This window comes from Paralichthys olivaceus, chromosome 3, assembly GCF_024713975.1.
Source record: "Paralichthys olivaceus isolate ysfri-2021 chromosome 3, ASM2471397v2, whole genome shotgun sequence".
Lineage (NCBI taxonomy): Eukaryota > Metazoa > Chordata > Actinopteri > Pleuronectiformes > Paralichthyidae > Paralichthys > Paralichthys olivaceus.
Window position 1 is genome coordinate 28492928 of NC_091095.1, and position 72089 is coordinate 28565016.

Genomic DNA, 72089 nt, shown 5'->3' on the forward strand with positions numbered 1-72089 from the left:
CTCCTTGATTCTACTGGAGCCAGCCTCCTTCTCTGCCTGCTCACGGCTGAGCTCGTGCTTCAGAGCGTTGATTTCTGACTGCCAGTCAGGCTCGTTCTGGAGAACCTTTGTCCCCATAGCTTTGAGCTTGGTTGTGAGCTCATTGATTTCCTCTTCCAGTGCCATTTTCTCATGCACTGTCCTGTCGATCACCTGTTCCCTCTGTTTAATGGAGTACTCCAGCTCATTGACGTGGTTGCACCTTTGCTTTAGGTCACGTCTGATCTTGTGGATCTCTGCCTGCTGGCTTTGACAACGAGTACTCAAGGACCTGTAGTCCTTCTCTTGGAGCCTCAACTCTTTCTTGGCATCCTTAAGGTCGAGCTGTAGTTCTTCCTTGAGTTTTTCATAATCTGCATTCTGCATGCTCTCCTTTTCCTTTTTCCATGAAGCTTCTTTGCAGGACATGGCGATCTTCAGACTGGCATTTTCATGAGCCAGATGCATATTCTTAGAATCCAAATTCTGCTTTTCCTCAAGGAGGTCCTCAAACAATTTCTCGTGGTCTGGCACCTGAAAGACACAAACAAACATATAACTGTTAAAAACACAGTCCCACACTCACTGTGAATTAAATGTTGATGAACCAGACCAACAAATCATTGATTTAACCACCAGTACATTTAAATACAGTTTCTTCAATTCTGTTAAATACAGTCTCTACATACTATGGATGTCACGATATGAAATTTTGGCGCAGAGCCAGAGGAAATATCACGGTTTCACGATTTACACGATTATTGATTAAATGAAAAACAAACAATATATAGCTAATGATATAACTAATTAACTACAATATTTGTTATTATTATCAACAATTACGTTTACGTTTAATTACGTGACTTGCGAGAGATTTCACCACGCAGTGCACACACAAATTTAAAAAAATCACTAGTATGCTACTGCTAGCATTCTAGCATTAGCACCAATGTGGTGGGTTCATTTAAAGTCCATCCCCTCACAGAAAAAATATTTTTGAGTTTGAGAGAAACATTGGAAAAATAAAATAAAATCGTCGATGTGTCCTGCTTAGAAACCTTACCCTTCCTGACTTGTTCTTTGGCATGTTGGCTAAATATAGGGGTATTATATATGTGTACTGAAGTATATACTGTCTTCTGACGGTCTCATGTATCGAAGATTTGTGGATCTGTGGTCTAGTTTTGGAGCTGTTGTGCTCATAAGGTCTCCTCCATAACTCTTATAGGCACTGAACCTGGTATTGATGGCTTTAAAGTAAAGATAAATTACATTAAACAATCAAAGTCAAATATGACATCATAGAAACTGTCACATTTGACATCATAGAAACTGTCACATTTGACATCATAGACAGTCACATTTTACATCATAGACAGTCACATTTTACATCATAGACACTGTCACATGTGACATCACAGAAGCTGTCACATGGGACATCACAGACACTGTCACATGGGACATCACAGACACTGTCAGTTAAATGTGATATTAAACAAACAGTTTTCCATGATATGAGCCCTACAATCATTTCTTTTTAGATGTGAATCTAAAATGTGAAGAATGAAAGTCTGAAAATACATCTTGTTTTTTAAAATCAGAAGTGACCACATTAGTAGGAGCGAGGGGTGGAGCCTGACTGAGAGCTCGAGGACACTGCATGCCCTCCTCGACCTGCACCCATTGGACATTACTAGCTTTCAATCACATACTATACACATCATATATTTAACTCTATATGGAACCATGACTTACAAAATGAACACCAGGGTGTATTGAGGAAGAAACAAGAGATGATTGATTACATTTCAAATGTCTTTATTTTTTTAAGAATGGTTTCTCTCTTGTGACAAATGTACTTATTGTAAGTTGCTTTGGACAAAAGCATCTGCTAAATGCCCTAAATGTCAATATTTTCTTCTTTTCCTTTGCCGCTTCTCCTCCTTCTCTCTGTCTAGTTTGTCTCTCTGCTCCTGCTTCTTCTTGTCTTGCAGCTCATTCTTTTGCCTCTTCTCTGCCTCTTTCTTTGCTTTCTTTTGCTCCTTTTGAATCCTTGCCTTGTCCTTATCAGTCATCAAGGCCAGTTCCTGAAAAGACAGAGACGACAAGTGTTTAGATATTTTCTCTTTCAAAAGTCTGAATAAGAAACAAACTTAAAGTGCAACAAGTTCTTATTCAGATCAAACAGAGCTGATGTGACTTACCTGAAGCTTGATCTGTTTCAGAATGAGCAGCTTTATGTCTGCCTCATGCTTGGCCGCCCACATCTGCTCAGTATTGCTGACCAGTTTCTCCAGCTCCTTGATTTTTGTGAAGCCAGCCTCCTTCTCAGCCTGCTCACTACTGACATGGTCCTCCAGAGTGTTAACTTTCGTCTCCCACTCAGTCTTGTTCTGGAGGATCCTTGCCTCCATGGCTTGCTGCATGGAGATGAGCCTCTGGTTGCTGGCTTCCAGTGCCATATTCTGACTGGTGAGACTGTTGATCACCTGATCCGCATAGACAATTCTGGCCTCATATTTGGTCACCCACTTCTCTTCTGTGTCCTTGAGCTGTCTCTCCAGCTCCTTGATTCGATTGGAGCCAGCCTCCTTCTCCACCCGCTCACTACTGAGATGGTCCTCCAGAGTGTTAACTTTAGTCTCCCACTCAGTCTTGTTCTGGAGGATCCTTGCCTCCATGGCTTGCTGCATGGACAGGAGTTTCTTGTTGCTGGCTTCCAGTGCCTTATTTTGACTGGTGAGACTGTTGATCAGCTGATCCGTTTGGACAATTCTGGCCTCATGTTTGGTCACCCACTTCTCTTCTGTGACCTTGAGCTGTCTCTCCAGCTCCTTGATTCTACTGGAGCCAGCCTCCTTCTCTGCCTGCTCACGGCTGAGCTCGTGCTTCAGAGCGTTGATTTCTGACTGCCAGTCAGGCTCGTTCTGGAGAACTTTTGTCCCCATAGCTTTGAGCTTGGTTGTGAGCTCATTGATTTCCTCTTCCAGTGCCATTTTCTCATGCACTGTCCTGTCGATCACCTGTTCCCTCTGTTTAATGGAGTACTCCAGCTCATTGACGTGGTTGCACCTTTGCTTTAGGTCACGTCTGATCTTGTGGATCTCTGCCTGCTGGCTTTGACAACGAGTACTCAAGGACCTGTAGTCCTTCTCTTGGAGCCTCAACTCTTTCTTGGCATCCTTAAGGTCGAGCTGTAGTTCTTCCTTGAGTTTTTCATAATCTGCATTCTGCATGCTCTCCTTTTCCTTTTTCCATGAAGCTTCTTTGCAGGACATGGCGATCTTCAGACTGGCATTTTCATGAGCCAGATGCATATTCTTAGAATCCAAATTCTGCTTTTCCTCAAGGGGGTCCTCAAACAATTTCTCGTGGTCTGGCACCTGAAAGACACAAACAAACATATAACTGTTAAAAACACAGTCCCACACTCACTGTGAATTAAATGTTGATGAACCAGACCAACAAATCATTGATTTAACCACCAGTACATTTAAATACAGTTTCTTCAATTCTGTTAAATACAGTCTCTACATACTATGGATGTCACGATATGAAATTTTGGCGCAGAGCCAGAGGAAATATCACGGTTTCACGATTTACAGGATTATTGATTAAATGAAAAACAAACAATATATAGCTAATGATATAACTAATTAACTACAATATTTGTTATTATTATCAACAATTACATTTACGTTTAATTACGTGACTTGCGAGAGATTTCACCACGCAGTGCACACACAAATTAAAAAAAATCACTAGTATGCTACTGCTAGCATTCTAGCATTAGCACCAATGTGGTGGGTTCATTTAAAGTCCATCCCCTCACAGAAAAAATATTTTTGAGTTTGAGAGAAACATTGGAAAAATAAACTAAAATCGTCGATGTGTCCTGCTTAGAAACCTTACCCTTCCTGACTTGTTCTTTGGCATGTTGGCTAAATATAGGGGTATTATATATGTGTACTGAAGTATATACTGTCTTCTGACGGTCTCATGTATCGAAGATTTGTGGATCTGTGGTCTAGTTTTGGAGCTGTTGTGCTCATAAGGTCTCCTCCATAACTCTTATAGGCACTGAACCTGGTATTGATGGCTTTAAAGTAAAGATAAATTACATTAAACAATCAAAGTCAAATATGACATCATAGAAACTGTCACATTTGACATCATAGAAACTGTCACATTTGACATCATAGACAGTCACATTTTACATCATAGACAGTCACATTTTACATCATAGACACTGTCACATGTGACATCACAGAAGCTGTCACATGGGACATCACAGACACTGTCACATGGGACATCACAGACACTGTCAGTTAAATGTGATATTAAACAAACAGTTTTCCATGATATGAGCCCTACAATCATTTCTTTTTAGATGTGAATCTAAAATGTGAAGAATGAAAGTCTGAAAATACATCTTGTTTTTTAAAATCAGAAGTGACCACATTAGTAGGAGCGAGGGGTGGAGCCTGACTGAGAGCTCGAGGACACTGCATGCCCTCCTCGACCTGCACCCATTGGACATTACTAGCTTTCAATCACATACTATACACATCATATATTTAACTCTATATGGAACCATGACTTACAAAATGAACACCAGGGTGTATTGAGGAAGAAACAAGAGATGATTGATTACATTTCAAATGTCTTTATTTTTTTAAGAATGGTTTCTCTCTTGTGACAAATGTACTTATTGTAAGTTGCTTTGGACAAAAGCATCTGCTAAATGCCCTAAATGTCAATATTTTCTTCTTTTCCTTTGCCGCTTCTCCTCCTTCTCTCTGTCTAGTTTGTCTCTCTGCTCCTGCTTCTTCTTGTCTTGCAGCTCATTCTTTTGCCTCTTCTCTGCCTCTTTCTTTGCTTTCTTTTGCTCCTTTTGAATCCTTGCCTTGTCCTTATCAGTCATCAAGGCCAGTTCCTGAAAAGACAGAGACGACAAGTGTTTGGATATTTTCTCTTTCAAAAGTCTGAATAAGAAACAAACTTAAAGTGCAACAAGTTCTTATTCAGATCAAACAGAGCTGATGTGACTTACCTGAAGCTTGATCTGTTTCAGAATGAGCAGCTTTATGTCTGCCTCATGCTTGGCCGCCCACATCTGCTCAGTATTGCTGACCAGTTTCTCCAGCTCCTTGATTTTTGTGAAGCCAGCCTCCTTCTCAGCCTGCTCACTACTGACATGGTCCTCCAGAGTGTTAACTTTAGTCTCCCACTCAGTCTTGTTCTGGAGGATCCTTGCCTCCATGGCTTGCTGCATGGACAGGAGTTTCTTGTTGCTGGCTTCCAGTGCCTTATTTTGACTGGTGAGACTGTTGATCAGCTGATCCGTTTGGACAATTCTGGCCTCATGTTTGGTCACCCACTTCTCTTCTGTGACCTTGAGCTGTCTCTCCAGCTCCTTGATTCTACTGGAGCCAGCCTCCTTCTCTGCCTGCTCACGGCTGAGCTCGTGCTTCAGAGCGTTGCCAGTCAGGCTCGTTCTGGAGAACTTTTGTCCCCATAGCTTTGAGCTTGGTTGTGAGCTCATTGATTTCCTCTTCCAGTGCCATTTTCTCATGCACTGTCCTGTCGATCACCTGTTCCCTCTGTTTAATGGAGTACTCCAGCTCATTGACGTGGTTGCACCTTTGCTTTAGGTCACGTCTGATCTTGTGGATCTCTGCCTGCTGGCTTTGACAACGAGTACTCAAGGACCTGTAGTCCTTCTCTTGGAGCCTCAACTCTTTCTTGGCATCCTTAAGGTCGAGCTGTAGTTCTTCCTTGAGTTTTTCATAATCTGCATTCTGCATGCTCTCCTTTTCCTTTTTCCATGAAGCTTCTTTGCAGGACATGGCGATCTTCAGACTGGCATTTTCATGAGCCAGATGCATATTCTTAGAATCCAAATTCTGCTTTTCCTCAAGGAGGTCCTCAAACAATTTCTCGTGGTCTGGCACCTGAAAGACACAAACAAACATATAACTGTTAAAAACACAGTCCCACACTCACTGTGAATTAAATGTTGATGAACCAGACCAACAAATCATTGATTTAACCACCAGTACATTTAAATACAGTTTCTTCAATTCTGTTAAATACAGTCTCTACATACTATGGATGTCACGATATGAAATTTTGGCGCAGAGCCAGAGGAAATATCACGGTTTCACGATTTACAGGATTATTGATTAAATGAAAAACAAACAATATATAGCTAATGATATAACTAATTAACTACAATATTTGTTATTATTATCAACAATTACATTTACGTTTAATTACGTGACTTGCGAGAGATTTCACCACGCAGTGCACACACAAATTAAAAAAAATCACTAGTATGCTACTGCTAGCATTCTAGCATTAGCACCAATGTGATGGGTTCATTTAAAGTCCATCCCCTCACAGAAAAAATATTTTTGAGTTTGAGAGAAACATTGGAAAAATAAAATAAAATCGTCGATGTGTCCTGCTTAGAAACCTTACCCTTCCTGACTTGTTCTTTGGCATGTTGGCTAAATATAGGGGTATTATATATGTGTACTGAAGTATATACTGTCTTCTGACGGTCTCATGTATCGAAGATTTGTGGATCTGTGGTCTAGTTTTGGAGCTGTTGTGCTCATAAGGTCTCCTCCATAACTCTTATAGGCACTGAACCTGGTATTGATGGCTTTAAAGTAAAGATAAATTACATTAAACAATCAAAGTCAAATATGACATCATAGAAACTGTCACATGGGACATCACAGACACTGTCAGTAAAATGTGATATTAAACAAACAGTTTTCCATGATATGAGCCCTACAATCATTTCTTTTTAGATGTGAATCTAAAATGTGAAGAATGAAAGTCTGAAAATACATCTTGTTTTTTAAAATCAGAAGTGACCACATTAGTAGGAGCGAGGGGTGGAGCCTGACTGAGAGCTCGAGGACACTGCATGCCCTCCTCGACCTGCACCCATTGGACATTACTAGCTTTCAATCACATACTATACACATCATATATTTAACTCTATATGGAACCATGACTTACAAAATGAACACCAGGGTGTATTGAGGAAGAAACAAGAGATGATTGATTACATTTCAAATGTCTTTATTTTTTTAAGAATGGTTTCTCTCTTGTGACAAATGTACTTATTGTAAGTTGCTTTGGACAAAAGCATCTGCTAAATGCCCTAAATGTCAATATTTTCTTCTTTTCCTTTGCCGCTTCTCCTCCTTCTCTCTGTCTAGTTTGTCTCTCTGCTCCTGCTTCTTCTTGTCTTGCAGCTCCTTCTTTTGCCTCTTCTCTGCCTCTTTCTTTGCTTTCTTTTGCTCCTTTTGAATCCTTGCCTTGTCCTTATCAGTCATCAAGGCCAGTTCCTGAAAAGACAGAGACGACAAGTGTTTAGATATTTTCTCTTTCAAAAGTCTGAATAAGAAACAAACTTAAAGTGCAACAAGTTCTTATTCAGATCAAACAGAGCTGATGTGACTTACCTGAAGCTTGATCTGTTTCAGAATGAGCAGCTTTATGTCTGCCTCATGCTTGGCCGCCCACATCTGCTCAGTATTGCTGACCAGTTTCTCCAGCTCCTTGATTTTTGTGAAGCCAGCCTCCTTCTCAGCCTGCTCACTACTGACATGGTCCTCCAGAGTGTTAACTTTCGTCTCCCACTCAGTCTTGTTCTGGAGGATCCTTGCCTCCATGGCTTGCTGCATGGAGATGAGCCTCTGGTTGCTGGCTTCCAGTGCCATATTCTGACTGGTGAGACTGTTGATCACCTGATCCGTATAGACAATTCTGGCCTCATGTTTGGTCACCCACTTCTCTTCTGTGTCCTTGAGCTGTCTCTCCAGCTCCTTGATTCGATTGGAGCCAGCCTCCTTCTCCACCCGCTCACTACTGAGATGGTCCTCCAGAGTGTTAACTTTAGTCTCCCACTCAGTCTTGTTCTGGAGGATCCTTGCCTCCATGGCTTGCTGCATGGACAGGAGTTTCTTGTTGCTGGCTTCCAGTGCCTTATTTTGACTGGTGAGACTGTTGATCAGCTGATCCGTTTGGACAATTCTGGCCTCATGTTTGGTCACCCACTTCTCTTCTGTGACCTTGAGCTGTCTCTCCAGCTCCTTGATTCTACTGGAGCCAGCCTCCTTCTCTGCCTGCTCACGGCTGAGCTCGTGCTTCAGAGCGTTGATTTCTGACTGCCAGTCAGGCTCGTTCTGGAGAACTTTTGTCCCCATAGCTTTGAGCTTGGTTGTGAGCTCATTGATTTCCTCTTCCAGTGCCATTTTCTCATGCACTGTCCTGTCGATCACCTGTTCCCTCTGTTTAATGGAGTACTCCAGCTCATTGACGTGGTTGCACCTTTGCTTTAGGTCACGTCTGATCTTGTGGATCTCTGCCTGCTGGCTTTGACAACGAGTACTCAAGGACCTGTAGTCCTTCTCTTGGAGCCTCAACTCTTTCTTGGCATCCTTAAGGTCGAGCTGTAGTTCTTCCTTGAGTTTTTCATAATCTGCATTCTGCATGCTCTCCTTTTCCTTTTTCCATGAAGCTTCTTTGCAGGACATGGCGATCTTCAGACTGGCATTTTCATGAGCCAGATGCATATTCTTAGAATCCAAATTCTGCTTTTCCTCAAGGAGGTCCTCAAACAATTTCTCGTGGTCTGGCACCTGAAAGACACAAACAAACATATAACTGTTAAAAACACAGTCCCACACTCACTGTGAATTAAATGTTAATGAACCAGACCAACAAATCATTGATTTAACCACCAGTACATTTAAATACAGTTTCTTCAATTCTGTTAAATACAGTCTCTACATACTATGGATGTCACGATATGAAATTTTGGCGCAGAGCCAGAGGAAATATCACGGTTTCACGATTTACACGATTATTGATTAAATGAAAAACAAACAATATATAGCTAATGATATAACTAATTAACTACAATATTTGTTATTATTATCAACAATTACGTTTACGTTTAATTACGTGACTTGCGAGAGATTTCACCACGCAGTGCACACACAAATTTAAAAAAATCACTAGTATGCTACTGCTAGCATTCTAGCATTAGCACCAATGTGATGGGTTCATTTAAAGTCCATCCCCTCACAGAAAAAATATTTTTGAGTTTGAGAGAAACATTGGAAAAATAAAATAAAATCGTCGATGTGTCCTGCTTAGAAACCTTACCCTTCCTGACTTGTTCTTTGGCATGTTGGCTAAATATAGGGGTATTATATATGTGTACTGAAGTATATACTGTCTTCTGACGGTCTCATGTATCGAAGATTTGTGGATCTGTGGTCTAGTTTTGGAGCTGTTGTGCTCATAAGGTCTCCTCCATAACTCTTATAGGCACTGAACCTGGTATTGATGGCTTTAAAGTAAAGATAAATTACATTAAACAATCAAAGTCAAATATGACATCATAGAAACTGTCACATTTGACATCATAGACACTGTCACATTTGACATCATAGACAGTCACATTTGACATCATAGACAGTCACATTTTACATCATAGACACTGTCACATGTGACATCACAGAAGCTGTCACATGGGACATCACAGACACTGTCAGTAAAATGTGATATTAAACAAACAGTTTTCCATGATATGAGCCCTACAATCATTTCTTTTTAGATGTGAATCTAAAATGTGAAGAATGAAAGTCTGAAAATACATCTTGTTTTTTAAAATCAGAAGTGACCACATTAGTAGGAGCGAGGGGTGGAGCCTGACTGAGAGCTCGAGGACACTGCATGCCCTCCTCGACCTGCACCCATTGGACATTACTAGCTTTCAATCACATACTATACACATCATATATTTAACTCTATATGGAACCATGACTTACAAAATGAACACCAGGGTGTATTGAGGAAGAAACAAGAGATGATTGATTACATTTCAAATGTCTTTATTTTTTTAAGAATGGTTTCTCTCTTGTGACAAATGTACTTATTGTAAGTTGCTTTGGACAAAAGCATCTGCTAAATGCCCTAAATGTCAATATTTTCTTCTTTTCCTTTGCCGCTTCTCCTCCTTCTCTCTGTCTAGTTTGTCTCTCTGCTCCTGCTTCTTCTTGTCTTGCAGCTCCTTCTTTTGCCTCTTCTCTGCCTCTTTCTTTGCTTTCTTTTGCTCCTTTTGAATCCTTGCCTTGTCCTTATCAGTCATCAAGGCCAGTTCCTGAAAAGACAGAGACGACAAGTGTTTAGATATTTTCTCTTTCAAAAGTCTGAATAAGAAACAAACTTAAAGTGCAACAAGTTCTTATTCAGATCAAACAGAGCTGATGTGACTTACCTGAAGCTTGATCTGTTTCAGAATGAGCAGCTTTATGTCTGCCTCATGCTTGGCCGCCCACATCTGCTCAGTATTGCTGACCAGTTTCTCCAGCTCCTTGATTTTTGTGAAGCCAGCCTCCTTCTCAGCCTGCTCACTACTGACATGGTCCTCCAGAGTGTTAACTTTCGTCTCCCACTCAGTCTTGTTCTGGAGGATCCTTGCCTCCATGGCTTGCTGCATGGAGATGAGCCTCTGGTTGCTGGCTTCCAGTGCCATATTCTGACTGGTGAGACTGTTGATCACCTGATCCGTATAGACAATTCTGGCCTCATGTTTGGTCACCCACTTCTCTTCTGTGTCCTTGAGCTGTCTCTCCAGCTCCTTGATTCGATTGGAGCCAGCCTCCTTCTCCACCCGCTCACTACTGAGATGGTCCTCCAGAGTGTTAACTTTAGTCTCCCACTCAGTCTTGTTCTGGAGGATCCTTGCCTCCATGGCTTGCTGCATGGACAGGAGTTTCTTGTTGCTGGCTTCCAGTGCCTTATTTTGACTGGTGAGACTGTTGATCACCTGATCCGTTTGGACAATTCTGGCCTCATGTTTGGTCACCCACTTCTCTTCTGTGTCCTTGAGCTGTCTCTCCAGCTCCTTGATTCGATTGGAGCCAGCCTCCTTCTCCACCCGCTCACTACTGAGATGGTCCTCCAGAGTGTTAACTTTAGTCTCCCACTCAGTCTTGTTCTGGAGGATCCTTGCCTCCATGGCTTGCTGCATGGACAGGAGTTTCTTGTTGCTGGCTTCCAGTGCCTTATTTTGACTGGTGAGACTGTTGATCACCTGATCCGTTTGGACAATTCTGGCCTCATGTTTGGTCACCCACTTCTCTTCTGTGACCTTGAGCTGTCTCTCCAGCTCCTTGATTCTACTGGAGCCAGCCTCCTTCTCTGCCTGCTCACGGCTGAGCTCGTGCTTCAGAGCGTTGATTTCTGACTGCCAGTCAGGCTCGTTCTGGAGAACTTTTGTCCCCATAGCTTTGAGCTTGGTTGTGAGCTCATTGATTTCCTCTTCCAGTGCCATTTTCTCATGCACTGTCCTGTCGATCACCTGTTCCCTCTGTTTAATGGAGTACTCCAGCTCATTGACGTGGTTGCACCTTTGCTTTAGGTCACGTCTGATCTTGTGGATCTCTGCCTGCTGGCTTTGACAACGAGTACTCAAGGACCTGTAGTCCTTCTCTTGGAGCCTCAACTCTTTCTTGGCATCCTTAAGGTCGAGCTGTAGTTCTTCCTTGAGTTTTTCATAATCTGCATTCTGCATGCTCTCCTTTTCCTTTTTCCATGAAGCTTCTTTGCAGGACATGGCGATCTTCAGACTGGCATTTTCATGAGCCAGATGCATATTCTTAGAATCCAAATTCTGCTTTTCCTCAAGGAGGTCCTCAAACAATTTCTCGTGGTCTGGCACCTGAAAGACACAAACAAACATATAACTGTTAAAAACACAGTCCCACACTCACTGTGAATTAAATGTTGATGAACCAGACCAACAAATCATTGATTTAACCACCAGTACATTTAAATACAGTTTCTTCAATTCTGTTAAATACAGTCTCTACATACTATGGATGTCACGATATGAAATTTTGGCGCAGAGCCAGAGGAAATATCACGGTTTCACGATTTACAGGATTATTGATTAAATGAAAAACAAACAATATATAGCTAATGATATAACTAATTAACTACAATATTTGTTATTATTATCAACAATTACGTTTACGTTTAATTACGTGACTTGCGAGAGATTTCACCACGCAGTGCACACACAAATTTAAAAAAATCACTAGTATGCTACTGCTAGCATTCTAGCATTAGCACCAATGTGGTGGGTTCATTTAAAGTCCATCCCCTCACAGAAAAAATATTTTTGAGTTTGAGAGAAACATTGGAAAAATAAAATAAAATCGTCGATGTGTCCTGCTTAGAAACCTTACCCTTCCTGACTTGTTCTTTGGCATGTTGGCTAAATATAGGGGTATTATATATGTGTACTGAAGTATATACTGTCTTCTGACGGTCTCATGTATCGAAGATTTGTGTATCTGTGGTCTAGTTTTGGAGCTGTTGTGCTCATAAGGTCTCCTCCATAACTCTTATAGGCACTGAACCTGGTATTGATGGCTTTAAAGTAAAGATAAATTACATTAAACAATCAAAGTCAAATATGACATCATAGAAACTGTCACATTTTACATCATAGACAGTCACATTTTACATCATAGACACTGTCACATGTGACATCACAGAAGCTGTCACATGGGACATCACAGACACTGTCAGTAAAATGTGATATTAAACAAACAGTTTTCCATGATATGAGCCCTACAATCATTTCTTTTTAGATGTGAATCTAAAATGTGAAGAATGAAAGTCTGAAAATACATCTTGTTTTTTAAAATCAGAAGTGACCACATTAGTAGGAGCGAGGGGTGGAGCCTGACTGAGAGCTCGAGGACACTGCATGCCCTCCTCGACCTGCACCCATTGGACATTACTAGCTTTCAATCACATACTATACACATCATATATTTAACTCTATATGGAACCATGACTTACAAAATGAACACCAGGGTGTATTGAGGAAGAAACAAGAGATGATTGATTACATTTCAAATGTCTTTATTTTTTTAAGAATGGTTTCTCTCTTGTGACAAATGTACTTATTGTAAGTTGCTTTGGACAAAAGCATCTGCTAAATGCCCTAAATGTCAATATTTTCTTCATTTCCTTTGCCGCTTCTCCTCCTTCTCTCTGTCTAGTTTGTCTCTCTGCTCCTGCTTCTTCTTGTCTTGCAGCTCCTTCTTTTGCCTCTTCTCTGCCTCTTTCTTTGCTTTCTTTTGCTCCTTTTGAATCCTTGCCTTGTCCTTATCAGTCATCAAGGCCAGTTCCTGAAAAGACAGAGACGACAAGTGTTTAGATATTTTCTCTTTCAAAAGTCTGAATAAGAAACAAACTTAAAGTGCAACAAGTTCTTATTCAGATCAAACAGAGCTGATGTGACTTACCTGAAGCTTGATCTGTTTCAGAATGAGCAGCTTTATGTCTGCCTCATGCTTGGCCGCCCACATCTGCTCAGTATTGCTGACCAGTTTCTCCAGCTCCTTGATTTTTGTGAAGCCAGCCTCCTTCTCAGCCTGCTCACTACTGACATGGTCCTCCAGAGTGTTAACTTTAGTCTCCCACTCAGTCTTGTTCTGGAGGATCCTTGCCTCCATGGCTTGCTGCATGGACAGGAGTTTCTTGTTGCTGGCTTCCAGTGCCTTATTTTGACTGGTGAGACTGTTGATCACCTGATCCGTTTGGACAATTCTGGCCTCATGTTTGGTCACCCACTTCTCTTCTGTGACCTTGAGCTGTCTCTCCAGCTCCTTGATTCTACTGGAGCCAGCCTCCTTCTCTGCCTGCTCACGGCTGAGCTCGTGCTTCAGAGCGTTGCCAGTCAGGCTCGTTCTGGAGAACTTTTGTCCCCATAGCTTTGAGCTTGGTTGTGAGCTCATTGATTTCCTCTTCCAGTGCCATTTTCTCATGCACTGTCCTGTCGATCACCTGTTCCCTCTGTTTAATGGAGTACTCCAGCTCATTGACGTGGTTGCACCTTTGCTTTAGGTCACGTCTGATCTTGTGGATCTCTGCCTGCTGGCTTTGACAACGAGTACTCAAGGACCTGTAGTCCTTCTCTTGGAGCCTCAACTCTTTCTTGGCATCCTTAAGGTCGAGCTGTAGTTCTTCCTTGAGTTTTTCATAATCTGCATTCTGCATGCTCTCCTTTTCCTTTTTCCATGAAGCTTCTTTGCAGGACATGGCGATCTTCAGACTGGCATTTTCATGAGCCAGATGCATATTCTTAGAATCCAAATTCTGCTTTTCCTCAAGGAGGTCCTCAAACAATTTCTCGTGGTCTGGCACCTGAAAGACACAAACAAACATATAACTGTTAAAAACACAGTCCCACACTCACTGTGAATTAAATGTTGATGAACCAGACCAACAAATCATTGATTTAACCACCAGTACATTTAAATACAGTTTCTTCAATTCTGTTAAATACAGTCTCTACATACTATGGATGTCACGATATGAAATTTTGGCGCAGAGCCAGAGGAAATATCACGGTTTCACGATTTACAGGATTATTGATTAAATGAAAAACAAACAATATATAGCTAATGATATAACTAATTAACTACAATATTTGTTATTATTATCAACAATTACGTTTACGTTTAATTACGTGACTTGCGAGAGATTTCACCACGCAGTGCACACACAAATTAAAAAAAATCACTAGTATGCTACTGCTAGCATTCTAGCATTAGCACCAATGTGGTGGGTTCATTTAATGTCCATCCCCTCACAGAAAAAATATTTTTGAGTTTGAGAGAAACATTGGAAAAATAAAATAAAATCGTCGATGTGTCCTGCTTAGAAACCTTACCCTTCCTGACTTGTTCTTTGGCATGTTGGCTAAATATAGGAGTATTATATATGTGTACTGAAGTATATACTGTCTTCTGACGGTCTCATGTATCGAAGATTTGTGGATCTGTGGTCTAGTTTTGGAGCTGTTGTGCTCATAAGGTCTCCTCCATAACTCTTATAGGCACTGAACCTGGTATTGATGGCTTTAAAGTAAAGATAAATTACATTAAACAATCAAAGTCAAATATGACATCATAGAAACTGTCACATTTGACATCATAGAAACTGTCACATTTGACATCATAGACAGTCACATTTTACATCATAGACAGTCACATTTTACATCATAGACACTGTCACATGTGACATCACAGAAGCTGTCACATGGGACATCACAGACACTGTCACATGGGACATCACAGACACTGTCAGTTAAATGTGATATTAAACAAACAGTTTTCCATGATATGAGCCCTACAATCATTTCTTTTTAGATGTGAATCTAAAATGTGAAGAATGAAAGTCTGAAAATACATCTTGTTTTTTAAAATCAGAAGTGACCACATTAGTAGGAGCGAGGGGTGGAGCCTGACTGAGAGCTCGAGGACACTGCATGCCCTCCTCGACCTGCACCCATTGGACATTACTAGCTTTCAATCACATACTATACACATCATATATTTAACTCTATATGGAACCATGACTTACAAAATGAACACCAGGGTGTATTGAGGAAGAAACAAGAGATGATTGATTACATTTCAAATGTCTTTATTTTTTTAAGAATGGTTTCTCTCTTGTGACAAATGTACTTATTGTAAGTTGCTTTGGACAAAAGCATCTGCTAAATGCCCTAAATGTCAATATTTTCTTCTTTTCCTTTGCCGCTTCTCCTCCTTCTCTCTGTCTAGTTTGTCTCTCTGCTCCTGCTTCTTCTTGTCTTGCAGCTCATTCTTTTGCCTCTTCTCTGCCTCTTTCTTTGCTTTCTTTTGCTCCTTTTGAATCCTTGCCTTGTCCTTATCAGTCATCAAGGCCAGTTCCTGAAAAGACAGAGACGACAAGTGTTTAGATATTTTCTCTTTCAAAAGTCTGAATAAGAAACAAACTTAAAGTGCAACAAGTTCTTATTCAGATCAAACAGAGCTGATGTGACTTACCTGAAGCTTGATCTGTTTCAGAATGAGCAGCTTTATGTCTGCCTCATGCTTGGCCGCCCACATCTGCTCAGTATTGCTGACCAGTTTCTCCAGCTCCTTGATTTTTGTGAAGCCAGCCTCCTTCTCAGCCTGCTCACTACTGACATGGTCCTCCAGAGTGTTAACTTTCGTCTCCCACTCAGTCTTGTTCTGGAGGATCCTTGCCTCCATGGCTTGCTGCATGGAGATGAGCCTCTGGTTGCTGGCTTCCAGTGCCATATTCTGACTGGTGAGACTGTTGATCACCTGATCCGTATAGACAATTCTGGCCTCATGTTTGGTCACCCACTTCTCTTCTGTGTCCTTGAGCTGTCTCTCCAGCTCCTTGATTCGATTGGAGCCAGCCTCCTTCTCCACCCGCTCACTACTGAGATGGTCCTCCAGAGTGTTAACTTTAGTCTCCCACTCAGTCTTGTTCTGGAGGATCCTTGCCTCCATGGCTTGCTGCATGGACAGGAGTTTCTTGTTGCTGGCTTCCAGTGCCTTATTTTGACTGGTGAGACTGTTGATCACCTGATCCGTTTGGACAATTCTGGCCTCATGTTTGGTCACCCACTTCTCTTCTGTGACCTTGAGCTGTCTCTCCAGCTCCTTGATTCTACTGGAGCCAGCCTCCTTCTCTGCCTGCTCACGGCTGAGCTCGTGCTTCAGAGCGTTGATTTCTGACTGCCAGTCAGGCTCGTTCTGGAGAACTTTTGTCCCCATAGCTTTGAGCTTGGTTGTGAGCTCATTGATTTCCTCTTCCAGTGCCATTTTCTCATGCACTGTCCTGTCGATCACCTGTTCCCTCTGTTTAATGGAGTACTCCAGCTCATTGACGTGGTTGCACCTTTGCTTTAGGTCACGTCTGATCTTGTGGATCTCTGCCTGCTGGCTTTGACAACGAGTACTCAAGGACCTGTAGTCCTTCTCTTGGAGCCTCAACTCTTTCTTGGCATCCTTAAGGTCGAGCTGTAGTTCTTCCTTGAGTTTTTCATAATCTGCATTCTGCATGCTCTCCTTTTCCTTTTTCCATGAAGCTTCTTTGCAGGACATGGCGATCTTCAGACTGGCATTTTCATGAGCCAGATGCATATTCTTAGAATCCAAATTCTGCTTTTCCTCAAGGAGGTCCTCAAACAATTTCTCGTGGTCTGGCACCTGAAAGACACAAACAAACATATAACTGTTAAAAACACAGTCCCACACTCACTGTGAATTAAATGTTAATGAACCAGACCAACAAATCATTGATTTAACCACCAGTACATTTAAATACAGTTTCTTCAATTCTGTTAAATACAGTCTCTACATACTATGGATGTCACGATATGAAATTTTGGCGCAGAGCCAGAGGAAATATCACGGTTTCACGATTTACACGATTATTGATTAAATGAAAAACAAACAATATATAGCTAATGATATAACTAATTAACTACAATATTTGTTATTATTATCAACAATTACGTTTACGTTTAATTACGTGACTTGCGAGAGATTTCACCACGCAGTGCACACACAAATTTAAAAAAATCACTAGTATGCTACTGCTAGCATTCTAGCATTAGCACCAATGTGATGGGTTCATTTAAAGTCCATCCCCTCACAGAAAAAATATTTTTGAGTTTGAGAGAAACATTGGAAAAATAAAATAAAATCGTCGATGTGTCCTGCTTAGAAACCTTACCCTTCCTGACTTGTTCTTTGGCATGTTGGCTAAATATAGGGGTATTATATATGTGTACTGAAGTATATACTGTCTTCTGACGGTCTCATGTATCGAAGATTTGTGGATCTGTGGTCTAGTTTTGGAGCTGTTGTGCTCATAAGGTCTCCTCCATAACTCTTATAGGCACTGAACCTGGTATTGATGGCTTTAAAGTAAAGATAAATTACATTAAACAATCAAAGTCAAATATGACATCATAGAAACTGTCACATTTGACATCATAGACACTGTCACATTTGACATCATAGACAGTCACATTTGACATCATAGACAGTCACATTTTACATCATAGACACTGTCACATGTGACATCACAGAAGCTGTCACATGGGACATCACAGACACTGTCAGTAAAATGTGATATTAAACAAACAGTTTTCCATGATATGAGCCCTACAATCATTTCTTTTTAGATGTGAATCTAAAATGTGAAGAATGAAAGTCTGAAAATACATCTTGTTTTTTAAAATCAGAAGTGACCACATTAGTAGGAGCGAGGGGTGGAGCCTGACTGAGAGCTCGAGGACACTGCATGCCCTCCTCGACCTGCACCCATTGGACATTACTAGCTTTCAATCACATACTATACACATCATATATTTAACTCTATATGGAACCATGACTTACAAAATGAACACCAGGGTGTATTGAGGAAGAAACAAGAGATGATTGATTACATTTCAAATGTCTTTATTTTTTTAAGAATGGTTTCTCTCTTGTGACAAATGTACTTATTGTAAGTTGCTTTGGACAAAAGCATCTGCTAAATGCCCTAAATGTCAATATTTTCTTCTTTTCCTTTGCCGCTTCTCCTCCTTCTCTCTGTCTAGTTTGTCTCTCTGCTCCTGCTTCTTCTTGTCTTGCAGCTCCTTCTTTTGCCTCTTCTCTGCCTCTTTCTTTGCTTTCTTTTGCTCCTTTTGAATCCTTGCCTTGTCCTTATCAGTCATCAAGGCCAGTTCCTGAAAAGACAGAGACGACAAGTGTTTAGATATTTTCTCTTTCAAAAGTCTGAATAAGAAACAAACTTAAAGTGCAACAAGTTCTTATTCAGATCAAACAGAGCTGATGTGACTTACCTGAAGCTTGATCTGTTTCAGAATGAGCAGCTTTATGTCTGCCTCATGCTTGGCCGCCCACATCTGCTCAGTATTGCTGACCAGTTTCTCCAGCTCCTTGATTTTTGTGAAGCCAGCCTCCTTCTCAGCCTGCTCACTACTGACATGGTCCTCCAGAGTGTTAACTTTCGTCTCCCACTCAGTCTTGTTCTGGAGGATCCTTGCCTCCATGGCTTGCTGCATGGAGATGAGCCTCTGGTTGCTGGCTTCCAGTGCCATATTCTGACTGGTGAGACTGTTGATCACCTGATCCGTATAGACAATTCTGGCCTCATGTTTGGTCACCCACTTCTCTTCTGTGTCCTTGAGCTGTCTCTCCAGCTCCTTGATTCGATTGGAGCCAGCCTCCTTCTCCACCCGCTCACTACTGAGATGGTCCTCCAGAGTGTTAACTTTAGTCTCCCACTCAGTCTTGTTCTGGAGGATCCTTGCCTCCATGGCTTGCTGCATGGACAGGAGTTTCTTGTTGCTGGCTTCCAGTGCCTTATTTTGACTGGTGAGACTGTTGATCACCTGATCCGTTTGGACAATTCTGGCCTCATGTTTGGTCACCCACTTCTCTTCTGTGTCCTTGAGCTGTCTCTCCAGCTCCTTGATTCGATTGGAGCCAGCCTCCTTCTCCACCCGCTCACTACTGAGATGGTCCTCCAGAGTGTTAACTTTAGTCTCCCACTCAGTCTTGTTCTGGAGGATCCTTGCCTCCATGGCTTGCTGCATGGACAGGAGTTTCTTGTTGCTGGCTTCCAGTGCCTTATTTTGACTGGTGAGACTGTTGATCACCTGATCCGTTTGGACAATTCTGGCCTCATGTTTGGTCACCCACTTCTCTTCTGTGACCTTGAGCTGTCTCTCCAGCTCCTTGATTCTACTGGAGCCAGCCTCCTTCTCTGCCTGCTCACGGCTGAGCTCGTGCTTCAGAGCGTTGATTTCTGACTGCCAGTCAGGCTCGTTCTGGAGAACTTTTGTCCCCATAGCTTTGAGCTTGGTTGTGAGCTCATTGATTTCCTCTTCCAGTGCCATTTTCTCATGCACTGTCCTGTCGATCACCTGTTCCCTCTGTTTAATGGAGTACTCCAGCTCATTGACGTGGTTGCACCTTTGCTTTAGGTCACGTCTGATCTTGTGGATCTCTGCCTGCTGGCTTTGACAACGAGTACTCAAGGACCTGTAGTCCTTCTCTTGGAGCCTCAACTCTTTCTTGGCATCCTTAAGGTCGAGCTGTAGTTCTTCCTTGAGTTTTTCATAATCTGCATTCTGCATGCTCTCCTTTTCCTTTTTCCATGAAGCTTCTTTGCAGGACATGGCGATCTTCAGACTGGCATTTTCATGAGCCAGATGCATATTCTTAGAATCCAAATTCTGCTTTTCCTCAAGGAGGTCCTCAAACAATTTCTCGTGGTCTGGCACCTGAAAGACACAAACAAACATATAACTGTTAAAAACACAGTCCCACACTCACTGTGAATTAAATGTTGATGAACCAGACCAACAAATCATTGATTTAACCACCAGTACATTTAAATACAGTTTCTTCAATTCTGTTAAATACAGTCTCTACATACTATGGATGTCACGATATGAAATTTTGGCGCAGAGCCAGAGGAAATATCACGGTTTCACGATTTACAGGATTATTGATTAAATGAAAAACAAACAATATATAGCTAATGATATAACTAATTAACTACAATATTTGTTATTATTATCAACAATTACGTTTACGTTTAATTACGTGACTTGCGAGAGATTTCACCACGCAGTGCACACACAAATTTAAAAAAATCACTAGTATGCTACTGCTAGCATTCTAGCATTAGCACCAATGTGGTGGGTTCATTTAAAGTCCATCCCCTCACAGAAAAAATATTTTTGAGTTTGAGAGAAACATTGGAAAAATAAAATAAAATCGTCGATGTGTCCTGCTTAGAAACCTTACCCTTCCTGACTTGTTCTTTGGCATGTTGGCTAAATATAGGGGTATTATATATGTGTACTGAAGTATATACTGTCTTCTGACGGTCTCATGTATCGAAGATTTGTGTATCTGTGGTCTAGTTTTGGAGCTGTTGTGCTCATAAGGTCTCCTCCATAACTCTTATAGGCACTGAACCTGGTATTGATGGCTTTAAAGTAAAGATAAATTACATTAAACAATCAAAGTCAAATATGACATCATAGAAACTGTCACATTTTACATCATAGACAGTCACATTTTACATCATAGACACTGTCACATGTGACATCACAGAAGCTGTCACATGGGACATCACAGACACTGTCAGTAAAATGTGATATTAAACAAACAGTTTTCCATGATATGAGCCCTACAATCATTTCTTTTTAGATGTGAATCTAAAATGTGAAGAATGAAAGTCTGAAAATACATCTTGTTTTTTAAAATCAGAAGTGACCACATTAGTAGGAGCGAGGGGTGGAGCCTGACTGAGAGCTCGAGGACACTGCATGCCCTCCTCGACCTGCACCCATTGGACATTACTAGCTTTCAATCACATACTATACACATCATATATTTAACTCTATATGGAACCATGACTTACAAAATGAACACCAGGGTGTATTGAGGAAGAAACAAGAGATGATTGATTACATTTCAAATGTCTTTATTTTTTTAAGAATGGTTTCTCTCTTGTGACAAATGTACTTATTGTAAGTTGCTTTGGACAAAAGCATCTGCTAAATGCCCTAAATGTCAATATTTTCTTCATTTCCTTTGCCGCTTCTCCTCCTTCTCTCTGTCTAGTTTGTCTCTCTGCTCCTGCTTCTTCTTGTCTTGCAGCTCCTTCTTTTGCCTCTTCTCTGCCTCTTTCTTTGCTTTCTTTTGCTCCTTTTGAATCCTTGCCTTGTCCTTATCAGTCATCAAGGCCAGTTCCTGAAAAGACAGAGACGACAAGTGTTTAGATATTTTCTCTTTCAAAAGTCTGAATAAGAAACAAACTTAAAGTGCAACAAGTTCTTATTCAGATCAAACAGAGCTGATGTGACTTACCTGAAGCTTGATCTGTTTCAGAATGAGCAGCTTTATGTCTGCCTCATGCTTGGCCGCCCACATCTGCTCAGTATTGCTGACCAGTTTCTCCAGCTCCTTGATTTTTGTGAAGCCAGCCTCCTTCTCAGCCTGCTCACTACTGACATGGTCCTCCAGAGTGTTAACTTTAGTCTCCCACTCAGTCTTGTTCTGGAGGATCCTTGCCTCCATGGCTTGCTGCATGGACAGGAGTTTCTTGTTGCTGGCTTCCAGTGCCTTATTTTGACTGGTGAGACTGTTGATCACCTGATCCGTTTGGACAATTCTGGCCTCATGTTTGGTCACCCACTTCTCTTCTGTGACCTTGAGCTGTCTCTCCAGCTCCTTGATTCTACTGGAGCCAGCCTCCTTCTCTGCCTGCTCACGGCTGAGCTCGTGCTTCAGAGCGTTGCCAGTCAGGCTCGTTCTGGAGAACTTTTGTCCCCATAGCTTTGAGCTTGGTTGTGAGCTCATTGATTTCCTCTTCCAGTGCCATTTTCTCATGCACTGTCCTGTCGATCACCTGTTCCCTCTGTTTAATGGAGTACTCCAGCTCATTGACGTGGTTGCACCTTTGCTTTAGGTCACGTCTGATCTTGTGGATCTCTGCCTGCTGGCTTTGACAACGAGTACTCAAGGACCTGTAGTCCTTCTCTTGGAGCCTCAACTCTTTCTTGGCATCCTTAAGGTCGAGCTGTAGTTCTTCCTTGAGTTTTTCATAATCTGCATTCTGCATGCTCTCCTTTTCCTTTTTCCATGAAGCTTCTTTGCAGGACATGGCGATCTTCAGACTGGCATTTTCATGAGCCAGATGCATATTCTTAGAATCCAAATTCTGCTTTTCCTCAAGGAGGTCCTCAAACAATTTCTCGTGGTCTGGCACCTGAAAGACACAAACAAACATATAACTGTTAAAAACACAGTCCCACACTCACTGTGAATTAAATGTTGATGAACCAGACCAACAAATCATTGATTTAACCACCAGTACATTTAAATACAGTTTCTTCAATTCTGTTAAATACAGTCTCTACATACTATGGATGTCACGATATGAAATTTTGGCGCAGAGCCAGAGGAAATATCACGGTTTCACGATTTACAGGATTATTGATTAAATGAAAAACAAACAATATATAGCTAATGATATAACTAATTAACTACAATATTTGTTATTATTATCAACAATTACGTTTACGTTTAATTACGTGACTTGCGAGAGATTTCACCACGCAGTGCACACACAAATTAAAAAAAATCACTAGTATGCTACTGCTAGCATTCTAGCATTAGCACCAATGTGGTGGGTTCATTTAATGTCCATCCCCTCACAGAAAAAATATTTTTGAGTTTGAGAGAAACATTGGAAAAATAAAATAAAATCGTCGATGTGTCCTGCTTAGAAACCTTACCCTTCCTGACTTGTTCTTTGGCATGTTGGCTAAATATAGGAGTATTATATATGTGTACTGAAGTATATACTGTCTTCTGACGGTCTCATGTATCGAAGATTTGTGGATCTGTGGTCTAGTTTTGGAGCTGTTGTGCTCATAAGGTCTCCTCCATAACTCTTATAGGCACTGAACCTGGTATTGATGGCTTTAAAGTAAAGATAAATTACATTAAACAATCAAAGTCAAATATGACATCATAGAAACTGTCACATTTGACATCATAGAAACTGTCACATTTGACATCATAGACAGTCACATTTTACATCATAGACAGTCACATTTTACATCATAGACACTGTCACATGTGACATCACAGAAGCTGTCACATGGGACATCACAGACACTGTCACATGGGACATCACAGACACTGTCAGTTAAATGTGATATTAAACAAACAGTTTTCCATGATATGAGCCCTACAATCATTTCTTTTTAGATGTGAATCTAAAATGTGAAGAATGAAAGTCTGAAAATACATCTTGTTTTTTAAAATCAGAAGTGACCACATTAGTAGGAGCGAGGGGTGGAGCCTGACTGAGAGCTCGAGGACACTGCATGCCCTCCTCGACCTGCACCCATTGGACATTACTAGCTTTCAATCACATACTATACACATCATATATTTAACTCTATATGGAACCATGACTTACAAAATGAACACCAGGGTGTATTGAGGAAGAAACAAGAGATGATTGATTACATTTCAAATGTCTTTATTTTTTTAAGAATGGTTTCTCTCTTGTGACAAATGTACTTATTGTAAGTTGCTTTGGACAAAAGCATCTGCTAAATGCCCTAAATGTCAATATTTTCTTCTTTTCCTTTGCCGCTTCTCCTCCTTCTCTCTGTCTAGTTTGTCTCTCTGCTCCTGCTTCTTCTTGTCTTGCAGCTCATTCTTTTGCCTCTTCTCTGCCTCTTTCTTTGCTTTCTTTTGCTCCTTTTGAATCCTTGCCTTGTCCTTATCAGTCATCAAGGCCAGTTCCTGAAAAGACAGAGACGACAAGTGTTTAGATATTTTCTCTTTCAAAAGTCTGAATAAGAAACAAACTTAAAGTGCAACAAGTTCTTATTCAGATCAAACAGAGCTGATGTGACTTACCTGAAGCTTGATCTGTTTCAGAATGAGCAGCTTTATGTCTGCCTCATGCTTGGCCGCCCACATCTGCTCAGTATTGCTGACCAGTTTCTCCAGCTCCTTGATTTTTGTGAAGCCAGCCTCCTTCTCAGCCTGCTCACTACTGACATGGTCCTCCAGAGTGTTAACTTTCGTCTCCCACTCAGTCTTGTTCTGGAGGATCCTTGCCTCCATGGCTTGCTGCATGGAGATGAGCCTCTGGTTGCTGGCTTCCAGTGCCATATTCTGACTGGTGAGACTGTTGATCACCTGATCCGTATAGACAATTCTGGCCTCATGTTTGGTCACCCACTTCTCTTCTGTGTCCTTGAGCTGTCTCTCCAGCTCCTTGATTCGATTGGAGCCAGCCTCCTTCTCCACCCGCTCACTACTGAGATGGTCCTCCAGAGTGTTAACTTTAGTCTCCCACTCAGTCTTGTTCTGGAGGATCCTTGCCTCCATGGCTTGCTGCATGGACAGGAGTTTCTTGTTGCTGGCTTCCAGTGCCTTATTTTGACTGGTGAGACTGTTGATCACCTGATCCGTTTGGACAATTCTGGCCTCATGTTTGGTCACCCACTTCTCTTCTGTGACCTTGAGCTGTCTCTCCAGCTCCTTGATTCTACTGGAGCCAGCCTCCTTCTCTGCCTGCTCACGGCTGAGCTCGTGCTTCAGAGCGTTGATTTCTGACTGCCAGTCAGGCTCGTTCTGGAGAACTTTTGTCCCCATAGCTTTGAGCTTGGTTGTGAGCTCATTGATTTCCTCTTCCAGTGCCATTTTCTCATGCACTGTCCTGTCGATCACCTGTTCCCTCTGTTTAATGGAGTACTCCAGCTCATTGACGTGGTTGCACCTTTGCTTTAGGTCACGTCTGATCTTGTGGATCTCTGCCTGCTGGCTTTGACAACGAGTACTCAAGGACCTGTAGTCCTTCTCTTGGAGCCTCAACTCTTTCTTGGCATCCTTAAGGTCGAGCTGTAGTTCTTCCTTGAGTTTTTCATAATCTGCATTCTGCATGCTCTCCTTTTCCTTTTTCCATGAAGCTTCTTTGCAGGACATGGCGATCTTCAGACTGGCATTTTCATGAGCCAGATGCATATTCTTAGAATCCAAATTCTGCTTTTCCTCAAGGAGGTCCTCAAACAATTTCTCGTGGTCTGGCACCTGAAAGACACAAACAAACATATAACTGTTAAAAACACAGTCCCACACTCACTGTGAATTAAATGTTGATGAACCAGACCAACAAATCATTGATTTAACCACCAGTACATTTAAATACAGTTTCTTCAATTCTGTTAAATACAGTCTCTACATACTATGGATGTCACGATATGAAATTTTGGCGCAGAGCCAGAGGAAATATCACGGTTTCACGATTTACAGGATTATTGATTAAATGAAAAACAAACAATATATAGCTAATGATATAACTAATTAACTACAATATTTGTTATTATTATCAACAATTACGTTTACGTTTAATTACGTGACTTGCGAGAGATTTCACCACGCAGTGCACACACAAATTAAAAAAAATCACTAGTATGCTACTGCTAGCATTCTAGCATTAGCACCAATGTGGTGGGTTCATTTAATGTCCATCCCCTCACAGAAAAAATATTTTTGAGTTTGAGAGAAACATTGGAAAAATAAAATAAAATCGTCGATGTGTCCTGCTTAGAAACCTTACCCTTCCTGACTTGTTCTTTGGCATGTTGGCTAAATATAGGAGTATTATATATGTGTACTGAAGTATATACTGTCTTCTGACGGTCTCATGTATCGAAGATTTGTGGATCTGTGGTCTAGTTTTGGAGCTGTTGTGCTCATAAGGTCTCCTCCATAACTCTTATAGGCACTGAACCTGGTATTGATGGCTTTAAAGTAAAGATAAATTACATTAAACAATCAAAGTCAAATATGACATCATAGAAACTGTCACATTTGACATCATAGAAACTGTCACATTTGACATCATAGACAGTCACATTTGACATCATAGACAGTCACATTTTACATCATAGACACTGTCACATGTGACATCACAGAAGCTGTCACATGGGACATCACAGACACTGTCACATGGGACATCACAGACACTGTCAGTTAAATGTGATATTAAACAAACAGTTTTCCATGATATGAGCCCTACAATCATTTCTTTTTAGATGTGAATCTAAAATGTGAAGAATGAAAGTCTGAAAATACATCTTGTTTTTTAAAATCAGAAGTGACCACATTAGTAGGAGCGAGGGGTGGAGCCTGACTGAGAGCTCGAGGACACTGCATGCCCTCCTCGACCTGCACCCATTGGACATTACTAGCTTTCAATCACATACTATACACATCATATATTTAACTCTATATGGAACCATGACTTACAAAATGAACACCAGGGTGTATTGAGGAAGAAACAAGAGATGATTGATTACATTTCAAATGTCTTTATTTTTTTAAGAATGGTTTCTCTCTTGTGACAAATGTACTTATTGTAAGTTGCTTTGGACAAAAGCATCTGCTAAATGCCCTAAATGTCAATATTTTCTTCTTTTCCTTTGCCGCTTCTCCTCCTTCTCTCTGTCTAGTTTGTCTCTCTGCTCCTGCTTCTTCTTGTCTTGCAGCTCATTCTTTTGCCTCTTCTCTGCCTCTTTCTTTGCTTTCTTTTGCTCCTTTTGAATCCTTGCCTTGTCCTTATCAGTCATCAAGGCCAGTTCCTGAAAAGACAGAGACGACAAGTGTTTAGATATTTTCTCTTTCAAAAGTCTGAATAAGAAACAAACTTAAAGTGCAACAAGTTCTTATTCAGATCAAACAGAGCTGATGTGACTTACCTGAAGCTTGATCTGTTTCAGAATGAGCAGCTTTATGTCTGCCTCATGCTTGGCCGCCCACATCTGCTCAGTATTGCTGACCAGTTTCTCCAGCTCCTTGATTTTTGTGAAGCCAGCCTCCTTCTCAGCCTGCTCACTACTGACATGGTCCTCCAGAGTGTTAACTTTCGTCTCCCACTCAGTCTTGTTCTGGAGGATCCTTGCCTCCATGGCTTGCTGCATGGAGATGAGCCTCTGGTTGCTGGCTTCCAGTGCCATATTCTGACTGGTGAGACTGTTGATCACCTGATCCGTATAGACAATTCTGGCCTCATGTTTGGTCACCCACTTCTCTTCTGTGTCCTTGAGCTGTCTCTCCAGCTCCTTGATTCGATTGGAGCCAGCCTCCTTCTCCACCCGCTCACTACTGAGATGGTCCTCCAGAGTGTTAACTTTAGTCTCCCACTCAGTCTTGTTCTGGAGGATCCTTGCCTCCATGGCTTGCTGCATGGACAGGAGTTTCTTGTTGCTGGCTTCCAGTGCCTTATTTTGACTGGTGAGACTGTTGATCACCTGATCCGTTTGGACAATTCTGGCCTCATGTTTGGTCACCCACTTCTCTTCTGTGACCTTGAGCTGTCTCTCCAGCTCCTTGATTCTACTGGAGCCAGCCTCCTTCTCTGCCTGCTCACGGCTGAGCTCGTGCTTCAGAGCGTTGATTTCTGACTGCCAGTCAGGCTCGTTCTGGAGAACTTTTGTCCCCATAGCTTTGAGCTTGGTTGTGAGCTCATTGATTTCCTCTTCCAGTGCCATTTTCTCATGCACTGTCCTGTCGATCACCTGTTCCCTCTGTTTAATGGAGTACTCCAGCTCATTGACGTGGTTGCACCTTTGCTTTAGGTCACGTCTGATCTTGTGGATCTCTGCCTGCTGGCTTTGACAACGAGTACTCAAGGACCTGTAGTCCTTCTCTTGGAGCCTCAACTCTTTCTTGGCATCCTTAAGGTCGAGCTGTAGTTCTTCCTTGAGTTTTTCATAATCTGCATTCTGCATGCTCTCCTTTTCCTTTTTCCATGAAGCTTCTTTGCAGGACATGGCGATCTTCAGACTGGCATTTTCATGAGCCAGATGCATATTCTTAGAATCCAAATTCTGCTTTTCCTCAAGGAGGTCCTCAAACAATTTCTCGTGGTCTGGCACCTGAAAGACACAAACAAACATATAACTGTTAAAAACACAGTCCCACACTCACTGTGAATTAAATGTTAATGAACCAGACCAACAAATCATTGATTTAACCACCAGTACATTTAAATACAGTTTCTTCAATTCTGTTAAATACAGTCTCTACATACTATGGATGTCACGATATGAAATTTTGGCGCAGAGCCAGAGGAAATATCACGGTTTCACGATTTACACGATTATTGATTAAATGAAAAACAAACAATATATAGCTAATGATATAACTAATTAACTACAATATTTGTTATTATTATCAACAATTACGTTTACGTTTAATTACGTGACTTGCGAGAGATTTCACCACGCAGTGCACACACAAATTTAAAAAAATCACTAGTATGCTACTGCTAGCATTCTAGCATTAGCACCAATGTGATGGGTTCATTTAAAGTCCATCCCCTCACAGAAAAAATATTTTTGAGTTTGAGAGAAACATTGGAAAAATAAAATAAAATCGTCGATGTGTCCTGCTTAGAAACCTTACCCTTCCTGACTTGTTCTTTGGCATGTTGGCTAAATATAGGGGTATTATATATGTGTACTGAAGTATATACTGTCTTCTGACGGTCTCATGTATCGAAGATTTGTGGATCTGTGGTCTAGTTTTGGAGCTGTTGTGCTCATAAGGTCTCCTCCATAACTCTTATAGGCACTGAACCTGGTATTGATGGCTTTAAAGTAAAGATAAATTACATTAAACAATCAAAGTCAAATATGACATCATAGAAACTGTCACATTTGACATCATAGACACTGTCACATTTGACATCATAGACAGTCACATTTGACATCATAGACAGTCACATTTTACATCATAGACACTGTCACATGTGACATCACAGAAGCTGTCACATGGGACATCACAGACACTGTCAGTAAAATGTGATATTAAACAAACAGTTTTCCATGATATGAGCCCTACAATCATTTCTTTTTAGATGTGAATCTAAAATGTGAAGAATGAAAGTCTGAAAATACATCTTGTTTTTTAAAATCAGAAGTGACCACATTAGTAGGAGCGAGGGGTGGAGCCTGACTGAGAGCTCGAGGACACTGCATGCCCTCCTCGACCTGCACCCATTGGACATTACTAGCTTTCAATCACATACTATACACATCATATATTTAACTCTATATGGAACCATGACTTACAAAATGAACACCAGGGTGTATTGAGGAAGAAACAAGAGATGATTGATTACATTTCAAATGTCTTTATTTTTTTAAGAATGGTTTCTCTCTTGTGACAAATGTACTTATTGTAAGTTGCTTTGGACAAAAGCATCTGCTAAATGCCCTAAATGTCAATATTTTCTTCTTTTCCTTTGCCGCTTCTCCTCCTTCTCTCTGTCTAGTTTGTCTCTCTGCTCCTGCTTCTTCTTGTCTTGCAGCTCCTTCTTTTGCCTCTTCTCTGCCTCTTTCTTTGCTTTCTTTTGCTCCTTTTGAATCCTTGCCTTGTCCTTATCAGTCATCAAGGCCAGTTCCTGAAAAGACAGAGACGACAAGTGTTTAGATATTTTCTCTTTCAAAAGTCTGAATAAGAAACAAACTTAAAGTGCAACAAGTTCTTATTCAGATCAAACAGAGCTGATGTGACTTACCTGAAGCTTGATCTGTTTCAGAATGAGCAGCTTTATGTCTGCCTCATGCTTGGCCGCCCACATCTGCTCAGTATTGCTGACCAGTTTCTCCAGCTCCTTGATTTTTGTGAAGCCAGCCTCCTTCTCAGCCTGCTCACTACTGACATGGTCCTCCAGAGTGTTAACTTTCGTCTCCCACTCAGTCTTGTTCTGGAGGATCCTTGCCTCCATGGCTTGCTGCATGGAGATGAGCCTCTGGTTGCTGGCTTCCAGTGCCATATTCTGACTGGTGAGACTGTTGATCACCTGATCCGTATAGACAATTCTGGCCTCATGTTTGGTCACCCACTTCTCTTCTGTGTCCTTGAGCTGTCTCTCCAGCTCCTTGATTCGATTGGAGCCAGCCTCCTTCTCCACCCGCTCACTACTGAGATGGTCCTCCAGAGTGTTAACTTTAGTCTCCCACTCAGTCTTGTTCTGGAGGATCCTTGCCTCCATGGCTTGCTGCATGGACAGGAGTTTCTTGTTGCTGGCTTCCAGTGCCTTATTTTGACTGGTGAGACTGTTGATCACCTGATCCGTTTGGACAATTCTGGCCTCATGTTTGGTCACCCACTTCTCTTCTGTGTCCTTGAGCTGTCTCTCCAGCTCCTTGATTCGATTGGAGCCAGCCTCCTTCTCCACCCGCTCACTACTGAGATGGTCCTCCAGAGTGTTAACTTTAGTCTCCCACTCAGTCTTGTTCTGGAGGATCCTTGCCTCCATGGCTTGCTGCATGGACAGGAGTTTCTTGTTGCTGGCTTCCAGTGCCTTATTTTGACTGGTGAGACTGTTGATCACCTGATCCGTTTGGACAATTCTGGCCTCATGTTTGGTCACCCACTTCTCTTCTGTGACCTTGAGCTGTCTCTCCAGCTCCTTGATTCTACTGGAGCCAGCCTCCTTCTCTGCCTGCTCACGGCTGAGCTCGTGCTTCAGAGCGTTGCCAGTCAGGCTCGTTCTGGAGAACTTTTGTCCCCATAGCTTTGAGCTTGGTTGTGAGCTCATTGATTTCCTCTTCCAGTGCCATTTTCTCATGCACTGTCCTGTCGATCACCTGTTCCCTCTGTTTAATGGAGTACTCCAGCTCATTGACGTGGTTGCACCTTTGCTTTAGGTCACGTCTGATCTTGTGGATCTCTGCCTGCTGGCTTTGACAACGAGTACTCAAGGACCTGTAGTCCTTCTCTTGGAGCCTCAACTCTGTTTTGGCATCCTTAAGGTCGAGCTGTAGTTCTTCCTTGAGTTTTTCATAATCTGCATTCTGCATGCTCTCCTTTTCCTTTTTCCATGAAGCTTCTTTGCAGGACATGGCGATCTTCAGACTGGCATTTTCATGAGCCAGATGCATATTCTTAGAATCCAAATTCTGCTTTTCCTCAAGGAGGTCCTCAAACAATTTCTCGTGGTCTGGCACCTGAAAGACACAAACAAACATATAACTGTTAAAAACACAGTCCCACACTCACTGTGAATTAAATGTTGATGAACCAGACCAACAAATCATTGATTTAACCACCAGTACATTTAAATACAGTTTCTTCAATTCTGTTAAATACAGTCTCTACATACTATGGATGTCACGATATGAAATTTTGGCGCAGAGCCAGAGGAAATATCACGGTTTCACGATTTACAGGATTATTGATTAAATGAAAAACAAACAATATATAGCTAATGATATAACTAATTAACTACAATATTTGTTATTATTATCAACAATTACGTTTACGTTTAATTACGTGACTTGCGAGAGATTTCACCACGCAGTGCACACACAAATTAAAAAAAATCACTAGTATGCTACTGCTAGCATTCTAGCATTAGCACCAATGTGGTGGGTTCATTTAATGTCCATCCCCTCACAGAAAAAATATTTTTGAGTTTGAGAGAAACATTGGAAAAATAAAATAAAATCGTCGATGTGTCCTGCTTAGAAACCTTACCCTTCCTGACTTGTTCTTTGGCATGTTGGCTAAATATAGGAGTATTATATATGTGTACTGAAGTATATACTGTCTTCTGACGGTCTCATGTATCGAAGATTTGTGGATCTGTGGTCTAGTTTTGGAGCTGTTGTGCTCATAAGGTCTCCTCCATAACTCTTATAGGCACTGAACCTGGTATTGATGGCTTTAAAGTAAAGATAAATTACATTAAACAATCAAAGTCAAATATGACATCATAGAAACTGTCACATTTGACATCATAGAAACTGTCACATTTGACATCATAGACAGTCACATTTTACATCATAGACAGTCACATTTTACATCATAGACACTGTCACATGTGACATCACAGAAGCTGTCACATGGGACATCACAGACACTGTCACATGGGACATCACAGACACTGTCAGTTAAATGTGATATTAAACAAACAGTTTTCCATGATATGAGCCCTACAATCATTTCTTTTTAGATGTGAATCTAAAATGTGAAGAATGAAAGTCTGAAAATACATCTTGTTTTTTAAAATCAGAAGTGACCACATTAGTAGGAGCGAGGGGTGGAGCCTGACTGAGAGCTCGAGGACACTGCATGCCCTCCTCGACCTGCACCCATTGGACATTACTAGCTTTCAATCACATACTATACACATCATATATTTAACTCTATATGGAACCATGACTTACAAAATGAACACCAGGGTGTATTGAGGAAGAAACAAGAGATGATTGATTACATTTCAAATGTCTTTATTTTTTTAAGAATGGTTTCTCTCTTGTGACAAATGTACTTATTGTAAGTTGCTTTGGACAAAAGCATCTGCTAAATGCCCTAAATGTCAATATTTTCTTCTTTTCCTTTGCCGCTTCTCCTCCTTCTCTCTGTCTAGTTTGTCTCTCTGCTCCTGCTTCTTCTTGTCTTGCAGCTCATTCTTTTGCCTCTTCTCTGCCTCTTTCTTTGCTTTCTTTTGCTCCTTTTGAATCCTTGCCTTGTCCTTATCAGTCATCAAGGCCAGTTCCTGAAAAGACAGAGACGACAAGTGTTTAGATATTTTCTCTTTCAAAAGTCTGAATAAGAAACAAACTTAAAGTGCAACAAGTTCTTATTCAGATCAAACAGAGCTGATGTGACTTACCTGAAGCTTGATCTGTTTCAGAATGAGCAGCTTTATGTCTGCCTCATGCTTGGCCGCCCACATCTGCTCAGTATTGCTGACCAGTTTCTCCAGCTCCTTGATTTTTGTGAAGCCAGCCTCCTTCTCAGCCTGCTCACTACTGACATGGTCCTCCAGAGTGTTAACTTTCGTCTCCCACTCAGTCTTGTTCTGGAGGATCCTTGCCTCCATGGCTTGCTGCATGGAGATGAGCCTCTGGTTGCTGGCTTCCAGTGCCATATTCTGACTGGTGAGACTGTTGATCACCTGATCCGTATAGACAATTCTGGCCTCATGTTTGGTCACCCACTTCTCTTCTGTGTCCTTGAGCTGTCTCTCCAGCTCCTTGATTCGATTGGAGCCAGCCTCCTTCTCCACCCGCTCACTACTGAGATGGTCCTCCAGAGTGTTAACTTTAGTCTCCCACTCAGTCTTGTTCTGGAGGATCCTTGCCTCCATGGCTTGCTGCATGGACAGGAGTTTCTTGTTGCTGGCTTCCAGTGCCTTATTTTGACTGGTGAGACTGTTGATCACCTGATCCGTTTGGACAATTCTGGCCTCATGTTTGGTCACCCACTTCTCTTCTGTGACCTTGAGCTGTCTCTCCAGCTCCTTGATTCTACTGGAGCCAGCCTCCTTCTCTGCCTGCTCACGGCTGAGCTCGTGCTTCAGAGCGTTGATTTCTGACTGCCAGTCAGGCTCGTTCTGGAGAACTTTTGTCCCCATAGCTTTGAGCTTGGTTGTGAGCTCATTGATTTCCTCTTCCAGTGCCATTTTCTCATGCACTGTCCTGTCGATCACCTGTTCCCTCTGTTTAATGGAGTACTCCAGCTCATTGACGTGGTTGCACCTTTGCTTTAGGTCACGTCTGATCTTGTGGATCTCTGCCTGCTGGCTTTGACAACGAGTACTCAAGGACCTGTAGTCCTTCTCTTGGAGCCTCAACTCTTTCTTGGCATCCTTAAGGTCGAGCTGTAGTTCTTCCTTGAGTTTTTCATAATCTGCATTCTGCATGCTCTCCTTTTCCTTTTTCCATGAAGCTTCTTTGCAGGACATGGCGATCTTCAGACTGGCATTTTCATGAGCCAGATGCATATTCTTAGAATCCAAATTCTGCTTTTCCTCAAGGAGGTCCTCAAACAATTTCTCGTGGTCTGGCACCTGGAAGACACAAACAAACATATAACTGTTAAAAACACAGTCCCACACTCACTGTGAATTAAATGTTGATGAACCAGACCAACAAATCATTGATTTAACCACCAGTACATTTAAATACAGTTTCTTCAATTCTGTTAAATACAGTCTCTACATACTATGGATGTCACGATATGAAATTTTGGCGCAGAGCCAGAGGAAATATCACGGTTTCACGATTTACAGGATTATTGATTAAATGAAAAACAAACAATATATAGCTAATGATATAACTAATTAACTACAATATTTGTTATTATTATCAACAATTACGTTTACGTTTAATTACGTGACTTGCGAGAGATTTCACCACGCAGTGCACACACAAATTAAAAAAAATCACTAGTATGCTACTGCTAGCATTCTAGCATTAGCACCAATGTGGTGGGTTCATTTAAAGTCCATCCCCTCACAGAAAAAATATTTTTGAGTTTGAGAGAAACATTGGAAAAATAAAATAAAATCGTCGATGTGTCCTGCTTAGAAACCTTACCCTTCCTGACTTGTTCTTTGGCATGTTGGCTAAATATAGGGGTATTATATATGTGTACTGAAGTATATACTGTCTTCTGACGGTCTCATGTATCGAAGATTTGTGGATCTGTGGTCTAGTTTTGGAGCTGTTGTGCTCATAAGGTCTCCTCCATAACTCTTATAGGCACTGAACCTGGTATTGATAGCTTTAAAGTAAAGATAAATTACATTAAACAATCAAAGTCAAATATGACATCATAGAAACTGTCACATTTGACATCATAGAAACTGTCACATTTGACATCATAGACAGTCACATTTGACATCATAGACAGTCACATTTTACATCATAGACACTGTCACATGTGACATCACAGAAGCTGTCACATGGGACATCACAGACACTGTCACATGGGACATCACAGACACTGTCAGTTAAATGTGATATTAAACAAACAGTTTTCCATGATATGAGCCCTACAATCATTTCTTTTTAGATGTGAATCTAAAATGTGAAGAATGAAAGTCTGAAAATACATCTTGTTTTTTAAAATCAGAAGTGACCACATTAGTAGGAGCGAGGGGTGGAGCCTGACTGAGAGCTCGAGGACACTGCATGCCCTCCTCGACCTGCACCCATTGGACATTACTAGCTTTCAATCACATACTATACACATCATATATTTAACTCTATATGGAACCATGACTTACAAAATGAACACCAGGGTGTATTGAGGAAGAAACAAGAGATGATTGATTACATTTCAAATGTCTTTATTTTTTTAAGAATGGTTTCTCTCTTGTGACAAATGTACTTATTGTAAGTTGCTTTGGACAAAAGCATCTGCTAAATGCCCTAAATGTCAATATTTTCTTCTTTTCCTTTGCCGCTTCTCCTCCTTCTCTCTGTCTAGTTTGTCTCTCTGCTCCTGCTTCTTCTTGTCTTGCAGCTCCTTCTTTTGCCTCTTCTCTGCCTCTTTCTTTGCTTTCTTTTGCTCCTTTTGAATCCTTGCCTTGTCCTTATCAGTCATCAAGGCCAGTTCCTGAAAAGACAGAGACGACAAGTGTTTAGATATTTTCTCTTTCAAAAGTCTGAATAAGAAACAAACTTAAAGTGCAACAAGTTCTTATTCAGATCAAACAGAGCTGATGTGACTTACCTGAAGCTTGATCTGTTTCAGAATGAGCAGCTTTATGTCTGCCTCATGCTTGGCCGCCCACATCTGCTCAGTATTGCTGACCAGTTTCTCCAGCTCCTTGATTTTTGTGAAGCCAGCCTCCTTCTCAGCCTGCTCACTACTGACATGGTCCTCCAGAGTGTTAACTTTCGTCTCCCACTCAGTCTTGTTCTGGAGGATCCTTGCCTCCATGGCTTGCTGCATGGAGATGAGCCTCTGGTTGCTGGCTTCCAGTGCCATATTCTGACTGGTGAGACTGTTGATCACCTGATCCGTATAGACAATTCTGGCCTCATGTTTGGTCACCCACTTCTCTTCTGTGTCCTTGAGCTGTCTCTCCAGCTCCTTGATTCGATTGGAGCCAGCCTCCTTCTCCACCCGCTCACTACTGAGATGGTCCTCCAGAGTGTTAACTTTAGTCTCCCACTCAGTCTTGTTCTGGAGGATCCTTGCCTCCATGGCTTGCTGCATGGACAGGAGTTTCTTGTTGCTGGCTTCCAGTGCCTTATTTTGACTGGTGAGACTGTTGATCAGCTGATCCGTTTGGACAATTCTGGCCTCATGTTTGGTCACCCACTTCTCTTCTGTGACCTTGAGCTGTCTCTCCAGCTCCTTGATTCTACTGGAGCCAGCCTCCTTCTCTGCCTGCTCACGGCTGAGCTCGTGCTTCAGAGCGTTGATTTCTGACTGCCAGTCAGGCTCGTTCTTGAGAACTTTTGTCCCCATAGCTTTGAGCTTGGTTGTGAGCTCATTGATTTCCTCTTCCAGTGCCATTTTCTCATGCACTGTCCTGTCGATCACCTGTTCCCTCTGTTTAATGGAGTACTCCAGCTCATTGACGTGGTTGCACCTTTGCTTTAGGTCACGTCTGATCTTGTGGATCTCTGCCTGCTGGCTTTGACAACGAGTACTCAAGGACCTGTAGTCCTTCTCTTGGAGCCTCAACTCTTTCTTGGCATCCTTAAGGTCGAGCTGTAGTTCTTCCTTGAGTTTTTCATAATCTGCATTCTGCATGCTCTCCTTTTCCTTTTTCCATGAAGCTTCTTTGCAGGACATGGCGATCTTCAGACTGGCATTTTCATGAGCCAGATGCATATTCTTAGAATCCAAATTCTGCTTTTCCTCAAGGAGGTCCTCAAACAATTTCTCGTGGTCTGGCACCTGAAAGACACAAACAAACATATAACTGTTAAAAACACAGTCCCACACTCACTGTGAATTAAATGTTGATGAACCAGACCAACAAATCATTGATTTAACCACCAGTACATTTAAATACAGTTTCTTCAATTCTGTTAAATACAGTCTCTACATACTATGGATGTCACGATATGAAATTTTGGCGCAGAGCCAGAGGAAATATCACGGTTTCACGATTTACAGGATTATTGATTAAATGAAAAACAAACAATATATAGCTAATGATATAACTAATTAACTACAATATTTGTTATTATTATCAACAATTACGTTTACGTTTAATTACGTGACTTGCGAGAGATTTCACCACGCAGTGCACACACAAATTAAAAAAAATCACTAGTATGCTACTGCTAGCATTCTAGCATTAGCACCAATGTGGTGGGTTCATTTAAAGTCCATCCCCTCACAGAAAAAATATTTTTGAGTTTGAGAGAAACATTGGAAAAATAAAATAAAATCGTCGATGTGTCCTGCTTAGAAACCTTACCCTTCCTGACTTGTTCTTTGGCATGTTGGCTAAATATAGGGGTATTATATATGTGTACTGAAGTATATACTGTCTTCTGACGGTCTCATGTATCGAAGATTTGTGGATCTGTGGTCTAGTTTTGGAGCTGTTGTGCTCATAAGGTCTCCTCCATAACTCTTATAGGCACTGAACCTGGTATTGATGGCTTTAAAGTAAAGATAAATTACATTAAACAATCAAAGTCAAATATGACATCATAGAAACTGTCACATTTGACATCATAGACACTGTCACATTTGACATCATAGACAGTCACATTTTACATCATAGACAGTCACATTTTACATCATAGACACTGTCACATGTGACATCACAGAAGCTGTCACATGGGATATCACAGACACTGTCAGTAAAATGTGATATTAAACAAACAGTTTTCCATGATATGAGCCCTACAATCATTTCTTTTTAGATGTGAATCTAAAATGTGAAGAATGAAAGTCTGAAAATACATCTTGTTTTTTAAAATCAGAAGTGACCACATTAGTAGGAGCGAGGGGTGGAGCCTGACTGAGAGCTCGAGGACACTGCATGCCCTCCTCGACCTGCACCCATTGGACATTACTAGCTTTCAATCACATACTATACACATCATATATTTAACTCTATATGGAACCATGACTTACAAAATGAACACCAGGGTGTATTGAGGAAGAAACAAGAGATGATTGATTACATTTCAAATGTCTTTATTTTTTTAAGAATGGTTTCTCTCTTGTGACAAATGTACTTATTGTAAGTTGCTTTGGACAAAAGCATCTGCTAAATGCCCTAAATGTCAATATTTTCTTCTTTTCCTTTGCCGCTTCTCCTCCTTCTCTCTGTCTAGTTTGTCTCTCTGCTCCTGCTTCTTCTTGTCTTGCAGCTCCTTCTTTTGCCTCTTCTCTGCCTCTTTCTTTGCTTTCTTTTGCTCCTTTTGAATCCTTGCCTTGTCCTTATCAGTCATCAAGGCCAGTTCCTGAAAAGACAGAGACGACAAGTGTTTAGATATTTTCTCTTTCAAAAGTCTGAATAAGAAACAAACTTAAAGTGCAACAAGTTCTTATTCAGATCAAACAGAGCTGATGTGACTTACCTGAAGCTTGATCTGTTTCAGAATGAGCAGCTTTATGTCTGCCTCATGCTTGGCCGCCCACATCTGCTCAGTATTGCTGACCAGTTTCTCCAGCTCCTTGATTTTTGTGAAGCCAGCCTCCTTCTCAGCCTGCTCACTACTGACATGGTCCTCCAGAGTGTTAACTTTCGTCTCCCACTCAGTCTTGTTCTGGAGGATCCTTGCCTCCATGGCTTGCTGCATGGAGATGAGCCTCTGGTTGCTGGCTTCCAGTGCCATATTCTGACTGGTGAGACTGTTGATCACCTGATCCGTATAGACAATTCTGGCCTCATGTTTGGTCACCCACTTCTCTTCTGTGTCCTTGAGCTGTCTCTCCAGCTCCTTGATTCGATTGGAGCCAGCCTCCTTCTCCACCCGCTCACTACTGAGATGGTCCTCCAGAGTGTTAACTTTAGTCTCCCACTCAGTCTTGTTCTGGAGGATCCTTGCCTCCATGGCTTGCTGCATGGACAGGAGTTTCTTGTTGCTGGCTTCCAGTGCCTTATTTTGACTGGTGAGACTGTTGATCAGCTGATCCGTTTGGACAATTCTGGCCTCATGTTTGGTCACCCACTTCTCTTCTGTGACCTTGAGCTGTCTCTCCAGCTCCTTGATTCTACTGGAGCCAGCCTCCTTCTCTGCCTGCTCACGGCTGAGCTCGTGCTTCAGAGCGTTGATTTCTGACTGCCAGTCAGGCTCGTTCTGGAGAACTTTTGTCCCCATAGCTTTGAGCTTGGTTGTGAGCTCATTGATTTCCTCTTCCAGTGCCATTTTCTCATGCACTGTCCTGTCGATCACCTGTTCCCTCTGTTTAATGGAGTACTCCAGCTCATTGACGTGGTTGCACCTTTGCTTTAGGTCACGTCTGATCTTGTGGATCTCTGCCTGCTGGCTTTGACAACGAGTACTCAAGGACCTGTAGTCCTTCTCTTGGAGCCTCAACTCTTTCTTGGCATCCTTAAGGTCGAGCTGTAGTTCTTCCTTGAGTTTTTCATAATCTGCATTCTGCATGCTCTCCTTTTCCTTTTTCCATGAAGCTTCTTTGCAGGACATGGCGATCTTCAGACTGGCATTTTCATGAGCCAGATGCATATTCTTAGAATCCAAATTCTGCTTTTCCTCAAGGAGGTCCTCAAACAATTTCTCGTGGTCTGGCACCTGAAAGACACAAACAAACATATAACTGTTAAAAACACAGTCCCACACTCACTGTGAATTAAATGTTGATGAACCAGACCAACAAATCATTGATTTAACCACCAGTACATTTAAATACAGTTTCTTCAATTCTGTTAAATACAGTCTCTACATACTATGGATGTCACGATATGAAATTTTGGCGCAGAGCCAGAGGAAATATCACGGTTTCACGATTTACAGGATTATTGATTAAATGAAAAACAAACAATATATAGCTAATGATATAACTAATTAACTACAATATTTGTTATTATTATCAACAATTACGTTTACGTTTAATTACGTGACTTGCGAGAGATTTCACCACGCAGTGCACACACAAATTAAAAAAAATCACTAGTATGCTACTGCTAGCATTCTAGCATTAGCACCAATGTGGTGGGTTCATTTAAAGTCCATCCCCTCACAGAAAAAATATTTTTGAGTTTGAGAGAAACATTGGAAAAATAAAATAAAATCGTCGATGTGTCCTGCTTAGAAACCTTACCCTTCCTGACTTGTTCTTTGGCATGTTGGCTAAATATAGGGGTATTATATATGTGTACTGAAGTATATACTGTCTTCTGACGGTCTCATGTATCGAAGATTTGTGGATCTGTGGTCTAGTTTTGGAGCTGTTGTGCTCATAAGGTCTCCTCCATAACTCTTATAGGCACTGAACCTGGTATTGATGGCTTTAAAGTAAAGATAAATTACATTAAACAATCAAAGTCAAATATGACATCATAGAAACTGTCACATTTGACATCATAGACACTGTCACATTTGACATCATAGACAGTCACATTTTACATCATAGACAGTCACATTTTACATCATAGACACTGTCACATGTGACATCACAGAAGCTGTCACATGGGACATCACAGACACTGTCAGTAAAATGTGATATTAAACAAACAGTTTTCCATGATATGAGCCCTACAATCATTTCTTTTTAGATGTGAATCTAAAATGTGAAGAATGAAAGTCTGAAAATACATCTTGTTTTTTAAAATCAGAAGTGACCACATTAGTAGGAGCGAGGGGTGGAGCCTGACTGAGAGCTCGAGGACACTGCATGCCCTCCTCGACCTGCACCCATTGGACATTACTAGCTTTCAATCACATACTATACACATCATATATTTAACTCTATATGGAACCATGACTTACAAAATGAACACCAGGGTGTATTGAGGAAGAAACAAGAGATGATTGATTACATTTCAAATGTCTTTATTTTTTTAAGAATGGTTTCTCTCTTGTGACAAATGTACTTATTGTAAGTTGCTTTGGACAAAAGCATCTGCTAAATGCCCTAAATGTCAATATTTTCTTCTTTTCCTTTGCCGCTTCTCCTCCTTCTCTCTGTCTAGTTTGTCTCTCTGCTCCTGCTTCTTCTTGTCTTGCAGCTCCTTCTTTTGCCTCTTCTCTGCCTCTTTCTTTGCTTTCTTTTGCTCCTTTTGAATCCTTGCCTTGTCCTTATCAGTCATCAAGGCCAGTTCCTGAAAAGACAGAGACGACAAGTGTTTAGATATTTTCTCTTTCAAAAGTCTGAATAAGAAACAAACTTAAAGTGCAACAAGTTCTTATTCAGATCAAACAGAGCTGATGTGACTTACCTGAAGCTTGATCTGTTTCAGAATGAGCAGCTTTATGTCTGCCTCATGCTTGGCCGCCCACATCTGCTCAGTATTGCTGACCAGTTTCTCCAGCTCCTTGATTTTTGTGAAGCCAGCCTCCTTCTCAGCCTGCTCACTACTGACATGGTCCTCCAGAGTGTTAACTTTCGTCTCCCACTCAGTCTTGTTCTGGAGGATCCTTGCCTCCATGGCTTGCTGCATGGAGATGAGCCTCTGGTTGCTGGCTTCCAGTGCCATATTCTGACTGGTGAGACTGTTGATCACCTGATCCGTATAGACAATTCTGGCCTCATGTTTGGTCACCCACTTCTCTTCTGTGTCCTTGAGCTGTCTCTCCAGCTCCTTGATTCGATTGGAGCCAGCCTCCTTCTCCACCCGCTCACTACTGAGATGGTCCTCCAGAGTGTTAACTTTAGTCTCCCACTCAGTCTTGTTCTGGAGGATCCTTGCCTCCATGGCTTGCTGCATGGACAGGAGTTTCTTGTTGCTGGCTTCCAGTGCCTTATTTTGACTGGTGAGACTGTTCATCAGCTGATCCGTTTGGACAATTCTGGCCTCATGTTTGGTCACCCACTTCTCTTCTGTGACCTTGAGCTGTCTCTCCAGCTCCTTGATTCTACTGGAGCCAGCCTCCTTCTCTGCCTGCTCACGGCTGAGCTTGTGCTTCAGAGCGTTGATTTCTGACTGCCAGTCAGGCTCGTTCTGGAGAACTTTTGTCCCCATAGCTTTGAGCTTGGTTGTGAGCTCATTGATTTCCTCTTCCAGTGCCATTTTCTCATGCACTGTCCTGTCGATCACCTGTTCCCTCTGTTTAATGGAGTACTCCAGCTCATTGACGTGGTTGCACCTTTGCTTTAGGTCACGTCTGATCTTGTGGATCTCTGCCTGCTGGCTTTGACAACGAGTACTCAAGGACCTGTAGTCCTTCTCTTGGAGCCTCAACTCTTTCTTGGCATCCTTAAGGTCGAGCTGTAGTTCTTCCTTGAGTTTTTCATAATCTGCATTCTGCATGCTCTCCTTTTCCTTTTTCCATGAAGCTTCTTTGCAGGACATGGCGATCTTCAGACTGGCATTTTCATGAGCCAGATGCATATTCTTAGAATCCAAATTCTGCTTTTCCTCAAGGAGGTCCTCAAACAATTTCTCGTGGTCTGGCACCTGAAAGACACAAACAAACATATAACTGTTAAAAACACAGTCCCACACTCACTGTGAATTAAATGTTAATGAACCAGACCAACAAATCATTGATTTAACCACCAGTACATTTAAATACAGTTTCTTCAATTCTGTTAAATACAGTCTCTACATACTATGGATGTCACGATATGAAATTTTGGCGCAGAGCCAGAGGAAATATCACGGTTTCACGATTTACACGATTATTGATTAAATGAAAAACAAACAATATATAGCTAATGATATAACTAATTAACTACAATATTTGTTATTATTATCAACAATTACGTTTACGTTTAATTACGTGACTTGCGAGAGATTTCACCACGCAGTGCACACACAAATTTAAAAAAATCACTAGTATGCTACTGCTAGCATTCTAGCATTAGCACCAATGTGATGGGTTCATTTAAAGTCCATCCCCTCACAGAAAAAATATTTTTGAGTTTGAGAGAAACATTGGAAAAATAAAATAAAATCGTCGATGTGTCCTGCTTAGAAACCTTACCCTTCCTGACTTGTTCTTTGGCATGTTGGCTAAATATAGGGGTATTATATATGTGTACTGAAGTATATACTGTCTTCTGACGGTCTCATGTATCGAAGATTTGTGGATCTGTGGTCTAGTTTTGGAGCTGTTGTGCTCATAAGGTCTCCTCCATAACTCTTATAGGCACTGAACCTGGTATTGATGGCTTTAAAGTAAAGATAAATTACATTAAACAATCAAAGTCAAATATGACATCATAGAAACTGTCACATTTGACATCATAGACACTGTCACATTTGACATCATAGACAGTCACATTTGACATCATAGACAGTCACATTTTACATCATAGACACTGTCACATGTGACATCACAGAAGCTGTCACATGGGACATCACAGACACTGTCAGTAAAATGTGATATTAAACAAACAGTTTTCCATGATATGAGCCCTACAATCATTTCTTTTTAGATGTGAATCTAAAATGTGAAGAATGAAAGTCTGAAAATACATCTTGTTTTTTAAAATCAGAAGTGACCACATTAGTAGGAGCGAGGGGTGGAGCCTGACTGAGAGCTCGAGGACACTGCATGCCCTCCTCGACCTGCACCCATTGGACATTACTAGCTTTCAATCACATACTATACACATCATATATTTAACTCTATATGGAACCATGACTTACAAAATGAACACCAGGGTGTATTGAGGAAGAAACAAGAGATGATTGATTACATTTCAAATGTCTTTATTTTTTTAAGAATGGTTTCTCTCTTGTGACAAATGTACTTATTGTAAGTTGCTTTGGACAAAAGCATCTGCTAAATGCCCTAAATGTCAATATTTTCTTCTTTTCCTTTGCCGCTTCTCCTCCTTCTCTCTGTCTAGTTTGTCTCTCTGCTCCTGCTTCTTCTTGTCTTGCAGCTCCTTCTTTTGCCTCTTCTCTGCCTCTTTCTTTGCTTTCTTTTGCTCCTTTTGAATCCTTGCCTTGTCCTTATCAGTCATCAAGGCCAGTTCCTGAAAAGACAGAGACGACAAGTGTTTAGATATTTTCTCTTTCAAAAGTCTGAATAAGAAACAAACTTAAAGTGCAACAAGTTCTTATTCAGATCAAACAGAGCTGATGTGACTTACCTGAAGCTTGATCTGTTTCAGAATGAGCAGCTTTATGTCTGCCTCATGCTTGGCCGCCCACATCTGCTCAGTATTGCTGACCAGTTTCTCCAGCTCCTTGATTTTTGTGAAGCCAGCCTCCTTCTCAGCCTGCTCACTACTGACATGGTCCTCCAGAGTGTTAACTTTCGTCTCCCACTCAGTCTTGTTCTGGAGGATCCTTGCCTCCATGGCTTGCTGCATGGAGATGAGCCTCTGGTTGCTGGCTTCCAGTGCCATATTCTGACTGGTGAGACTGTTGATCACCTGATCCGTATAGACAATTCTGGCCTCATGTTTGGTCACCCACTTCTCTTCTGTGTCCTTGAGCTGTCTCTCCAGCTCCTTGATTCGATTGGAGCCAGCCTCCTTCTCCACCCGCTCACTACTGAGATGGTCCTCCAGAGTGTTAACTTTAGTCTCCCACTCAGTCTTGTTCTGGAGGATCCTTGCCTCCATGGCTTGCTGCATGGACAGGAGTTTCTTGTTGCTGGCTTCCAGTGCCTTATTTTGACTGGTGAGACTGTTGATCACCTGATCCGTTTGGACAATTCTGGCCTCATGTTTGGTCACCCACTTCTCTTCTGTGTCCTTGAGCTGTCTCTCCAGCTCCTTGATTCGATTGGAGCCAGCCTCCTTCTCCACCCGCTCACTACTGAGATGGTCCTCCAGAGTGTTAACTTTAGTCTCCCACTCAGTCTTGTTCTGGAGGATCCTTGCCTCCATGGCTTGCTGCATGGACAGGAGTTTCTTGTTGCTGGCTTCCAGTGCCTTATTTTGACTGGTGAGACTGTTGATCACCTGATCCGTTTGGACAATTCTGGCCTCATGTTTGGTCACCCACTTCTCTTCTGTGACCTTGAGCTGTCTCTCCAGCTCCTTGATTCTACTGGAGCCAGCCTCCTTCTCTGCCTGCTCACGGCTGAGCTCGTGCTTCAGAGCGTTGATTTCTGACTGCCAGTCAGGCTCGTTCTGGAGAACTTTTGTCCCCATAGCTTTGAGCTTGGTTGTGAGCTCATTGATTTCCTCTTCCAGTGCCATTTTCTCATGCACTGTCCTGTCGATCACCTGTTCCCTCTGTTTAATGGAGTACTCCAGCTCATTGACGTGGTTGCACCTTTGCTTTAGGTCACGTCTGATCTTGTGGATCTCTGCCTGCTGGCTTTGACAACGAGTACTCAAGGACCTGTAGTCCTTCTCTTGGAGCCTCAACTCTTTCTTGGCATCCTTAAGGTCGAGCTGTAGTTCTTCCTTGAGTTTTTCATAATCTGCATTCTGCATGCTCTCCTTTTCCTTTTTCCATGAAGCTTCTTTGCAGGACATGGCGATCTTCAGACTGGCATTTTCATGAGCCAGATGCATATTCTTAGAATCCAAATTCTGCTTTTCCTCAAGGAGGTCCTCAAACAATTTCTCGTGGTCTGGCACCTGGAAGACACAAACAAACATATAACTGTTAAAAACACAGTCCCACACTCACTGTGAATTAAATGTTGATGAACCAGACCAACAAATCATTGATTTAACCACCAGTACATTTAAATACAGTTTCTTCAATTCTGTTAAATACAGTCTCTACATACTATGGATGTCACGATATGAAATTTTGGCGCAGAGCCAGAGGAAATATCACGGTTTCACGATTTACAGAATTATTGATTAAATGAAAAACAAACAATATATAGCTAATGATATAACTAATTAACTACAATATTTGTTATTATTATCAACAATTACGTTTACGTTTAATTACGTGACTTGCGAGAGATTTCACCACGCAGTGCACACACAAATTAAAAAAAATCACTAGTATGCTACTGCTAGCATTCTAGCATTAGCACCAATGTGGTGGGTTCATTTAAAGTCCATCCCCTCACAGAAAAAATATTTTTGAGTTTGAGAGAAACATTGGAAAAATAAAATAAAATCGTCGATGTGTCCTGCTTAGAAACCTTACCCTTCCTGACTTGTTCTTTGGCATGTTGGCTAAATATAGGGGTATTATATATGTGTACTGAAGTATATACTGTCTTCTGACGGTCTCATGTATCGAAGATTTGTGGATCTGTGGTCTAGTTTTGGAGCTGTTGTGCTCATAAGGTCTCCTCCATAACTCTTATAGGCACTGAACCTGGTATTGATGGCTTTAAAGTAAAGATAAATTACATTAAACAATCAAAGTCAAATATGACATCATAGAAACTGTCACATTTGACATCATAGAAACTGTCACATTTGACATCATAGACAGTCACATTTGACATCATAGACAGTCACATTTTACATCATAGACACTGTCACATGTGACATCACAGAAGCTGTCACATGGGACATCACAGACACTGTCACATGGGACATCACAGACACTGTCAGTTAAATGTGATATTAAACAAACAGTTTTCCATGATATGAGCCCTACAATCATTTCTTTTTAGATGTGAATCTAAAATGTGAAGAATGAAAGTCTGAAAATACATCTTGTTTTTTAAAATCAGAAGTGACCACATTAGTAGGAGCGAGGGGTGGAGCCTGACTGAGAGCTCGAGGACACTGCATGCCCTCCTCGACCTGCACCCATTGGACATTACTAGCTTTCAATCACATACTATACACATCATATATTTAACTCTATATGGAACCATGACTTACAAAATGAACACCAGGGTGTATTGAGGAAGAAACAAGAGATGATTGATTACATTTCAAATGTCTTTATTTTTTTAAGAATGGTTTCTCTCTTGTGACAAATGTACTTATTGTAAGTTGCTTTGGACAAAAGCATCTGCTAAATGCCCTAAATGTCAATATTTTCTTCTTTTCCTTTGCCGCTTCTCCTCCTTCTCTCTGTCTAGTTTGTCTCTCTGCTCCTGCTTCTTCTTGTCTTGCAGCTCCTTCTTTTGCCTCTTCTCTGCCTCTTTCTTTGCTTTCTTTTGCTCCTTTTGAATCCTTGCCTTGTCCTTATCAGTCATCAAGGCCAGTTCCTGAAAAGACAGAGACGACAAGTGTTTAGATATTTTCTCTTTCAAAAGTCTGAATAAGAAACAAACTTAAAGTGCAACAAGTTCTTATTCAGATCAAACAGAGCTGATGTGACTTACCTGAAGCTTGATCTGTTTCAGAATGAGCAGCTTTATGTCTGCCTCATGCTTGGCCGCCCACATCTGCTCAGTATTGCTGACCAGTTTCTCCAGCTCCTTGATTTTTGTGAAGCCAGCCTCCTTCTCAGCCTGCTCACTACTGACATGGTCCTCCAGAGTGTTAACTTTCGTCTCCCACTCAGTCTTGTTCTGGAGGATCCTTGCCTCCATGGCTTGCTGCATGGAGATGAGCCTCTGGTTGCTGGCTTCCAGTGCCATATTCTGACTGGTGAGACTGTTGATCACCTGATCCGTATAGACAATTCTGGCCTCATGTTTGGTCACCCACTTCTCTTCTGTGTCCTTGAGCTGTCTCTCCAGCTCCTTGATTCGATTGGAGCCAGCCTCCTTCTCCACCCGCTCACTACTGAGATGGTCCTCCAGAGTGTTAACTTTAGTCTCCCACTCAGTCTTGTTCTGGAGGATCCTTGCCTCCATGGCTTGCTGCATGGACAGGAGTTTCTTGTTGCTGGCTTCCAGTGCCTTATTTTGACTGGTGAGACTGTTGATCAGCTGATCCGTTTGGACAATTCTGGCCTCATGTTTGGTCACCCACTTCTCTTCTGTGACCTTGAGCTGTCTCTCCAGCTCCTTGATTCTACTGGAGCCAGCCTCCTTCTCTGCCTGCTCACGGCTGAGCTCGTGCTTCAGAGCGTTGATTTCTGACTGCCAGTCAGGCTCGTTCTTGAGAACTTTTGTCCCCATAGCTTTGAGCTTGGTTGTGAGCTCATTGATTTCCTCTTCCAGTGCCATTTTCTCATGCACTGTCCTGTCGATCACCTGTTCCCTCTGTTTAATGGAGTACTCCAGCTCATTGACGTGGTTGCACCTTTGCTTTAGGTCACGTCTGATCTTGTGGATCTCTGCCTGCTGGCTTTGACAACGAGTACTCAAGGACCTGTAGTCCTTCTCTTGGAGCCTCAACTCTTTCTTGGCATCCTTAAGGTCGAGCTGTAGTTCTTCCTTGAGTTTTTCATAATCTGCATTCTGCATGCTCTCCTTTTCCTTTTTCCATGAAGCTTCTTTGCAGGACATGGCGATCTTCAGACTGGCATTTTCATGAGCCAGATGCATATTCTTAGAATCCAAATTCTGCTTTTCCTCAAGGAGGTCCTCAAACAATTTCTCGTGGTCTGGCACCTGAAAGACACAAACAAACATATAACTGTTAAAAACACAGTCCCACACTCACTGTGAATTAAATGTTGATGAACCAGACCAACAAATCATTGATTTAACCACCAGTACATTTAAATACAGTTTCTTCAATTCTGTTAAATACAGTCTCTACATACTATGGATGTCACGATATGAAATTTTGGCGCAGAGCCAGAGGAAATATCACGGTTTCACGATTTACACGATTATTGATTAAATGAAAAACAAACAATATATAGCTAATGATATAACTAATTAACTACAATATTTGTTATTATTATCAACAATTACGTTTACGTTTAATTACGTGACTTGCGAGAGATTTCACCACGCAGTGCACACACAAATTTAAAAAAATCACTAGTATGCTACTGCTAGCATTCTAGCATTAGCACCAATGTGGTGGGTTCATTTAAAGTCCATCCCCTCACAGAAAAAATATTTTTGAGTTTGAGAGAAACATTGGAAAAATAAAATAAAATCGTCGATGTGTCCTGCTTAGAAACCTTACCCTTCCTGACTTGTTCTTTGGCATGTTGGCTAAATATAGGGGTATTATATATGTGTACTGAAGTATATACTGTCTTCTGACGGTCTCATGTATCGAAGATTTGTGGATCTGTGGTCTAGTTTTGGAGCTGTTGTGCTCATAAGGTCTCCTCCATAACTCTTATAGGCACTGAACCTGGTATTGATGGCTTTAAAGTAAAGATAAATTACATTAAACAATCAAAGTCAAATATGACATCATAGAAACTGTCACATTTGACATCATAGACACTGTCACATTTGACATCATAGACAGTCACATTTTACATCATAGACAGTCACATTTTACATCATAGACACTGTCACATGTGACATCACAGAAGCTGTCACATGGGACATCACAGACACTGTCAGTAAAATGTGATATTAAACAAACAGTTTTCCATGATATGAGCCCTACAATCATTTCTTTTTAGATGTGAATCTAAAATGTGAAGAATGAAAGTCTGAAAATACATCTTGTTTTTTAAAATCAGAAGTGACCACATTAGTAGGAGCGAGGGGTGGAGCCTGACTGAGAGCTCGAGGACACTGCATGCCCTCCTCGACCTGCACCCATTGGACATTACTAGCTTTCAATCACATACTATACACATCATATATTTAACTCTATATGGAACCATGACTTACAAAATGAACACCAGGGTGTATTGAGGAAGAAACAAGAGATGATTGATTACATTTCAAATGTCTTTATTTTTTTAAGAATGGTTTCTCTCTTGTGACAAATGTACTTATTGTAAGTTGCTTTGGACAAAAGCATCTGCTAAATGCCCTAAATGTCAATATTTTCTTCTTTTCCTTTGCCGCTTCTCCTCCTTCTCTCTGTCTAGTTTGTCTCTCTGCTCCTGCTTCTTCTTGTCTTGCAGCTCCTTCTTTTGCCTCTTCTCTGCCTCTTTCTTTGCTTTCTTTTGCTCCTTTTGAATCCTTGCCTTGTCCTTATCAGTCATCAAGGCCAGTTCCTGAAAAGACAGAGACGACAAGTGTTTAGATATTTTCTCTTTCAAAAGTCTGAATAAGAAACAAACTTAAAGTGCAACAAGTTCTTATTCAGATCAAACAGAGCTGATGTGACTTACCTGAAGCTTGATCTGTTTCAGAATGAGCAGCTTTATGTCTGCCTCATGCTTGGCCGCCCACATCTGCTCAGTATTGCTGACCAGTTTCTCCAGCTCCTTGATTTTTGTGAAGCCAGCCTCCTTCTCAGCCTGCTCACTACTGACATGGTCCTCCAGAGTGTTAACTTTCGTCTCCCACTCAGTCTTGTTCTGGAGGATCCTTGCCTCCATGGCTTGCTGCATGGAGATGAGCCTCTGGTTGCTGGCTTCCAGTGCCATATTCTGACTGGTGAGACTGTTGATCACCTGATCCGTATAGACAATTCTGGCCTCATGTTTGGTCACCCACTTCTCTTCTGTGTCCTTGAGCTGTCTCTCCAGCTCCTTGATTCGATTGGAGCCAGCCTCCTTCTCCACCCGCTCACTACTGAGATGGTCCTCCAGAGTGTTAACTTTAGTCTCCCACTCAGTCTTGTTCTGGAGGATCCTTGCCTCCATGGCTTGCTGCATGGACAGGAGTTTCTTGTTGCTGGCTTCCAGTGCCTTATTTTGACTGGTGAGACTGTTGATCAGCTGATCCGTTTGGACAATTCTGGCCTCATGTTTGGTCACCCACTTCTCTTCTGTGACCTTGAGCTGTCTCTCCAGCTCCTTGATTCTACTGGAGCCAGCCTCCTTCTCTGCCTGCTCACGGCTGAGCTTGTGCTTCAGAGCGTTGATTTCTGACTGCCAGTCAGGCTCGTTCTGGAGAACTTTTGTCCCCATAGCTTTGAGCTTGGTTGTGAGCTCATTGATTTCCTCTTCCAGTGCCATTTTCTCATGCACTGTCCTGTCGATCACCTGTTCCCTCTGTTTAATGGAGTACTCCAGCTCATTGACGTGGTTGCACCTTTGCTTTAGGTCACGTCTGATCTTGTGGATCTCTGCCTGCTGGCTTTGACAACGAGTACTCAAGGACCTGTAGTCCTTCTCTTGGAGCCTCAACTCTTTCTTGGCATCCTTAAGGTCGAGCTGTAGTTCTTCCTTGAGTTTTTCATAATCTGCATTCTGCATGCTCTCCTTTTCCTTTTTCCATGAAGCTTCTTTGCAGGACATGGCGATCTTCAGACTGGCATTTTCATGAGCCAGATGCATATTCTTAGAATCCAAATTCTGCTTTTCCTCAAGGAGGTCCTCAAACAATTTCTCGTGGTCTGGCACCTGAAAGACACAAACAAACATATAACTGTTAAAAACACAGTCCCACACTCACTGTGAATTAAATGTTAATGAACCAGACCAACAAATCATTGATTTAACCACCAGTACATTTAAATACAGTTTCTTCAATTCTGTTAAATACAGTCTCTACATACTATGGATGTCACGATATGAAATTTTGGCGCAGAGCCAGAGGAAATATCACGGTTTCACGATTTACACGATTATTGATTAAATGAAAAACAAACAATATATAGCTAATGATATAACTAATTAACTACAATATTTGTTATTATTATCAACAATTACGTTTACGTTTAATTACGTGACTTGCGAGAGATTTCACCACGCAGTGCACACACAAATTTAAAAAAATCACTAGTATGCTACTGCTAGCATTCTAGCATTAGCACCAATGTGATGGGTTCATTTAAAGTCCATCCCCTCACAGAAAAAATATTTTTGAGTTTGAGAGAAACATTGGAAAAATAAAATAAAATCGTCGATGTGTCCTGCTTAGAAACCTTACCCTTCCTGACTTGTTCTTTGGCATGTTGGCTAAATATAGGGGTATTATATATGTGTACTGAAGTATATACTGTCTTCTGACGGTCTCATGTATCGAAGATTTGTGGATCTGTGGTCTAGTTTTGGAGCTGTTGTGCTCATAAGGTCTCCTCCATAACTCTTATAGGCACTGAACCTGGTATTGATGGCTTTAAAGTAAAGATAAATTACATTAAACAATCAAAGTCAAATATGACATCATAGAAACTGTCACATTTGACATCATAGACACTGTCACATTTGACATCATAGACAGTCACATTTGACATCATAGACAGTCACATTTTACATCATAGACACTGTCACATGTGACATCACAGAAGCTGTCACATGGGACATCACAGACACTGTCAGTAAAATGTGATATTAAACAAACAGTTTTCCATGATATGAGCCCTACAATCATTTCTTTTTAGATGTGAATCTAAAATGTGAAGAATGAAAGTCTGAAAATACATCTTGTTTTTTAAAATCAGAAGTGACCACATTAGTAGGAGCGAGGGGTGGAGCCTGACTGAGAGCTCGAGGACACTGCATGCCCTCCTCGACCTGCACCCATTGGACATTACTAGCTTTCAATCACATACTATACACATCATATATTTAACTCTATATGGAACCATGACTTACAAAATGAACACCAGGGTGTATTGAGGAAGAAACAAGAGATGATTGATTACATTTCAAATGTCTTTATTTTTTTAAGAATGGTTTCTCTCTTGTGACAAATGTACTTATTGTAAGTTGCTTTGGACAAAAGCATCTGCTAAATGCCCTAAATGTCAATATTTTCTTCTTTTCCTTTGCCGCTTCTCCTCCTTCTCTCTGTCTAGTTTGTCTCTCTGCTCCTGCTTCTTCTTGTCTTGCAGCTCCTTCTTTTGCCTCTTCTCTGCCTCTTTCTTTGCTTTCTTTTGCTCCTTTTGAATCCTTGCCTTGTCCTTATCAGTCATCAAGGCCAGTTCCTGAAAAGACAGAGACGACAAGTGTTTAGATATTTTCTCTTTCAAAAGTCTGAATAAGAAACAAACTTAAAGTGCAACAAGTTCTTATTCAGATCAAACAGAGCTGATGTGACTTACCTGAAGCTTGATCTGTTTCAGAATGAGCAGCTTTATGTCTGCCTCATGCTTGGCCGCCCACATCTGCTCAGTATTGCTGACCAGTTTCTCCAGCTCCTTGATTTTTGTGAAGCCAGCCTCCTTCTCAGCCTGCTCACTACTGACATGGTCCTCCAGAGTGTTAACTTTCGTCTCCCACTCAGTCTTGTTCTGGAGGATCCTTGCCTCCATGGCTTGCTGCATGGAGATGAGCCTCTGGTTGCTGGCTTCCAGTGCCATATTCTGACTGGTGAGACTGTTGATCACCTGATCCGTATAGACAATTCTGGCCTCATGTTTGGTCACCCACTTCTCTTCTGTGTCCTTGAGCTGTCTCTCCAGCTCCTTGATTCGATTGGAGCCAGCCTCCTTCTCCACCCGCTCACTACTGAGATGGTCCTCCAGAGTGTTAACTTTAGTCTCCCACTCAGTCTTGTTCTGGAGGATCCTTGCCTCCATGGCTTGCTGCATGGACAGGAGTTTCTTGTTGCTGGCTTCCAGTGCCTTATTTTGACTGGTGAGACTGTTGATCACCTGATCCGTTTGGACAATTCTGGCCTCATGTTTGGTCACCCACTTCTCTTCTGTGTCCTTGAGCTGTCTCTCCAGCTCCTTGATTCGATTGGAGCCAGCCTCCTTCTCCACCCGCTCACTACTGAGATGGTCCTCCAGAGTGTTAACTTTAGTCTCCCACTCAGTCTTGTTCTGGAGGATCCTTGCCTCCATGGCTTGCTGCATGGACAGGAGTTTCTTGTTGCTGGCTTCCAGTGCCTTATTTTGACTGGTGAGACTGTTGATCACCTGATCCGTTTGGACAATTCTGGCCTCATGTTTGGTCACCCACTTCTCTTCTGTGACCTTGAGCTGTCTCTCCAGCTCCTTGATTCTACTGGAGCCAGCCTCCTTCTCTGCCTGCTCACGGCTGAGCTCGTGCTTCAGAGCGTTGATTTCTGACTGCCAGTCAGGCTCGTTCTGGAGAACTTTTGTCCCCATAGCTTTGAGCTTGGTTGTGAGCTCATTGATTTCCTCTTCCAGTGCCATTTTCTCATGCACTGTCCTGTCGATCACCTGTTCCCTCTGTTTAATGGAGTACTCCAGCTCATTGACGTGGTTGCACCTTTGCTTTAGGTCACGTCTGATCTTGTGGATCTCTGCCTGCTGGCTTTGACAACGAGTACTCAAGGACCTGTAGTCCTTCTCTTGGAGCCTCAACTCTTTCTTGGCATCCTTAAGGTCGAGCTGTAGTTCTTCCTTGAGTTTTTCATAATCTGCATTCTGCATGCTCTCCTTTTCCTTTTTCCATGAAGCTTCTTTGCAGGACATGGCGATCTTCAGACTGGCATTTTCATGAGCCAGATGCATATTCTTAGAATCCAAATTCTGCTTTTCCTCAAGGAGGTCCTCAAACAATTTCTCGTGGTCTGGCACCTGAAAGACACAAACAAACATATAACTGTTAAAAACACAGTCCCACACTCACTGTGAATTAAATGTTGATGAACCAGACCAACAAATCATTGATTTAACCACCAGTACATTTAAATACAGTTTCTTCAATTCTGTTAAATACAGTCTCTACATACTATGGATGTCACGATATGAAATTTTGGCGCAGAGCCAGAGGAAATATCACGGTTTCACGATTTACATGATTATTGATTAAATGAAAAACAAACAATATATAGCTAATGATATAACTAATTAACTACAATATTTGTTATTATTATCAACAATTACGTTTACGTTTAATTACGTGACTTGCGAGAGATTTCACCACGCAGTGCACACACAAATTAAAAAAAATCACTAGTATGCTACTGCTAGCATTCTAGCATTAGCACCAATGTGATGGGTTCATTTAAAGTCCATCCCCTCACAGAAAAAATATTTTTGAGTTTGAGAGAAACATTGGAAAAATAAAATAAAATCGTCGATGTGTCCTGCTTAGAAACCTTACCCTTCCTGACTTGTTCTTTGGCATGTTGGCTAAATATAGGGGTATTATATATGTGTACTGAAGTATATACTGTCTTCTGACGGTCTCATGTATCGAAGATTTGTGGATCTGTGGTCTAGTTTTGGAGCTGTTGTGCTCATAAGGTCTCCTCCATAACTCTTATAGGCACTGAACCTGGTATTGATGGCTTTAAAGTAAAGATAAATTACATTAAACAATCAAAGTCAAATATGACATCATAGAAACTGTCACATTTGACATCATAGAAACTGTCACATTTGACATCATAGACAGTCACATTTGACATCATAGACAGTCACATTTTACATCATAGACACTGTCACATGTGACATCACAGAAGCTGTCACATGGGACATCACAGACACTGTCACATGGGACATCACAGACACTGTCAGTTAAATGTGATATTAAACAAACAGTTTTCCATGATATGAGCCCTACAATCATTTCTTTTTAGATGTGAATCTAAAATGTGAAGAATGAAAGTCTGAAAATACATCTTGTTTTTTAAAATCAGAAGTGACCACATTAGTAGGAGCGAGGGGTGGAGCCTGACTGAGAGCTCGAGGACACTGCATGCCCTCCTCGACCTGCACCCATTGGACATTACTAGCTTTCAATCACATACTATACACATCATATATTTAACTCTATATGGAACCATGACTTACAAAATGAACACCAGGGTGTATTGAGGAAGAAACAAGAGATGATTGATTACATTTCAAATGTCTTTATTTTTTTAAGAATGGTTTCTCTCTTGTGACAAATGTACTTATTGTAAGTTGCTTTGGACAAAAGCATCTGCTAAATGCCCTAAATGTCAATATTTTCTTCTTTTCCTTTGCCGCTTCTCCTCCTTCTCTCTGTCTAGTTTGTCTCTCTGCTCCTGCTTCTTCTTGTCTTGCAGCTCATTCTTTTGCCTCTTCTCTGCCTCTTTCTTTGCTTTCTTTTGCTCCTTTTGAATCCTTGCCTTGTCCTTATCAGTCATCAAGGCCAGTTCCTGAAAAGACAGAGACGACAAGTGTTTAGATATTTTCTCTTTCAAAAGTCTGAATAAGAAACAAACTTAAAGTGCAACAAGTTCTTATTCAGATCAAACAGAGCTGATGTGACTTACCTGAAGCTTGATCTGTTTCAGAATGAGCAGCTTTATGTCTGCCTCATGCTTGGCCGCCCACATCTGCTCAGTATTGCTGACCAGTTTCTCCAGCTCCTTGATTTTTGTGAAGCCAGCCTCCTTCTCAGCCTGCTCACTACTGACATGGTCCTCCAGAGTGTTAACTTTCGTCTCCCACTCAGTCTTGTTCTGGAGGATCCTTGCCTCCATGGCTTGCTGCATGGAGATGAGCCTCTGGTTGCTGGCTTCCAGTGCCATATTCTGACTGGTGAGACTGTTGATCACCTGATCCGTATAGACAATTCTGGCCTCATGTTTGGTCACCCACTTCTCTTCTGTGTCCTTGAGCTGTCTCTCCAGCTCCTTGATTCGATTGGAGCCAGCCTCCTTCTCCACCCGCTCACTACTGAGATGGTCCTCCAGAGTGTTAACTTTAGTCTCCCACTCAGTCTTGTTCTGGAGGATCCTTGCCTCCATGGCTTGCTGCATGGACAGGAGTTTCTTGTTGCTGGCTTCCAGTGCCTTATTTTGACTGGTGAGACTGTTGATCACCTGATCCGTTTGGACAATTCTGGCCTCATGTTTGGTCACCCACTTCTCTTCTGTGACCTTGAGCTGTCTCTCCAGCTCCTTGATTCTACTGGAGCCAGCCTCCTTCTCTGCCTGCTCACGGCTGAGCTCGTGCTTCAGAGCGTTGATTTCTGACTGCCAGTCAGGCTCGTTCTGGAGAACTTTTGTCCCCATAGCTTTGAGCTTGGTTGTGAGCTCATTGATTTCCTCTTCCAGTGCCATTTTCTCATGCACTGTCCTGTCGATCACCTGTTCCCTCTGTTTAATGGAGTACTCCAGCTCATTGACGTGGTTGCACCTTTGCTTTAGGTCACGTCTGATCTTGTGGATCTCTGCCTGCTGGCTTTGACAACGAGTACTCAAGGACCTGTAGTCCTTCTCTTGGAGCCTCAACTCTTTCTTGGCATCCTTAAGGTCGAGCTGTAGTTCTTCCTTGAGTTTTTCATAATCTGCATTCTGCATGCTCTCCTTTTCCTTTTTCCATGAAGCTTCTTTGCAGGACATGGCGATCTTCAGACTGGCATTTTCATGAGCCAGATGCATATTCTTAGAATCCAAATTCTGCTTTTCCTCAAGGAGGTCCTCAAACAATTTCTCGTGGTCTGGCACCTGAAAGACACAAACAAACATATAACTGTTAAAAACACAGTCCCACACTCACTGTGAATTAAATGTTGATGAACCAGACCAACAAATCATTGATTTAACCACCAGTACATTTAAATACAGTTTCTTCAATTCTGTTAAATACAGTCTCTACATACTATGGATGTCACGATATGAAATTTTGGCGCAGAGCCAGAGGAAATATCACGGTTTCACGATTTACAGGATTATTGATTAAATGAAAAACAAACAATATATAGCTAATGATATAACTAATTAACTACAATATTTGTTATTATTATCAACAATTACGTTTACGTTTAATTACGTGACTTGCGAGAGATTTCACCACGCAGTGCACACACAAATTTAAAAAAATCACTAGTATGCTACTGCTAGCATTCTAGCATTAGCACCAATGTGGTGGGTTCATTTAAAGTCCATCCCCTCACAGAAAAAATATTTTTGAGTTTGAGAGAAACATTGGAAAAATAAACTAAAATCGTCGATGTGTCCTGCTTAGAAACCTTACCCTTCCTGACTTGTTCTTTGGCATGTTGGCTAAATATAGGGGTATTATATATGTGTACTGAAGTATATACTGTCTTCTGACGGTCTCATGTATCGAAGATTTGTGTATCTGTGGTCTAGTTTTGGAGCTGTTGTGCTCATAAGGTCTCCTCCATAACTCTTATAGGCACTGAACCTGGTATTGATGGCTTTAAAGTAAAGATAAATTACATTAAACAATCAAAGTCAAATATGACATCATAGAAACTGTCACATTTGACATCATAGAAACTGTCACATTTGACATCATAGACAGTCACATTTGACATCATAGACAGTCACATTTTACATCATAGACACTGTCACATGTGACATCACAGAAGCTGTCACATGGGACATCACAGACACTGTCACATGGGACATCACAGACACTGTCAGTTAAATGTGATATTAAACAAACAGTTTTCCATGATATGAGCCCTACAATCATTTCTTTTTAGATGTGAATCTAAAATGTGAAGAATGAAAGTCTGAAAATACATCTTGTTTTTTAAAATCAGAAGTGACCACATTAGTAGGAGCGAGGGGTGGAGCCTGACTGAGAGCTCGAGGACACTGCATGCCCTCCTCGACCTGCACCCATTGGACATTACTAGCTTTCAATCACATACTATACACATCATATATTTAACTCTATATGGAACCATGACTTACAAAATGAACACCAGGGTGTATTGAGGAAGAAACAAGAGATGATTGATTACATTTCAAATGTCTTTATTTTTTTAAGAATGGTTTCTCTCTTGTGACAAATGTACTTATTGTAAGTTGCTTTGGACAAAAGCATCTGCTAAATGCCCTAAATGTCAATATTTTCTTCTTTTCCTTTGCCGCTTCTCCTCCTTCTCTCTGTCTAGTTTGTCTCTCTGCTCCTGCTTCTTCTTGTCTTGCAGCTCATTCTTTTGCCTCTTCTCTGCCTCTTTCTTTGCTTTCTTTTGCTCCTTTTGAATCCTTGCCTTGTCCTTATCAGTCATCAAGGCCAGTTCCTGAAAAGACAGAGACGACAAGTGTTTAGATATTTTCTCTTTCAAAAGTCTGAATAAGAAACAAACTTAAAGTGCAACAAGTTCTTATTCAGATCAAACAGAGCTGATGTGACTTACCTGAAGCTTGATCTGTTTCAGAATGAGCAGCTTTATGTCTGCCTCATGCTTGGCCGCCCACATCTGCTCAGTATTGCTGACCAGTTTCTCCAGCTCCTTGATTTTTGTGAAGCCAGCCTCCTTCTCAGCCTGCTCACTACTGACATGGTCCTCCAGAGTGTTAACTTTCGTCTCCCACTCAGTCTTGTTCTGGAGGATCCTTGCCTCCATGGCTTGCTGCATGGAGATGAGCCTCTGGTTGCTGGCTTCCAGTGCCATATTCTGACTGGTGAGACTGTTGATCACCTGATCCGTATAGACAATTCTGGCCTCATGTTTGGTCACCCACTTCTCTTCTGTGTCCTTGAGCTGTCTCTCCAGCTCCTTGATTCGATTGGAGCCAGCCTCCTTCTCCACCCGCTCACTACTGAGATGGTCCTCCAGAGTGTTAACTTTAGTCTCCCACTCAGTCTTGTTCTGGAGGATCCTTGCCTCCATGGCTTGCTGCATGGACAGGAGTTTCTTGTTGCTGGCTTCCAGTGCCTTATTTTGACTGGTGAGACTGTTGATCACCTGATCCGTTTGGACAATTCTGGCCTCATGTTTGGTCACCCACTTCTCTTCTGTGACCTTGAGCTGTCTCTCCAGCTCCTTGATTCTACTGGAGCCAGCCTCCTTCTCTGCCTGCTCACGGCTGAGCTCGTGCTTCAGAGCGTTGATTTCTGACTGCCAGTCAGGCTCGTTCTGGAGAACTTTTGTCCCCATAGCTTTGAGCTTGGTTGTGAGCTCATTGATTTCCTCTTCCAGTGCCATTTTCTCATGCACTGTCCTGTCGATCACCTGTTCCCTCTGTTTAATGGAGTACTCCAGCTCATTGACGTGGTTGCACCTTTGCTTTAGGTCACGTCTGATCTTGTGGATCTCTGCCTGCTGGCTTTGACAACGAGTACTCAAGGACCTGTAGTCCTTCTCTTGGAGCCTCAACTCTTTCTTGGCATCCTTAAGGTCGAGCTGTAGTTCTTCCTTGAGTTTTTCATAATCTGCATTCTGCATGCTCTCCTTTTCCTTTTTCCATGAAGCTTCTTTGCAGGACATGGCGATCTTCAGACTGGCATTTTCATGAGCCAGATGCATATTCTTAGAATCCAAATTCTGCTTTTCCTCAAGGAGGTCCTCAAACAATTTCTCGTGGTCTGGCACCTGAAAGACACAAACAAACATATAACTGTTAAAAACACAGTCCCACACTCACTGTGAATTAAATGTTGATGAACCAGACCAACAAATCATTGATTTAACCACCAGTACATTTAAATACAGTTTCTTCAATTCTGTTAAATACAGTCTCTACATACTATGGATGTCACGATATGAAATTTTGGCGCAGAGCCAGAGGAAATATCACGGTTTCACGATTTACAGGATTATTGATTAAATGAAAAACAAACAATATATAGCTAATGATATAACTAATTAACTACAATATTTGTTATTATTATCAACAATTACGTTTACGTTTAATTACGTGACTTGCGAGAGATTTCACCACGCAGTGCACACACAAATTTAAAAAAATCACTAGTATGCTACTGCTAGCATTCTAGCATTAGCACCAATGTGGTGGGTTCATTTAAAGTCCATCCCCTCACAGAAAAAATATTTTTGAGTTTGAGAGAAACATTGGAAAAATAAAATAAAATCGTCGATGTGTCCTGCTTAGAAACCTTACCCTTCCTGACTTGTTCTTTGGCATGTTGGCTAAATATAGGGGTATTATATATGTGTACTGAAGTATATACTGTCTTCTGACGGTCTCATGTATCGAAGATTTGTGTATCTGTGGTCTAGTTTTGGAGCTGTTGTGCTCATAAGGTCTCCTCCATAACTCTTATAGGCACTGAACCTGGTATTGATGGCTTTAAAGTAAAGATAAATTACATTAAACAATCAAAGTCAAATATGACATCATAGAAACTGTCACATTTGACATCATAGAAACTGTCACATTTGACATCATAGACAGTCACATTTGACATCATAGACAGTCACATTTTACATCATAGACACTGTCACATGTGACATCACAGAAGCTGTCACATGGGACATCACAGACACTGTCACATGGGACATCACAGACACTGTCAGTTAAATGTGATATTAAACAAACAGTTTTCCATGATATGAGCCCTACAATCATTTCTTTTTAGATGTGAATCTAAAATGTGAAGAATGAAAGTCTGAAAATACATCTTGTTTTTTAAAATCAGAAGTGACCACATTAGTAGGAGCGAGGGGTGGAGCCTGACTGAGAGCTCGAGGACACTGCATGCCCTCCTCGACCTGCACCCATTGGACATTACTAGCTTTCAATCACATACTATACACATCATATATTTAACTCTATATGGAACCATGACTTACAAAATGAACACCAGGGTGTATTGAGGAAGAAACAAGAGATGATTGATTACATTTCAAATGTCTTTATTTTTTTAAGAATGGTTTCTCTCTTGTGACAAATGTACTTATTGTAAGTTGCTTTGGACAAAAGCATCTGCTAAATGCCCTAAATGTCAATATTTTCTTCTTTTCCTTTGCCGCTTCTCCTCCTTCTCTCTGTCTAGTTTGTCTCTCTGCTCCTGCTTCTTCTTGTCTTGCAGCTCATTCTTTTGCCTCTTCTCTGCCTCTTTCTTTGCTTTCTTTTGCTCCTTTTGAATCCTTGCCTTGTCCTTATCAGTCATCAAGGCCAGTTCCTGAAAAGACAGAGAGGACAAGTGTTTAGATATTTTCTCTTTCAAAAGTCTGAATAAGAAACAAACTTAAAGTGCAACAAGTTCTTATTCAGATCAAACAGAGCTGATGTGACTTACCTGAAGCTTGATCTGTTTCAGAATGAGCAGCTTTATGTCTGCCTCATGCTTGGCCGCCCACATCTGCTCAGTATTGCTGACCAGTTTCTCCAGCTCCTTGATTTTTGTGAAGCCAGCCTCCTTCTCAGCCTGCTCACTACTGACATGGTCCTCCAGAGTGTTAACTTTCGTCTCCCACTCAGTCTTGTTCTGGAGGATCCTTGCCTCCATGGCTTGCTGCATGGAGATGAGCCTCTGGTTGCTGGCTTCCAGTGCCATATTCTGACTGGTGAGACTGTTGATCACCTGATCCGTATAGACAATTCTGGCCTCATGTTTGGTCACCCACTTCTCTTCTGTGTCCTTGAGCTGTCTCTCCAGCTCCTTGATTCGATTGGAGCCAGCCTCCTTCTCCACCCGCTCACTACTGAGATGGTCCTCCAGAGTGTTAACTTTAGTCTCCCACTCAGTCTTGTTCTGGAGGATCCTTGCCTCCATGGCTTGCTGCATGGACAGGAGTTTCTTGTTGCTGGCTTCCAGTGCCTTATTTTGACTGGTGAGACTGTTGATCACCTGATCCGTTTGGACAATTCTGGCCTCATGTTTGGTCACCCACTTCTCTTCTGTGACCTTGAGCTGTCTCTCCAGCTCCTTGATTCTACTGGAGCCAGCCTCCTTCTCTGCCTGCTCACGGCTGAGCTCGTGCTTCAGAGCGTTGATTTCTGACTGCCAGTCAGGCTCGTTCTGGAGAACTTTTGTCCCCATAGCTTTGAGCTTGGTTGTGAGCTCATTGATTTCCTCTTCCAGTGCCATTTTCTCATGCACTGTCCTGTCGATCACCTGTTCCCTCTGTTTAATGGAGTACTCCAGCTCATTGACGTGGTTGCACCTTTGCTTTAGGTCACGTCTGATCTTGTGGATCTCTGCCTGCTGGCTTTGACAACGAGTACTCAAGGACCTGTAGTCCTTCTCTTGGAGCCTCAACTCTTTCTTGGCATCCTTAAGGTCGAGCTGTAGTTCTTCCTTGAGTTTTTCATAATCTGCATTCTGCATGCTCTCCTTTTCCTTTTTCCATGAAGCTTCTTTGCAGGACATGGCGATCTTCAGACTGGCATTTTCATGAGCCAGATGCATATTCTTAGAATCCAAATTCTGCTTTTCCTCAAGGAGGTCCTCAAACAATTTCTCGTGGTCTGGCACCTGAAAGACACAAACAAACATATAACTGTTAAAAACACAGTCCCACACTCACTGTGAATTAAATGTTGATGAACCAGACCAACAAATCATTGATTTAACCACCAGTACATTTAAATACAGTTTCTTCAATTCTGTTAAATACAGTCTCTACATACTATGGATGTCACGATATGAAATTTTGGCGCAGAGCCAGAGGAAATATCACGGTTTCACGATTTACACGATTATTGATTAAATGAAAAACAAACAATATATAGCTAATGATATAACTAATTAACTACAATATTTGTTATTATTATCAACAATTACGTTTACGTTTAATTACGTGACTTGCGAGAGATTTCACCACGCAGTGCACACACAAATTAAAAAAAATCACTAGTATGCTACTGCTAGCATTCTAGCATTAGCACCAATGTGGTGGGTTCATTTAATGTCCATCCCCTCACAGAAAAAATATTTTTGAGTTTGAGAGAAACATTGGAAAAATAAAATAAAATCGTCGATGTGTCCTGCTTAGAAACCTTACCCTTCCTGACTTGTTCTTTGGCATGTTGGCTAAATATAGGAGTATTATATATGTGTACTGAAGTATATACTGTCTTCTGACGGTCTCATGTATCGAAGATTTGTGGATCTGTGGTCTAGTTTTGGAGCTGTTGTGCTCATAAGGTCTCCTCCATAACTCTTATAGGCACTGAACCTGGTATTGATGGCTTTAAAGTAAAGATAAATTACATTAAACAATCAAAGTCAAATATGACATCATAGAAACTGTCACATTTGACATCATAGAAACTGTCACATTTGACATCATAGACAGTCACATTTGACATCATAGACAGTCACATTTTACATCATAGACACTGTCACATGTGACATCACAGAAGCTGTCACATGGGACATCACAGACACTGTCAGTTAAATGTGATATTAAACAAACAGTTTTCCATGATATGAGCCCTACAATCATTTCTTTTTAGATGTGAATCTAAAATGTGAAGAATGAAAGTCTGAAAATACATCTTGTTTTTTAAAATCAGAAGTGACCACATTAGTAGGAGCGAGGGGTGGAGCCTGACTGAGAGCTCGAGGACACTGCATGCCCTCCTCGACCTGCACCCATTGGACATTACTAGCTTTCAATCACATACTATACACATCATATATTTAACTCTATATGGAACCATGACTTACAAAATGAACACCAGGGTGTATTGAGGAAGAAACAAGAGATGATTGATTACATTTCAAATGTCTTTATTTTTTTAAGAATGGTTTCTCTCTTGTGACAAATGTACTTATTGTAAGTTGCTTTGGACAAAAGCATCTGCTAAATGCCCTAAATGTCAATATTTTCTTCTTTTCCTTTGCCGCTTCTCCTCCTTCTCTCTGTCTAGTTTGTCTCTCTGCTCCTGCTTCTTCTTGTCTTGCAGCTCCTTCTTTTGCCTCTTCTCTGCCTCTTTCTTTGCTTTCTTTTGCTCCTTTTGAATCCTTGCCTTGTCCTTATCAGTCATCAAGGCCAGTTCCTGAAAAGACAGAGACGACAAGTGTTTAGATATTTTCTCTTTCAAAAGTCTGAATAAGAAACAAACTTAAAGTGCAACAAGTTCTTATTCAGATCAAACAGAGCTGATGTGACTTACCTGAAGCTTGATCTGTTTCAGAATGAGCAGCTTTATGTCTGCCTCATGCTTGGCCGCCCACATCTGCTCAGTATTGCTGACCAGTTTCTCCAGCTCCTTGATTTTTGTGAAGCCAGCCTCCTTCTCAGCCTGCTCACTACTGACATGGTCCTCCAGAGTGTTAACTTTCGTCTCCCACTCAGTCTTGTTCTGGAGGATCCTTGCCTCCATGGCTTGCTGCATGGAGATGAGCCTCTGGTTGCTGGCTTCCAGTGCCATATTCTGACTGGTGAGACTGTTGATCACCTGATCCGTATAGACAATTCTGGCCTCATGTTTGGTCACCCACTTCTCTTCTGTGTCCTTGAGCTGTCTCTCCAGCTCCTTGATTCGATTGGAGCCAGCCTCCTTCTCCACCCGCTCACTACTGAGATGGTCCTCCAGAGTGTTAACTTTAGTCTCCCACTCAGTCTTGTTCTGGAGGATCCTTGCCTCCATGGCTTGCTGCATGGACAGGAGTTTCTTGTTGCTGGCTTCCAGTGCCTTATTTTGACTGGTGAGACTGTTGATCAGCTGATCCGTTTGGACAATTCTGGCCTCATGTTTGGTCAACCACTTCTCTTCTGTGACCTTGAGCTGTCTCTCCAGCTCCTTGATTCTACTGGAGCCAGCCTCCTTCTCTGCCTGCTCACGGCTGAGCTCGTGCTTCAGAGCGTTGATTTCTGACTGCCAGTCAGGCTCGTTCTGGAGAACTTTTGTCCCCATAGCTTTGAGCTTGGTTGTGAGCTCATTGATTTCCTCTTCCAGTGCCATTTTCTCATGCACTGTCCTGTCGATCACCTGTTCCCTCTGTTTAATGGAGTACTCCAGCTCATTGACGTGGTTGCACCTTTGCTTTAGGTCACGTCTGATCTTGTGGATCTCTGCCTGCTGGCTTTGACAACGAGTACTCAAGGACCTGTAGTCCTTCTCTTGGAGCCTCAACTCTTTCTTGGCATCCTTAAGGTCGAGCTGTAGTTCTTCCTTGAGTTTTTCATAATCTGCATTCTGCATGCTCTCCTTTTCCTTTTTCCATGAAGCTTCTTTGCAGGACATGGCGATCTTCAGACTGGCATTTTCATGAGCCAGATGCATATTCTTAGAATCCAAATTCTGCTTTTCCTCAAGGAGGTCCTCAAACAATTTCTCGTGGTCTGGCACCTGGAAGACACAAACAAACATATAACTGTTAAAAACACAGTCCCACACTCACTGTGAATTAAATGTTGATGAACCAGACCAACAAATCATTGATTTAACCACCAGTACATTTAAATACAGTTTCTTCAATTCTGTTAAATACAGTCTCTACATACTATGGATGTCACGATATGAAATTTTGGCGCAGAGCCAGAGGAAATATCACGGTTTCACGATTTACAGGATTATTGATTAAATGAAAAACAAACAATATATAGCTAATGATATAACTAATTAACTACAATATTTGTTATTATTATCAACAATTACGTTTACGTTTAATTACGTGACTTGCGAGAGATTTCACCACGCAGTGCACACACAAATTAAAAAAAATCACTAGTATGCTACTGCTAGCATTCTAGCATTAGCACCAATGTGGTGGGTTCATTTAAAGTCCATCCCCTCACAGAAAAAATATTTTTGAGTTTGAGAGAAACATTGGAAAAATAAAATAAAATCGTCGATGTGTCCTGCTTAGAAACCTTACCCTTCCTGACTTGTTCTTTGGCATGTTGGCTAAATATAGGGGTATTATATATGTGTACTGAAGTATATACTGTCTTCTGACGGTCTCATGTATCGAAGATTTGTGGATCTGTGGTCTAGTTTTGGAGCTGTTGTGCTCATAAGGTCTCCTCCATAACTCTTATAGGCACTGAACCTGGTATTGATGGCTTTAAAGTAAAGATAAATTACATTAAACAATCAAAGTCAAATATGACATCATAGAAACTGTCACATTTGACATCATAGAAACTGTCACATTTGACATCATAGACAGTCACATTTGACATCATAGACAGTCACATTTTACATCATAGACACTGTCACATGTGACATCACAGAAGCTGTCACATGGGACATCACAGACACTGTCACATGGGACATCACAGACACTGTCAGTTAAATGTGATATTAAACAAACAGTTTTCCATGATATGAGCCCTACAATCATTTCTTTTTAGATGTGAATCTAAAATGTGAAGAATGAAAGTCTGAAAATACATCTTGTTTTTTAAAATCAGAAGTGACCACATTAGTAGGAGCGAGGGGTGGAGCCTGACTGAGAGCTCGAGGACACTGCATGCCCTCCTCGACCTGCACCCATTGGACATTACTAGCTTTCAATCACATACTATACACATCATATATTTAACTCTATATGGAACCATGACTTACAAAATGAACACCAGGGTGTATTGAGGAAGAAACAAGAGATGATTGATTACATTTCAAATGTCTTTATTTTTTTAAGAATGGTTTCTCTCTTGTGACAAATGTACTTATTGTAAGTTGCTTTGGACAAAAGCATCTGCTAAATGCCCTAAATGTCAATATTTTCTTCTTTTCCTTTGCCGCTTCTCCTCCTTCTCTCTGTCTAGTTTGTCTCTCTGCTCCTGCTTCTTCTTGTCTTGCAGCTCCTTCTTTTGCCTCTTCTCTGCCTCTTTCTTTGCTTTCTTTTGCTCCTTTTGAATCCTTGCCTTGTCCTTATCAGTCATCAAGGCCAGTTCCTGAAAAGACAGAGACGACAAGTGTTTAGATATTTTCTCTTTCAAAAGTCTGAATAAGAAACAAACTTAAAGTGCAACAAGTTCTTATTCAGATCAAACAGAGCTGATGTGACTTACCTGAAGCTTGATCTGTTTCAGAATGAGCAGCTTTATGTCTGCCTCATGCTTGGCCGCCCACATCTGCTCAGTATTGCTGACCAGTTTCTCCAGCTCCTTGATTTTTGTGAAGCCAGCCTCCTTCTCAGCCTGCTCACTACTGACATGGTCCTCCAGAGTGTTAACTTTCGTCTCCCACTCAGTCTTGTTCTGGAGGATCCTTGCCTCCATGGCTTGCTGCATGGAGATGAGCCTCTGGTTGCTGGCTTCCAGTGCCATATTCTGACTGGTGAGACTGTTGATCACCTGATCCGTATAGACAATTCTGGCCTCATGTTTGGTCACCCACTTCTCTTCTGTGTCCTTGAGCTGTCTCTCCAGCTCCTTGATTCGATTGGAGCCAGCCTCCTTCTCCACCCGCTCACTACTGAGATGGTCCTCCAGAGTGTTAACTTTAGTCTCCCACTCAGTCTTGTTCTGGAGGATCCTTGCCTCCATGGCTTGCTGCATGGACAGGAGTTTCTTGTTGCTGGCTTCCAGTGCCTTATTTTGACTGGTGAGACTGTTGATCAGCTGATCCGTTTGGACAATTCTGGCCTCATGTTTGGTCACCCACTTCTCTTCTGTGACCTTGAGCTGTCTCTCCAGCTCCTTGATTCTACTGGAGCCAGCCTCCTTCTCTGCCTGCTCACGGCTGAGCTCGTGCTTCAGAGCGTTGATTTCTGACTGCCAGTCAGGCTCGTTCTGGAGAACTTTTGTCCCCATAGCTTTGAGCTTGGTTGTGAGCTCACTGATTTCCTCTTCCAGTGCCATTTTCTCATGCACTGTCCTGTCGATCACCTGTTCCCTCTGTTTAATGGAGTACTCCAGCTCATTGACGTGGTTGCACCTTTGCTTTAGGTCACGTCTGATCTTGTGGATCTCTGCCTGCTGGCTTTGACAACGAGTACTCAAGGACCTGTAGTCCTTCTCTTGGAGCCTCAACTCTTTCTTGGCATCCTTAAGGTCGAGCTGTAGTTCTTCCTTGAGTTTTTCATAATCTGCATTCTGCATGCTCTCCTTTTCCTTTTTCCATGAAGCTTCTTTGCAGGACATGGCGATCTTCAGACTGGCATTTTCATGAGCCAGATGCATATTCTTAGAATCCAAATTCTGCTTTTCCTCAAGGAGGTCCTCAAACAATTTCTCGTGGTCTGGCACCTGAAAGACACAAACAAACATATAACTGTTAAAAACACAGTCCCACACTCACTGTGAATTAAATGTTGATGAACCAGACCAACAAATCATTGATTTAACCACCAGTACATTTAAATACAGTTTCTTCAATTCTGTTAAATACAGTCTCTACATACTATGGATGTCACGATATGAAATTTTGGCGCAGAGCCAGAGGAAATATCACGGTTTCACGATTTACAGGATTATTGATTAAATAAAAAACAAACAATATATAGCTAATGATGTAACTAATTAACTACAATATTTGTTATTATTATCAACAATTACGTTTACGTTTAATTACGTGACTTGCGAGAGATTTCACCACGCAGTGCACACACAAATTAAAAAAAATCACTAGTATGCTACTGCTAGCATTCTAGCATTAGCACCAATGTGGTGGGTTCATTTAAAGTCCATCCCCTCACAGAAAAAATATTTTTGAGTTTGAGAGAAACATTGGAAAAATAAAATAAAATCGTCGATGTGTCCTGCTTAGAAACCTTACCCTTCCTGACTTGTTCTTTGGCATGTTGGCTAAATATAGGGGTATTATATATGTGTACTGAAGTATATACTGTCTTCTGACGGTCTCATGTATCGAAGATTTGTGGATCTGTGGTCTAGTTTTGGAGCTGTTGTGCTCATAAGGTCTCCTCCATAACTCTTATAGGCACTGAACCTGGTATTGATGGCTTTAAAGTAAAGATAAATTACATTAAACAATCAAAGTCAAATATGACATCATAGAAACTGTCACATTTGACATCATAGAAACTGTCACATTTGACATCATAGACAGTCACATTTGACATCATAGACAGTCACATTTTACATCATAGACACTGTCACATGTGACATCACAGAAGCTGTCACATGGGACATCACAGACACTGTCAGTAAAATGTGATATTAAACAGTTTTCCATGATATGAGCCCTACAATCATTTCTTTTTAGATGTGAATCTAAAATGTGAAGAATGAAAGTCTGAAAATACATCTTGTTTTTTAAAATCAGAAGTGACCACATTAGTAGGAGCGAGGGGTGGAGCCTGACTGAGAGCTTGAGGACACTGCATGCCCTCCTCGACCTGCACCCATTGGACATTACTAGCTTTCAATCACATACTATACACATCATATATTTAACTCTATATGGAACCATGACTTACAAAATGAACACCAGGGTGTATTGAGGAAGAAACAAGAGATGATTGATTACATTTCAAATGTCTTTATTTTTTTAAGAATGGTTTCTCTCTTGTGACAAATGTACTTATTGTAAGTTGCTTTGGACAAAAGCATCTGCTAAATGCCCTAAATGTCAATATTTTCTTCTTTTCCTTTGCCGCTTCTCCTCCTTCTCTCTGTCTAGTTTGTCTCTCTGCTCCTGCTTCTTCTTGTCTTGCAGCTCCTTCTTTTGCCTCTTCTCTGCCTCTTTCTTTGCTTTCTTTTGCTCCTTTTGAATCCTTGCCTTGTCCTTATCAGTCATCAAGGCCAGTTCCTGAAAAGACAGAGACGACAAGTGTTTAGATATTTTCTCTTTCAAAAGTCTGAATAAGAAACAAACTTAAAGTGCAACAAGTTCTTATTCAGATCAAACAGAGCTGATGTGACTTACCTGAAGCTTGATCTGTTTCAGAATGAGCAGCTTTATGTCTGCCTCATGCTTGGCCGCCCACATCTGCTCAGTATTGCTGACCAGTTTCTCCAGCTCCTTGATTTTTGTGAAGCCAGCCTCCTTCTCAGCCTGCTCACTACTGACATGGTCCTCCAGAGTGTTAACTTTCGTCTCCCACTCAGTCTTGTTCTGGAGGATCCTTGCCTCCATGGCTTGCTGCATGGAGATGAGCCTCTGGTTGCTGGCTTCCAGTGCCATATTCTGACTGGTGAGACTGTTGATCACCTGATCCGTATAGACAATTCTGGCCTCATGTTTGGTCACCCACTTCTCTTCTGTGTCCTTGAGCTGTCTCTCCAGCTCCTTGATTCGATTGGAGCCAGCCTCCTTCTCCACCCGCTCACTACTGAGATGGTCCTCCAGAGTGTTAACTTTAGTCTCCCACTCAGTCTTGTTCTGGAGGATCCTTGCCTCCATGGCTTGCTGCATGGACAGGAGTTTCTTGTTGCTGGCTTCCAGTGCCTTATTTTGACTGGTGAGACTGTTGATCACCTGATCCGTTTGGACAATTCTGGCCTCATGTTTGGTCACCCACTTCTCTTCTGTGACCTTGAGCTGTCTCTCCAGCTCCTTGATTCTACTGGAGCCAGCCTCCTTCTCTGCCTGCTCACGGCTGAGCTCGTGCTTCAGAGCGTTGATTTCTGACTGCCAGTCAGGCTCGTTCTGGAGAACTTTTGTCCCCATAGCTTTGAGCTTGGTTGTGAGCTCATTGATTTCCTCTTCCAGTGCCATTTTCTCATGCACTGTCCTGTCGATCACCTGTTCCCTCTGTTTAATGGAGTACTCCAGCTCATTGACGTGGTTGCACCTTTGCTTTAGGTCACGTCTGATCTTGTGGATCTCTGCCTGCTGGCTTTGACAACGAGTACTCAAGGACCTGTAGTCCTTCTCTTGGAGCCTCAACTCTTTCTTGGCATCCTTAAGGTCGAGCTGTAGTTCTTCCTTGAGTTTTTCATAATCTGCATACTGCATGCTCTCCTTTTCCTTTTTCCATGAAGCTTCTTTGCAGGACATGGCGATCTTCAGACTGGCATTTTCATGAGCCAGATGCATATTCTTAGAATCCAAATTCTGCTTTTCCTCAAGGAGGTCCTCAAACAATTTCTCGTGGTCTGGCACCTGAAAGACACAAACAAACATATAACTGTTAAAAACACAGTCCCACACTCACTGTGAATTAAATGTTGATGAACCAGACCAACAAATCATTGATTTAACCACCAGTACATTTAAATACAGTTTCTTCAATTCTGTTAAATACAGTCTCTACATACTATGGATGTCACGATATGAAATTTTGGCGCAGAGCCAGAGGAAATATCACGGTTTCACGATTTACAGGATTATTGATTAAATGAAAAACAAACAATATATAGCTAATGATATAACTAATTAACTACAATATTTGTTATTATTATCAACAATTACGTTTACGTTTAATTACGTGACTTGCGAGAGATTTCAC

General features: G+C 41.5%; 1 protein-coding gene across 1 annotated transcript; it reads right to left on the reverse strand.

The window, feature by feature from the left end:
* Positions 1-16496: 16496 nt before the first annotated feature.
* Positions 16497-20817, reverse strand: LOC138407327 (uncharacterized). The gene is made up of 2 exons (XM_069522798.1): positions 19589-20817; positions 16497-19321 (listed from the first exon to the last, which is right to left on the reverse strand). Exons 1-2 carry the CDS (start codon positions 20234-20236, stop codon positions 18746-18748), a joined length of 1224 nt encoding a protein of 407 aa, XP_069378899.1. The 5' UTR covers positions 20237-20817; the 3' UTR covers positions 16497-18745.
* Between the last annotated feature and the right edge of the window lie 51272 nt (positions 20818-72089).

Excerpts from the sequence above, each read along its gene's own strand:
- LOC138407327 (XM_069522798.1), bottom strand. The coding sequence starts at position 20,236 with ATGTTTGTTTGTGTCTTTCAGGTGCCAGACCACGAGAAATTGTTTGAG. Across the intron at positions 19,322-19,588 it reads GAATTGTCCAAACGGATCAG|GTGATCAACAGTCTCACCAG; the intron begins GTGATCAACAGT and ends CAAACGGATCAG.